Source organism: Bos indicus, chromosome 5 (genome assembly GCF_029378745.1).
Source record: "Bos indicus isolate NIAB-ARS_2022 breed Sahiwal x Tharparkar chromosome 5, NIAB-ARS_B.indTharparkar_mat_pri_1.0, whole genome shotgun sequence".
Lineage (NCBI taxonomy): Eukaryota > Metazoa > Chordata > Mammalia > Artiodactyla > Bovidae > Bos > Bos indicus.
This window is the reverse complement of record NC_091764.1, coordinates 76,017,115-76,089,203: the sequence shown is the minus strand read 5'-3', so window position 1 is coordinate 76,089,203 and position 72,089 is coordinate 76,017,115. Positions and strand designations below refer to the sequence as shown.

Below are 72,089 nucleotides of genomic sequence, written 5' to 3'. Positions count from 1 at the left end.
ATAAGGGTGGTGTCATCTGCATATCTGAGGTTATTGATATTTCTCCTGGAAATCTTGTTAGAAACGTGCAAATCAAAACCACAGCGAGGGAACGCTCTGCACCTGTTTGAAAGGCCATCCTCAGTCTACAAAGGAAAATGGTGGAGAAGACATGGAGGAAAGAGAACACTTAGGGTGCTGATGAGATGCAAATGCTAAGAATTACTGTTGAGAAGAGTATGGAAATGCCTTTGTTAATTTTTAGTAAGATAAACATATTGATTCCAGATCAGGTCACAGGAGGACTTAAAACATGTCCTGCTCAGCATTCCCTCATTGTCTGCACCAGCAAAGGAAGAAGGTGCCTGAACAGCAGCTCTGCCCAAAGCCGGCAGACAGCCTCAGTGAGGGACACAGCAGTCAAGTCTCTTCCTCGTCAGGTGGTTAACAAGGCATAACTCATAGCAAAGCTCTCCTTAACTCCAAATTTATTTTGCACAGAGACGAGGAAAGAATCAGACATAAACTATAAACTAAATCAAGTATCTCTATTTTTTAATTTAAATATAAAAAGTGAAGGATAAAATCAGTAAAAATTACACTTTAAGTGAATAAATTACAAACTAAATCAACTATATATTCTGACATATAAAAAAGAGGAGGAGGATGGAAACCACACAAATTACTGTAAGTGAGCAGCCTTTGACTATGTGGGTACCACCCAAGTTCTGCAGTCGACTCCACCGCTAGACTTGCCTGCAGACACCATCCGGGAACCAGAGCTGCTCGTTTCATCACACCAGAAGGAGCCTTCTTTGTCACCAGGATATGAAGAGAGCCCAAGTCTGTGCCTTCATGCACTTCTTCTGCCAGGCTCCAAGCAGAAGGCTCAGCCTGAGTTGCCTTCTTCATCTTCTTCTCCTGCAGGTTAATGGCAGTAAAATGAGGCAAAGGAAGTGCCTAGAACTTGGATACCTCCCCTTTCTGCAGCTGTTTTATTTCCTTTTCTTTCTGTAAGTGACTTTTTTGAATCAAAAGAGAAAGAGCGTATTTCCACAGTTCTCCTCACCGGAATTTTGGGCTTAAAATGTACTCCATAGTGGGGCAATTGTTAAGCTCTTATCACTCCTGACTTCTCCTCATCCTCACCCTCTTGGGTGGGTTTTGGGGTTCTTGTCTTCCAAAGGCAGGAGTCCTGGGGACAGTGAGTGGAATTGCTTTCTTATCGGGAACACCCACAACACCTAGCAAGATACAATAAGGGCAAGGCTTTGCATAAATTTAAAGCGTATCCTCCAATGTCCTCTTTGTTTCTCGCTGTTTGATTCTTTTCTCCGTTTCAAAATCAAAGCTAATAGGCATGGTGGGTGGCTTCTCTGGCAGTTTCTTAGGGAAAACGTGCCCACTGTAAAAAATTTCGGAATCCAGTTTCCATGCTTTAAATTGTAGAGCCCTGCTTTACAGGATTACATTTTTTTGGATTTCGCGTTTGTTTCCAACACCTCCACCACCTCTTGCTGCATTTTTATTCCCTTCTCTGATGCTTGTTTCTCAGTACTTTTTAGGATCTTCTGTGTAGGGGAAGAAGAACCTGAAAAAGAATAGATATGCACTTATACATGACTGAATTAAGTTCCTGTACGCCTTATACAAACACAACATTGGAAATCAACTCTATTTCAGTATAAGATCAAAATGAAATTGCACAGAACGAAAAAGAAAAAAGGGCCGTGAAAAATGCTGCCACCTTGTGGCCGTTTTCCATAACAACGTTGAAAGCTGTGCTGATGGGCACTTAATATTCAGAAGGGCCATGGGGTTGTGAGTAAACAACACCTGCCTTCAAGAAATGTTCTCGGAGTGTTCATCAAAACACCAGGCAGATGTTCAAGAGTCAACTGCAAGATGTTTCACTCATATCCTTTAAAAAAAAAAATCACAGGAAATAATGTCAACCTTGCCAAATATTAGAGAAATCCAAAACTACAATGAGGTATCACCTCACACCAGTCAGAATAGCCATTGTCAAACACTCTACAAAGAACCAAGACTGGAGAGGGTGTGGAGAAATGAGAACCCTCCTCCATCGATCACTAATGGTCAGTTTTCATTCCAATCCCAAAGAAAGGCAATGCCAAAGAATGCTTAAACTAAACTACCGCACAATTGCACTCATCTCACATGCTAGCAAAGTAATGCTCAAAATTCTCCAAGCCAGACTTCAACAGTACATGAACCGTGAACTTCCAGATGTTCAAGCTGGTTTTAGAAAAGGCAGAGGAATCAGAGATCAAATTGCCAACAACTGTTGGGTCATCGAAAAAGCAAGAGAGTTCCAGAAAAACATCTACTTCTGCTTTATTGACTATGCCAAAGCCTTTGACTGTGTGGATCACAACAAACTAAGGAAAATTCTTCAAGAGATGGAAAAGCAGACCACCTGACGTGCCTCCTGAGAAATCTGTATGCAGGTCAAGAAGCAATAGTTAGAACTGGACATGGAACTGAAGGAGCAAACAGACAGAACAGGCTCCATCTTGAAAGCAGGACTCCATCTTGGGCCGGACTGTGGACTTTGAACTATATGCCCAGTATCCATGGAAATAACATACCAACTGGAAAACCAAAGCCCTCAGATGGAAGAGCCCCAGGGCTTGTACCTACTCTCCATTGCCTAAAAGAATACCCTAATTATCTGTGTAACCGAATAGAATCATAAATTCTATTATGCTTATTGGGGTATGACCACAGGCCTACTGATAATTGTCCACTGTTAACTATCTAGGCTTAAGGCATACAAATCACAGGTTTAAGGCATATGAATCACGGATTAACTTTGATTGTATCCTTCTTGTCCTTTGTTCAGACTAGTTTCAGAGAATCTGGGGAGATGGGTTTGAGCACGTACATTTAGGATATATACGGCTAAGTCACTTCAGTCGTGTCTGACTCTGTGTGACCCCATAGATGGCAGCCCACCAGGCCCCACCGTCCCTGGGATTCTCTAGGCAAGGACACTGGAGTGGGTTGCCATTTCCTCCTCCAATGCATGAAAGTAAAAAGTGAAAGTGAAAGTGAAGTCGTGTCCAACTCTTAGTGACCCCATGGACTGCAGCCTACCAGGCTCTTCCGTCCATGGGATTTTCCAGGCAAGAGTACTGGAGTGGGGTGCCATTGCCTTCTCCTAGGATATATAAGGTTTTCACAAAAACTGGTCGGGGTCCTTGGCTAAGAGGAGACTGCCTTGGGCCCACTGGTGTAATAAACTGCACTCCACTATCTGCATTGTCCTTCTGAGTGAGTTTTTTCCCGGAATGCATGGCTACAGTAGAAAAACAGACTGGTTCCAAATTAGGAAAGGAGTACATCAAGGCTGTATATTGTCACCCTGCTTATTTAACTTATACGCAGAGAACATCATGAGAAATGCCGGGCTGGATGAAGCACAAGCTGAATCAAGATTGCTGAGAGAAATATCAATAATCTCAGATATGCAGATGGTACCACTTTTATAGCAGAAAGCGAAGAAGAAATAACAAGCCTCTTGATGAAAGTGAAAGAGGAGAGTGAAAAAGTTGGCTTAAAGCTCAACATTCAGAAAACGAAGATCATGGCATCTGGTCCCATCACTTCGTGGCAAACAGATGGGGAAACAGTGACAGACTTTATTTCTTTGAGCTCCAAAATCACTGCAGATGGTGACTGCAGCCATGAAATTAAAAGACACTTGCTCCTTGGAAGAAAAGTTCTGACCAACCTAGACAGCTTATTAAAAAGCAGAGACATTAGTCAACAAAGGTCTGTCTAGTCAAAACTATGGTTTTTCCAGTAGTCATGTATTGATGTGAGAGTTGGACTGTGAAGAAAGCTGAGAGCTGAAGAATTGATGCTTTTGAACTGTGGTGTTGGAGAAGACTCTTAAGAGTCCCTAGGACTGCAAGGAGATCCAACCAGTCCATCCTAAAGGAGATCAGTCCTGACTGTTCATTGGAAGGACTGATGTTGAAGTTGAAACTCCAATACTTCGGCCTACCTGATGTGAAGAACTGACTCATTTCAAAAGACCCTGATGCTGGGAAAGGTTGAAGATGAGAGGAGAAAGGGATGACAGAGGATGAGATGGTTGGATGGCATCACTGACTCAATGGACATGAGTTTGAGTAAGGTCCAGAAGTTGTTGATGGACAGGGAGGCCTGGTGTGCTGCAGTCCATGGGATAGCAAAGAGTCGGACACAACTGAGCGACTGAACTGAACTGAACTGATCACTAATGGTTAGAGGAAGGCAAATCAAAAGTCCAATGAGCTGTCACCTCACACTAGTCAGAATGCCCATCTCAGAGAATCTCCAACAATACATGTTGCAGAGGATGCAGAGAGAAGGGAACTCCCCTGCACTCTTGGTGGGAATGTAAATCGGTCCATCCATTAGGCAAAGAGTATGAAGTTTGTTTTAAAAACTAAACACAAAAGTACCTTAAGATGCAGCAATTTCACACCTGGGTGTAGATATGGAGAAAACCAAAATTTGAAAAGACCCTACAGCCCTATGTTCACAGCTGCACTAGGACCATTAACAAGCTGCTGCTAAGTCACTTCAGTCGTGTCCGACTCTGTGCGACCCCAGAGACAGCAGCCCACCAGGCTTCCCCATCCCTGGGATTCTCCAGGCAAGAACACTGGAGTGGGTTGCCATTTCCTTCTCCAAAGCATGAAAGTGAAAAGTGAAAGTGAAGTCGCTCAGTCATATCCGACTCTTAGCGACCCCATGGACTGCAGCCCACTAGGCTCCTCCATCCAAGGGGTTTTCCAGATGGATTGGATTGCCTTTTCTGAGGACCATAAACAAGACACGGCAGCAATCAAAGTGCAAAACACAGATGAACAGATAAAGAAGATGGTGGACCTAGACATAATACAATATTCCATTCAGTTCAGTCGCTCACTCTTGTTCAACCCTTTGCAACCCCATGAATCGCAGCACGCCAGGCCTCCCTGTACATCAACAACTCCCGGAGTTCACTCAAACTCATGTCCATCGAGTTGGTGATGCCATCCAGTTATCTCATCCTCTGTCATCCCCTTCTCCTCCTGCCCCTAACCCCTCCCAGCATCAGGGTCTTTTCCAATGAGTCAACTCTTCGCATGAGGTTTATTGGAGCTTCAGCTTTAGCATCAGTCCTTCCAATGAACACCCAGGACTGATCTCCTTTAGGATGGACTGGTTGGATCTCCTTGCAATCCAAGGGACTCTCAAGAGTCTTCTCCAACACCACAGTTCAAAAGCATCAATTCTTCGGCGCTCAGATTTCTTCACAGTCCAACTCTCACATCCATACATGACCACAGGAAAAACCATAGCCTAGACTAGATGGACCTTTGTTGGCAAAGTAATGTCTCTGCTTTTGAATATGCTATATAGGTTGGTCATTACTGTCCTTCCAAGGAGTAAGCGTCTTTTAATTTCATGGCCGCAATCACCATCTGCAGTTATTTTGGAGCCCAAAAAAATAAAGTCTGACACTGTTTCCACTGTTTCCCCATCCATTTGCCATGAAGTGATGGGACCAGATGCCATGATCTTAGTTTTCTGAATGTTGAGCTTTAAGCCAACTTTTTCACTCTCCTCTTTCACTTTCATCAAGAGGCTCTTTAGTTCTTTTTCACTTTCTGCCATAAGGGTGGTGTCATCTGCATATCTGAGGTTATTGATATTTCTCCCGGCAATCTTGATTCCAGCTTGTGATTCTTCTAGCCCAGCATTTCTCATAATGTACTCTGCATATAAGTTAAATAAGCAGGGTGACAATATACAGCCTTGATGTACTCCTTTTCCTATTTGGAACCAGTCTGCTGTTTCATGTCCAGTTCTAACTGTTGCTTCTTGTCCTGCATATAGGTTTCTCAAGAGGCAAGTCAGGTGGTCTGGTATTCCTATCTCTTTCAGAATTTTCCACAGTTTATTGTGATCCACATAGTCAAAGGCTTTGGCATAGTCAATAAAGAAGAAGTAGATGTTTTTCTGGAACTCTCTTGCTTTTTCCATGATCCAGAGGATGTTGGCAATTTGATCTCGGGTTCCTCTGCCTTTTCTAAATCCAACTTGAACATCTGAAAGTTCACAGTTCACGTATTGCTGAAGCCTGGCTTGGAGAATTTTGAGCATTACTTTACTAGCATGTGAGATGAGTGCAATTGTGCAGTAGTGTGAGCATTCTTTGGCATTGCCTTTCTTTGGGATTGGAATGAAAACTGACCTTTTCCAGTCCTGTGGCCACTGCTGAGTTTTCCAAATTTGTTGGCATATTGAGTGCAGCAGTTTCACAGCATCATCTTTCAGTATTTGAAATAGCTCAACTGGAATTCCATCACCCCCACTAGCTTTGCTCATAGTGATGCTTCCTAAGGCCCACTTGACTTCACATTCCAGGATGTCTGGCTGTAGGTGAGTGATCACACCATCGTGATTATCTCAGTCATGATGATCTTTTTTGTACAGTTCTGTGTATTCTTGCCACCTCTTCTTAATATCTTCTGCTTCTGTTAGGCCCATACCATTTCTGTCCTTTATTTAGCCCATCTTTGCATGAAATTTTCCCTTGGTATCTCTAATTTTCATGAAGAGATCTCTAGTCTTTCCCATTCTGTTGTTTTCCTCTATTTCTTTGCATTGATCGCTGAGGAAGGCTTTCTTATCCCTCCTTGCTATTCTTTGGAACTCTACATTCAGATGCTTATATCTTTCCTTTTCTCCTTTGCTTTTCACTTCTCTTCTTTTCACAGCTATTTGTAAGGCCTCCTCAGACAGCCATTTTGCTTTTGCGCATTTTTGTTTCATGGGGATGGTCTTGATCCCTGTCTCCTGTACAATGTCACAAACCTCCGTCCATAGTTCATCAGGTACTCTGTCTATCAGATCTAGTCCCTTAAATCTATTTCTCACTTCCATTGTATAATCAATCATAAAGGATTTGATTTAGGTCATACCTGCATGGTCTATTCAGCCATTGCTGCTGCTGCTAAGTCACTTCAGTTGTGTCTGACTCTGTGGGACCCCATAGACCGCAGCCCACCAGGCTCCCCCGTCCCTGGGATTCTCCAGGCAAGAACACTGGAGTGGGTTGCCATTTACTTCTCCAATGCATGAAAGTGAAAAGTGAAAGGGAAGTCGCTCAGTCGTGTCCAACCCTCAGCAACCCCGTGGACTGCAGCCTTCCAGGTTCCTCCATCCATGGGATTTTCCAGGCAAGAGTACTGGAGTGGGGTGCCATTGCCGTCTCTGATTCAGCCATTAAAAAGGATCAAATAATGACTGGAATCCCTTCCAGCCACAGGGAGGAAAGTAGAGGTGATCATTCTAAGTGAAGTAGGGGCGACAGGGCAAGACAAGAATCATATGGTATCACTTCTAGGTAGAATCGAAAAATGGAGACACATGAACTTCTTTACCAGAAGGAAACAGCCTCACAGACTTATGGTTGCCAAGAAGAAACTTATAGTTCCCAAGGAGGAAAAGATGAGGGCAGGGAGAAATGAGCTGGTTCAGATTAACATACACACACTACTCTTTATAAAATCATCCACAAGGACCCACTGCAAAGCCTAAGGAACCTCCTCAGCACTCTGTAATAACCTATATGGGAAGAAAACCTTTAAAAACCAAGTATATGTCTGCTGCTGCTGCTGCTGCTAAGTCGCTTCAGTCGCGTCTGACTCTGTGCGACCCTATAGACGGCAGCCCACCAGGCTACCCCGTCCCTGGGATTCTCCAGGCAAGAACACTGGAGTGGGTTGCCATTTCCTTCTCCAATGGATGAAAGTGAAAAGTGAAAGTGAAGTCGCTCAGTCGTGTCCAACTCTTAGTGACCCCATGGACTGCAGCCTACCAGGCTCCTCTGTCCATGGGATTTTCCAGGCAAGAGTACTGGAGTGGGGTGCCATTGCCTTCTCCGAGTGTATGTCTAGGTATTCATGAATCAAGCACCTGGAAGGACATCCTCTTCCCTCATTACTGTGCTCAGTCACTCAGTTGTGTCGGACTCTTTGCAACTCCATGGACTCTAACCTGCCAGGCTCCTCTGTCCATGGGATTCTCCAGGCAAGAATACTGGAATGGGTTGCCATTTCCTTCTCCAGGGGATCTTCCCCACTCAAGGATCAAATCTAAATCTCTTGCATCTCCTGCACTGCAGGCAGATTCTTTAGTGCTGAGCCACACAAGGGAAGACACACTCGTTATTAAATCGACGCAAATAAAATCTACACTGAGGAATCCCCTCCCACTGGTCAGAATGGCCATGACCAGAAAAATCTCCAAAGAGTAAATGCTGCAGAGGATGTGGGGAAAATGGAGTCCTCCTACACCCTGAGTGGGGATGCACAGGGTGCAGCCACAATGGAAAACTGCATGGAGGTTCCTGAAAAAAGTAAACGCGGAGGAGCCATGGGATCCGGCAACCTCATTCTGGGCTCAGATCTGGAGAACACCACAATTTGAAATGACACATGCACCCCTGTTTACAGGGAAGCAGTGTTTATAATGGCCAGGACATAGAGTCCACCAAAATGTTCAGCAACAGGAACATGAAGACTGAGTGGTGCATCTATACACTGACTACTCCTCAGGCTCTGGGGGTGGAATCAGGATGGGGGAGCGTGGGCCTCTAACCAGTAGCTGGTTGGAAGAAGAGAGACAAATCCTGGAGGCAGGGGTTCCCTGAAGTCTGTGGGCCCCAGTGCCCTGATGGGCTTCATCCCCAGTGGGGATGTGGGCAGGGCCTGAGCCCCTTTGATGAAGCCACAGCAGCACTGGACTGAGAAGTCTCCTGAGGGTGCCTCAAACTCTGACAGTGTTTTACAAAAGAGCAAGAGGATGAAGCTGAGCTTCTGTGGGTCAGTCCTTCCAGCTCTGAATTGCTTCCAACAGGACCACCATCACCTGCACGTAGGTGCTATAGCCCACCTGCCCCCTCCTGACCTTTCGTCTTCCTCCCAATGATTCCAGTGACATTTCTAGCCTGGATCCCTCCCCCAGCTCAGATACATCTGTTCATCCACTGCCTCCCCGTCACATCTTGGGGACTAACAGGCCCCTCAGAGGACTGTGATCCTGTTGCTCCCCACGCCCAGGAGGCAGCCCCACCTTCCTCGGCTGCTGAGCCCAGACACCTGGTGTAACCGAGCAGGAGCCTATGGGGCCTTCTCAGAAGAGACCCGGTCCCATATCCTCTGCTGTAGCTCCTCTCTGAAGTATGGAGATAACAGTATCTGAGGCACACTCCCTGAGTTGTTTTACAAATGCTAAAACCCCCACTGAGTGGAAGAAGTTAACTATTTGATGAGCATGAACACATAACCAGAGCTTCCAGTGCCTGAGAATTTGTGAGTTTAGCCACCTGTTACCTCAGCAATCAGAGAACCATGCACCAGAGGGTCACATACTCTATGACCCCCTCCCTCATGTGGCCTGTACAACTGCTTTGCTGAAACACTTCAGGGAGTTCAGGGTTTAGAGCACAAGCCACCTTTCCTCTTTGTATTGGTACTTTTAGAATTATCACTTCACTTTCCTTCACCACGGGCTTCCCTTGTGGCTCAGCTGGTAAAGAATCTGCCTGCAATATGGGAGACCTGGATTCAATCCCTGGGTTGGGAAGACCCCCTGGAAAAGGGAAAGGCTACCCACTCTAGTATTCTGGCCTGGAGAACTGCATGGACTGTATAGTCCATGGGGTCACAAAGAGTCGGACACGACTGAGTGACTTTCACTTCCCTTCACCACAACCTGACATCAGTAGACTGGCTCTATTGCACTCAGGAGTGCGGACCCAAGTCTGGTCAGTAACACTGGGGCCTCCCAGGCTCCCAATTCCTGTGCCCCAGTGACTGTCAGCATCTCCTCCAGAGCCCATGGCCAGTCCCCACACTAATTCCTCCCTACCTCTAAGCCCGCAGTTACTGGTTATATGATGGTATTGATGATGACATTCAGAAAAGCCAGCTTTGCAAGGTAGACACTTCTGGGCTTGACACTGGGACCCTTTCCATGGGTAGGATGGAGTGACTGCTCTCACAGGCCCTATGGAGGAAGAGCTCACCTTCTGATGAAGCCAGGACTTGATCCTGTCCAGGGGATTCCATGGTCTTCATTCTCCCCAGACCCCCACCCACATGGCTGCTGTCTGTGCCAGTCTATATGGGACCTTGGTAATCTCCTAAAATGAGGGTGATTTTGTACACAGCTAATGGGTTGAACAGTGGCGTCAAAAGATGTACAAGACCGCATCTGGGAAAAGAGCTTTTGTAGATGCATTTAAAGATGTCAAGGTGAGGTCATCTTGGGTGTGGGTGGCCCTCAATCCAATTGGCTTACAGGTTCCTTGTAAGAGACAAAAGAAGGGAGATACAGACACAGAGGACAAGCTGCAGGAAGACAGAGGCAGAGATGGGAGGGAGGAAGCCACAAGCCCAGGGACCCCTGGAGCCCCCGAAGCTGGAAAAAGCAGGAAGGACCCTATCCTGGAGCTTCTGGAAGGACCTCAGCCCTGCACCACCTTGATCTCAGGTGTCTGGTCTCCAAGACTGGGGGAGGATGAACTCCTGTTGTTTTAAATCACCCAGCTTGTGGTCATTTGTTAGAGAAGCCACAGGGCAGCCACACAGACCCTGCTCTGTAGGATCCTAGAAGTGTGGGTCTCACCAAAGGCAGATGGAGGCTGGATTACAGAACCCTTAGAGTCAGCATTGGTCCCCCCCCAAAAAATTCCTAAAGCAGTGGCTGGACACCAGAATGTTGAGGGGTCAAGTCTGAAGCCCATCCCTTGGGGTACCAGCTGCACACACTTCCCCAGGTTCTTAAACTATACACATGGTGTAGTAAGTATTTAGTCCTGACTGAGGACATTTAATGTCACCGTTCACGTTGCTCATTAAGAAGTCACGAGTTACACAGGTGAAAACCCAATTAGGACGCTTGCTACACCAATGAACAATTCTTAAGATGGTCAGGGGTGGGGACTTAGGTGCAACCAACAGTGCTTCCTCCCTCCCCACCCCTCCTCCACCCCTGTATCCCCTTCACCCCACCTACTCCCCTAAGAAGAGTCCTCAGTGGGAAGCTGGGATAACAAACAGAGGCATCTCTAAGAAAACCTTGGCTGACCCCCAGGCTAGCTGTTCCTGAACCTCACCCACCCTTCCCAGGTAAAACACCCGAATATGAGTAAAGACTTCACAGGCGGGAGCCACCCCAGCAAGAGCACACTTGCTGAGTGGGCTCGTGCAGGCCAGGCAGGATGGTCCTGGCCCCAGGGGCTCTTCTGGAAGCTTTCCATTTCCCTGCCTGAGTTATCCTTCCCATCCTGGTTCCCACTGCCTTTTCTCTTGTTTCCTCACCCCCACCTGGGGAGGTCCGACAGCAGGCACAGGTGACACATCCCTTTCTTATCTGGTCTACAAAAGACCTGATCACAAACAGCAATCCACACGGCCCTCTTGCCAGCCCAGCTCCACACATTCAACAGAGTATGGCATAGAGTATAGCTGCACTCTTACACCCGCTTACATAGACCTCAACCTAGGCACATCTGGGAAGGGCTGGCCAGCCAGGTCAGATTAGCCAAATCCTCACCCATCAGGGGCTCACAGTTGCAGAAAATGGGCCTTGTTGTGCCTGCCAGGCACACAGTTGTGGGTCCTGAGGGTCAGGATAGACATTGGGCTGCAGCTCTGGCTTGTTTTCTGGTCATTTTATCTGGCCCACAAGTAGGTGGTAATTTCAAGAAGACCCTCTCCTAAAGAGAGGAACCCAGGACTCAGGGAGAGGAGGGGTGGTGGTGAAGACAGGGTCCCAGTGCCCGGGTGCAGTGGAAGCCTCCGGAAGACCCACTGGAGGGAGGCTGCTTAGTGAAGCCCAAGGCTACTGACCTGTCCAGGAGCAGCTGTTTGTTAGTTCAGGTCCTGCTCTGAGGGGCTCAGGGTCAGGCCTGACCAACAGGTAGGCTGGAAGTGCTCTGCAAAGAGGGCTCTGTGCATGGTTCCTGGGTCCTGAGCCTTGTGGGTACCTGCTCAGGTGAGCCCCATATCCTGGGAGGAGCCTGCCCACCAGAACCCTGTGTTCCTGGGAGGGGCGTATGAATGAGCATCCTATCTGTGCAGCCAGCACAGAGTAGCTTAGTGACTGACTCCTGTGTAGGCAGCGCTGGGATGAGATGAGAACCAGGACACGCAGTGAGGCCCCTGAACCCACCCTGGGCCCATCCAGAGTGACGCAGTCAGTCGGCGGGTGCTGGCCACTGTGCTGTGTATGGGAGGTCCCACAGGTACCTCTTGTTTCTTCCACTTGACACCACAGAGGCCTTCCCAGGACAGCAGACAGCTTGCCCTGGGTGGTGGGAGCTCCTGGTGACCCTGAAGGGGATGTGAGAGAAGGACCAGGCATGAGGGGAGTGGGTGCCCCAGCGGAGCCACGGAGCTCAGGACCCGAGGGGGCCTTTCTGGTCTGAGCTGGGAGTGGATGAGCAGGTGGTGTTTGTGGGCCAAGAAAGCAACCCTGGTGACATAAGACTGACCCTGCTTCAGATTGACAAGCCTTCTGGATGATCCCAGAGACAGAATGTGAGACAAGAGTCCTGGTAAAAGGACTTAGGTCAAAGAACAGAGAAGAAAGCAAGTTGACTCATCTAACCCCCTAAGAGCAGGCTCTGTGAACTGCCCTGCAAGGGGTCAAGGGAACAGGTGTGAACCTGCTGTGAATAGGCAGTCACCCTGTGCGGGCAGCGGGCACAGACCCCACTCCATGGCCACACGTCTGTCCTTCTGGGTGGGTTACTTGGCTTCTCAGAGCCTCAGCCTCTCATCCTGCTTGTGGAATGATGGTAGCATGGACTGACGAGTCATTTGCTCAGGACAGGACAGAGAAGGGTCTCATGGAAATTCCACAGAAAACCATCAATATGGGACTCACAGCCCACTTCCTGCAGGTCTGTCTTCGGAATCCAGAGAGCAAATGCGAGCAGACTTGTAGCAGAGCCCGGGATGGGCTTGGTTTTGGTGGTTGGTGGAGTGATGCTCTCATCTCCAGGCCCTGCCAGCATTGGCCCTTCGGGCTTTGGGTTGGGGAGCCCGTGGAGTGTGAGTCCAGCTGTGCCCACCAAGGAAGCTTGGAGGACTTGGCAAGGAAGCACTGGTGTGGTCATCACCTGTACAGAAGCTTCCAAGCCAGGGTCTGGTGGGAACTCTTGTCTTACACATGGGTTTCAAATCCAGAGCATACATCAACTTCTAGCAGCTGTTTGTTTTCTAGAAACAATGTCCTAATATCCAGTATTGCCACTGCCCGTGAAAAGACACATCCGATCTGGCTCCAAGTGCTGCTTCTGGATCCCTCCAGACTGGAGGCCCAGCAGTCAGTGTCAGCAAGTCAGACTGCCAGGTGGTGTCAGGGGTAGGGGGGCAGAGGACACAGTCCAGGCCCATGAGGGGCCATGCTGTCCACAGACCAGGTGCTGCGGTTGAAGGTGTGCCTCCCCCCACTCCACGGGGCAGACCACCGTCCCCTTACAGATTGTTACCAAGTTAAGTCCTGTGGACCCTGCTCGGGCCCTAGCCTGGCCGAGGCTCTCTGCCTCAAAAAGGAAGGTTTCCTTTTTCCAAGCGGGTTCAAGTAGGCGATTATGAAACCAAAGCCAAGACCAACACAGCACAGGCTTTACTCAGAGGTCAAAGAACAGAGAAGAAAGCAAGTTCACAGCTCAGCTTCTCGCCCTCTGCAGAGAGGGATTTAATTCTCCAGAGTAAAGAAAAGGAAGAGGACTGAGGCTAATGCTGGGGAGGCACATGCATTGGGAAGGGGAGAGGAAGGCTACCTCCTTTTTACTGTTTAGGTTCTTCCTGTCTGGTCACCGGTAGATGTGTCACTGAATATGATAGATCAGTTCAGTTCAGTTCAGTCGCTCAGTTGTGTCTGACTCTTTGCGACCCCATGGACTGCAGCACGCCAGGCCTTCCTGTCCATCACCAACTCCCAGAATTTACTCAAACTCATGTCCATTGAGTTGGTGATGCCATCCAATCGTCTCATCCTCTGTCATCCCCTTCTCCTCCCACCCTCAATCTTTCCCAGCATCAGGGTCCTTTCAAATGTATCAGTTCTTCGTACTAGGTGGCCAAACTATTGGAGTTTCAGCTTCAGCATCAGTCCTTCCAATGACTATTCAGGACTGATTCCCTTTAGGATGGACTGATTGGATCTCCTTGTAGCCCAAGGGACTTTCAAGAGTCTTCTCCAACACCACAGTTCAAAAGCATCAGTTCTTCAGCGCTCAGATTTCTTTAAAGTCCAACTCTCACATCTGTACACGACCACTGGAAAAACCATAGCCTTGATTAGATGGACCTTTGTTGGCAAAGTAATGTTTCCGCTTTTTAATATACGATAGATAATACAATAAAATCAACATACAATGAAACTCAGGGTCTGCTGGAGGTCAGAATAGGTTGCCATCTTGGTCCTAGCTGGCTCCATCTGGTTTTCTTTCTTTGTAGCTTCCTTTCTTCTCTCTGGACCCTATGATTTAAAGACTTCTGTTAACTCTTGCTAAAAGAGGTGCTTGGAGGGTTGTGAGCAAGGACACCCCTATTAAAGTGGGTTCACGGGTTTTGACCAAGGGCTGCAGCAGCTCTGACAACACAAGGGAGAGGCTGAGAGGGCAGTCAGTCTTACACCTGCCCTGGGCCCATGGCCAGATGTGGAGGTGGTTAGCATGGGGCGTGAGGTCAGGGGAAGTTCTGTGTTTACAGGGAAGAGGTGAACGTGGGTCTGCAGCAGTTTTGCAATGAACAATTCTCACAAACACACAGCATTGTAAGAGACAATGCAGGGAAAGCTCTCAGAGAAGCAACTTCCTGAGAAAATGCTGAGCACATATTTATTGGTAACTTATCTTGTAATCTTTAACTAAGAGCAGTAAAGCAAGACAGAGACCAGAATGCAGGGATTAAGGAGGCTTCCTTCTGGAGGTCCAGAGGTAATCACACGAGAGTCGTCAAGAAAGGTCTTTGAAGATAAGGGGGCTTGTTCCGCACGCAGAACAGCATCTAACTAATGCTGACAGGTCAGCCAGAACATCTAACTTAAGGGTGGGGGAAAGAGATCAGGAAGAGGGAATGAGTAAGATTAAATTCCAGGAGACATTTCTGAGAAAACAGTAAAACTTGGGGTTCCCACATGGGTCCAGACGCAGACTGCCTGAAGACCCTGCTACAGAATCCCTGACTTTTCCTGTGGATACTGGGTTGGGGGAGGAGGGATTCAGGTAGCGAAGCAGACATCCAGAGCTCTGGATGCTCATATGGGGAAATGGGGGCACAGCAACAGGGGCTCAGCCTGCAAAACCCCAGAACCACTCCCATCAGCTCCAGAGCCGCTCCTGGAGTACCAAGGAGAAGCGGGTCTCCCACCTACCAGATGTGGAAGAAGAGGTGGAGTCTGTAGGGCCACCTCACCTAATGGGAGGGAGGCTTTAGATCAGGGCAGGCACTTCCCACCAGCTGTATGAGCTTCCTGGGGCTTGGAACAACAGAAGCCTGTCCTCTCTCAGTCTCGGACACCAGACATCTGAGATCAAGGTGTCCCAGTGCAGTGCTCTCTCCAGAAGCTCCAGTGGAGAGTCCTTCCTGCCTCTTCCAGCTTCTGGGGTCTCCAGGCATCCCTGGGCTTGTGGGCCCCTCCCTCCCATCTTTGCCTTCACCTGGTGTCTCCTCTGTGTCTCTGTCTTGGGGAGGGAAGGAGCCTTGCTCTCATGGTCCTGCCTCAGTGGACTTGGGGATGGTGGTGCAGGTTGGGGTGCAGCAGCCCCAGGATCTGTTCTGACAGATGCTCTCTTTCTGTGGACAAGTCTCCCCTCACTCCTCTATCCTCCCTAGAGACTCAGGAGCCCCAGCATGGGGTACCTCCGGCACCAGGACCCACCCCTAGGGAATTTCTCAGAAGCAGGGACTAGGCCTGGGGGCTGAGGGGAGGAGGGAGCTGGTCTCTTTATGATGCACCAAGGGGGCTAGGATGCCTTGTACCCAGGAGAGTCTTGGACTCAGCTAACTACCACCTGGGATCTCCTGCCCCTCCCTGGTAGAGGGCCCCATGACGCTCCCCCCGACCTGCTTCTGACCCCAGCTACAGAGTCAGGGATCCAGAGACCCCCTCCTCAGCTTCTTTTTACTTGGAGGCTCCCAGAAGTCCCTGAAGCTGTTATACTCAAGGTGAGTTATGGTGAAGGATGAAGATTAAACTCAGTGAGGACAGAGGTGAGCACGGGCTCAGCAGTTGTGGCTCGTGGGCTCCAGAACACGGGCTTCTCTAGTTGTGGCACACGGGCTTAGTTGCCCCAAGGCATGTGGGATCCTACTTCCCCGACCAAGGTGGGAAACCTCATCCCCTGCCTTGGAAGGCAGGTTCTTAACCACTGGGCTATGAGGAAAGTCCCTAAACTGTCATTTTAAAAATTTCTTTCTGTTCAGCTTGAGTGACTCCCACTATGTTCTTCCAGTTCACCATCCATTCTGCTGTGTCATCTAATCTGCTACTGTTTTCTTTAAGTGCATTAGTGATTTCATTCTTCAGCTCCATTGGGTTCTTAATATCATCTCTGTTAAACTTCTGTGTTCACCCAGTCTTCTCCAAAGATCACTGAGCATCTTTATGATCAGGACTTTGAGATCCACTGGGTAGACTGTCATCTCCACTTCACTTAGGTCTTATTTTATCTTGTTCCATTGTTTGGAAGACATTTCTTTGTTGCCTCATCTTGCCTAGATCTCTGTGCTTTTTTGAATGTTATGTAGGTTGCTTATGCCTCCGTTATGGAGAAGTGGCCTCATACAGGAGACACTCTATGGGACCCAACAACACTCCCGTCAGGTCACCTGTAATGGAGCTGTATGGTCTATGGGAACTCTATGTGGGCAGACTATTGTGGGCACCCCAGCAGGCAGGACTTGGCCTTGGCCTGGGTGGCTACTGGGGATTGAACCCATGCCCTTCACCCTGTGGAGTTCCAACCACTGGATCACCAGCGAATTCCTCACAATACTACTTTTAAGGAAAAAACACAGGGACAAAGATACTGGGTGTATGTGCTGAAGAAGTCTGGGGCGGCAGACAGCAGGGGTACATAGGGATGAAATAACAACAGACCTCAAACCCTCAAAACAAGATCACAGCAAAGTTCACATACGGTCAGGCATCAGGTATCACTGTGAACCTTGATTTTTGGACAAATGGATATATGGATGAGTAAGGGGGCACTTTGGAGAAGAAACAAAATAGCATAGAAATCAGCTACTTCCAGAGACTCAAGTCAATTGATTCCTTGTCTTCTCCTTCAATCCAGGACATTAAAAATGATCTACTAGTACCCTTCCTCTTTAACTTGGAGTCTACATGTAACTTCTCCCTTCAGTCTCTTTGATCCATAATTTCACTCCTCAGTACCTACAGAAATATTTACTCATGTACAAAAACACATCTAAAGGTACTCATTCACTCTGCACTTTAAATAGTGAAAAAATGGAAATGCCCTAATATTTACCAATATGGGAATGGAAAAAATATAGTATATCTATTTATGGAGTAAATGTAACAATTCAAAAGAATGTTTTCCATTTACATACAGACTTGGAAACTTTCCTAAGACACTATTATGAGAAAAAACAATGAGCAGAATAATGTTTCCAGTAGAATTAATGATGTAAAAATTATTCATATCTGTGAATATGCATGCCAATGCCCAGAATAAGGCCTAGAGGGATCAATACATTTTACTATTCTGAATAGGGTCCCCCTAAAATTCCCACCCACCTGGAACCTCAGAATGATGAAATAAGCCATGTGAAGGTGAGGTCATGCTACACTGGGATGGCCCCTAACCCATGGCTGGTGTCCTCGACTAACACACGTAGGGAAGACAGCGCGTGAAGATGGAGGTGGAGGCCAGAGGGACTCAGGTCCACGCAGGGGATGAGAGCAGGGCTGGCACGACCAGGCGCCAGAAGAAAGGCAGGACAGACTCTCCTTCACAGCCTCCTGGAGAAACCAACCTTGTGACACCTTGATTTCAGACTCCAGCCTCCAGACTGCAAGAAAGAAACACAGCTTCTGTGGCTTTCAGCCAAGTGCTTTATGATAGCTTGTGACGGTAGAGATAAGAATATACACACACCTGCTTAGCAACGGTTAGCACTGAGGAAGAGGATCTGTCCATGACGACATTGTTTGGCTATTATACAGTGAGAATTTACTCTCACATGGCTAAATTCTTGCCAATAGAAAGAATAAATCACCCTCATTTCAGGTTGGAGGTTTCAGCTCTGCCACTTACAAAATATGAAATCTCGAACAAGTCGTTAAACACGTGAATGACTGAGTCACTTCCTTTGTTGGTGGGGGGTGTCCACACACTTCTTCCCAGGTTGGTGCAGGGTTTCCCTTCCCTGGACACCCCACGATTCACATTCTTCCTCTGACACGGCTCCAGGGACTGTGCACATCTGCCCACCCATGCTGCCAACCTGTCTCTAACCCATGTCACCCGCAAATCCATTTTACTGCAAAACCACTAAGTGTTCCTTTCCTTTTTGAACACTTTCCAAAAAAAAAAAAAAAAAATCCTCATTACTTATTAAGCTAGACCCAAACTTCTGAGCCTGGATCAAGATCAACGTGCTGAGCCCCACCTCCCTTCCCTCCGGGTGTGTGGAGGGTCCTTGAACCCTGAGCCATGCCACTGGGTGTGCTTCTCCCTGTAAACAAACTGTCCTCATTCTCAGCCCCCTTCCAGCCTTCAGGCTGCTCCTGTGGGTGCACAGCAGAAGCATTTTCATTTATTTTCCTTTGAATTCCTGTAGCACAAACCCTCAGTATCGTGTATTTTAATCAACCCCCATTAAATTAAAAAGTTCTTTTTGAGAGAAAGAATTGTATTCATTACTGTCTGGCATACCATTTCACAAAGTAGGTGATCAATACATATTTATCAAATAAACGAATAACAATTACAAAGCACTTGAGTTTCATGTAATTGATACGCATTTAAAATTTTTTCTTTTTAATTTTTGGCTGTGCAGGGTCTTTGTTGCTGCTAGAGCTTTTTCTTGTTGCGGCGAGCAGGGGTTACTATCTAGCTCTGGTGCACAGGCTTCTCATTGCAGTGGCTTCTGTTTCGGAGCACAGGCTCTAGGGCAAGTGAGCTCCGTCCTTGTGGCTCCTGGGCTCTAGAGCATAGGATCAGCAGTTGTGGTGCACAGGCTTAGTTGCTCCACAGCATGTGGGATCTTCCCAGATCAGGGATCAAACCCATGTTTCCTGCATTGGCAGGTGGATTCTTTACCACTGAGCCACTAGAGAAGCCCTGAAAGTTTTTAAAATTATAAACAGAAATGATATACAATCAGTACCTATCAGTATAGTCACATTAGCTGTAGAATATTGAAATAATTCCTGACCACAGCCCTTTGTTACCCGACTGCCTCTTGCTACCAGCACTGGCCTGGTCTCTCCTCCCCTGGGAGCACCCTGACTCTGCAGCTCCCAGCTAACAGATCACTGCCTTGTGCAGCAGGAGCAATCCAGACCATGAGTCCACCAGTGGCTCCCATTCTGACCGATCCAGACCTGTGTAGTGTCACTGCTAAATATTTTAAGAATCACCACTTATTATAAATAAAATGTAAACAGCTTGAAAATGGTGCCTCTCCTCACTGCAGAATCTCTTACAATCTGCAGAGACAGGAACAGAAAAGGAAGATGACACTCTGTAGGTCTCTGAAGGTTTAGGGAGCATCCATTAGGACTCAGTCTTCACGTAAAACAGGAGATAGGCAGTCTCCCGCCTAGAAAGAAAAAAAGTGCAAGGGCATCACTGAGACGAAACATTCAGAGTTCATTACTACATCATTACTTCTTGATAGAACACCCATCAGAAAACTTCCCGGTTTACTGGATCAGGTCTTCATCAACCTATCAGCTCAGGGCAGACAAAACTGGGGACCCGGGTAAATAACTATTAGCTAACATCTCAAGCAGGGGTTGACAAACTATGAGCCCATGAACTTAAGTAAATGTAACCGGAACAAAGCCACATATGCTCACTCATGTACCACCAGTGGCTGCTTTTGTGTTGCAGAAGCAGAACCAAGGAGCCGAGACACAGACTGTGTATCCCAGAAACTGAAACATTCACTCTCTGGCCTTTGACAGAAAAAGTCTGCCAAACCCTGATCTAAATAACGGGGGGTCACTGACAACCAAAAGATGACCAAGTGTATATCTAAGAGTGTATCTAAGGGAGATGCTTAGAAGAAAAGGAGAAGCAGCAGGTAGCAGGGGGCGGTGGGGGGGCAGGATTTCAAGCACAAATTTCACCCAATTTATCAGTTTCCAAGTGAAGACCTACTCGTGCGGCTGGGTCCACGTCCCACACCACGCTTAGTGTGCAATGTCACCTCTAACCCAGAAGCTCTGCAGAAAAAACCTGCAAAGTCTCTGCTTTATCTCTGCCAAGCTTTTTCCTCTCCAGCCTCCCCTCTATGTAGTTACTGATTTTCAACAATATATTTACTGTTATTACTGACTAAATTCAAGCCTCCATACCAGACAACAGAGAAGGACAAGAGTGATCCTTGCTTCCGAAGAGTTCATGGTTAACGTGAAAGAATGTTATGCAGGTGAACAATGACCAAGCAGCGTGGTCCTGGCTGTGAAGAGGTGAGCACATGATGGAAAACACCTGAGAGGCTCCTGCACACCTGCCTGAATGGTGCTGGGAAGGCAGTACAAGGCAGGTGGGCATGAGCAGAAGCACGGAAGCATGAAGGTGGTTTGCCTCAGGGACAAACTAGGAGAAGGGACAGCACGTGCAAAGCCAGGGATGGTGTGATTGTTTGGGAGCCTCAGACACTTTAGCACTGCTGGGTCTAAACTGCAAGAGGAGGACTTCCCTGGCAGTGCAGTGGTTAAGACTCCACCTGCCAGTGCAGGGGACACGGGTTCCATCTCTGGTCTGGGAAGGCTCCGCGTGCCATGGAGCAGCTAAGCCTGTGCACTACAACTGCTGAGTCTGCAAGCTCTGGAGCCTGTCCTCTGCAACAAAAGAAGCCACCACAGTGAGAAGCTTGCACACCTGCAACAAAGAGCCCCCGCTCACCACAACCAGAGAAAGCAATGAAGACACAGCATTGACAAAAATTTTTCTTAATTAACTTAAAAATACATATGTAATTTCAAACCTTTATCTATGAAAAAAATTTAAAAAATAAACTAGGAGAGGAGCAGTGCAGTGGATGGGGCTGAAAAACGAGGCTGAGCATATTCTCTGGGCCTCCAAAGGTGAGTGGCAGCCCTTTCCTACAGCAACAGATGCCCTGAGTGAGTTCATGGGACCCACGACCCAGCCTTCCTCACCAGCGGTAGCTGTGATTCCCATAGGTACACTGGACGTCTTCCCAGGACACCTGCAAGGACAGAGACAAACCAGGTTAAGTGGCCAGAGAGTGATGGTGCTGCCAGCTGCCCTCCCTCCCCTAGACAGACCAGTCTGACTACTCCCAGGCCTGGTCACCCAGTGACAGGTGCTCGGCACACCAAGTCCCTCAGGTGCATTGTCTACACTTGGTTATGCTGGGCCCAGATTTTGTAACTCTTTCTAGAGCTTCTTGCCTTCATAGGTTAGTCCAGAGCACAAGGTTGCAGGGCCCTGAGCTGAGAATTCCAGAAACTGGGACGCTAAGCTAAGCAGACCGTAGCAGAGCTGTGAACCAGATAGGGCTCCATGCAGTAAAGGGCTTCAAATTTCACAAAGGCCCCCCTGCCACAGAAAACAGGATCTTAGTGTGTCTGGGTCACAATGGCCTTCCAGTCCTGGCTCAGAACCCATTAGAGATGGAGAACCCACGGCAAGAGGCAGTTTGGGAGGACGCTTCTCACCCAAGAAACATTGGAGTCGTTGAAGCAGAACCATTCTCCATCTTCAGAACTCCGGATGTAGGCACAGTAGTGACCATAGTCAGCGTTCCCCACGTGGGCGATCACAGCAAAGAGCTCATAGTGCCCTCCACACTGAAGGACACAAGGATAAAGGGACCCCCATCACACCTCCTCTTCCGACCCTCTGCTTCTCAGTGCCTCTCTGCCAGGCACTGGTGCGCCCAGGGCCCCAGAAGACCATCTCTGACCACAAGATGCTCATACCTAATTACAGCACAGCTGTGAAGCGAGGTTTCACACCAGGTTTACAGATAAATCTGGGAAGCAGTCTCTACCCCAAAACAAGAAGGAATGGGCAGTTGAGAAAAGCTCCCCAGAGACAATGTGCTTAAACTACCCTGAAGGATCTGTGGAGGGCATGGTGGTGGGGGATGGGGTTGAGGGATGGGGCAGGGGTGCAGGGACCCACTGAGGCCAAGTCAGGAGTCAAAACATCCCAGCAGCGGCAGCCTTGGAAGGCTCTGTGCAGAGGAGCAGCAGCATCAGATTTGTGTTTGAGAACACCAGAGTGAAGGCATATGAAAATGGCTTGAGAGTCCAAGTGAGGCAGAGTCACAGCTGAGAGCGGAAGAAGTGGGGAGAGACTGACCACCAGCAAGAAGCACCACGAAATGACAACAAGCATTATAAACATGATAATTACTAGCTAGCTTCCAGCATTTGGCTAAGTCTTCACATACATTACTTTTTTTATCCTAAAAGTGAACTAATATTTTATTTTTCCATGATTTACATACAATATTTCCTGGGAGCTCAGCTGGTAAAGAATCTACCTGCAATGCAGGAGACCCCAGTTTCTGGGTCAGGAAGATCTCCTGGAGAAGGGAACAGCTACCCACTCCAGTATTCTTGCCAGGGTTGCAAAGAGTCAGACATGACTGAGTGACTTTCACTTTCAAATACAATATTCTTCTACATATTACATCATAAAGCACCCTCAAAGAAAAAAATTACTTTGCGTTGTGAATTAAATGTTTCTTATTCCTCCTGACCAATTAAAGAGTCATATCTAGATGCTGAGTCTATAATTTTTTTCTTTAGAAACCTAAGCTTCATATGCTGTAAGAAAAATAATGAGCATAAATATATAATTTATGTGCTACAATATTAATAGCATACTTGAATTGTTATATGATAGGTGATAGACAAATGTATATATAATGTAAAATTTGAAAAGTGATATTTCCATTAGCAACACACTCAAATATTTTATGACATACTTGCTCAAGTGAACTACTTCAAAACAAGCTTAAACATTATTATTCTGGTTCTTTGTTAGATTTGTATTATTTATTGCTTTGCTAAAAGTTACAGCTTTTTATGATTTTACAGTGCTTTTAGCAGTCTTGTGATGACAATTTTATTAACTGCAGACATACTCACACACCTATGCTGTATATAAAAAATATGCCTAAATATGTTTAGCCACTGAGAGAAAACTGTCTTCACATCTTTCATGAGAAGTGTAAGAATTAGAAGCAGGAAATACTTTGCACTTCACTTAATAATACACCTTCAGGGACTTCCCTGGTGGCACAGTGGATAAGAATCCAACTGCCAATGCAAGGGACACAGGTTCGATCCCTGGTCTGGGAAGATTCCACATGCTGCAGATCTAACCTGCGAGCCACAACTGCTGAGCCCGGCTGCTGTAATTACTGAAGCCCACGCATCTAGAGCCTGTGCTCCACAACGAGAGAAGCCACCACAATGAGAAGCCCACTCACCACAATAAAGAGTAGCCCCTGACCTCCACAACTAGAGAGAGCCAGTACAAAGCAACAAAGACCCAGTAAAGCCAAAATAAATAAAATTAAAAAAAAAAATAAGATGCTATGGGAACTTCCCTGGAGGTCCATTGTTTAAAATAATAATAATACATCTTCAGAACAAGACATTCAAGGCTCATAAGACAATATGGTACGTCTTCATATAACATGATGCATTCTGAAATGGATTTTGCATCTGATGAGAGCTAATGACTAAATAGGATTCTATGTTTAGAGATAAATGTGATTCATATGCACTATTTCATTTAATATCCACAACGAACCTGTACACAGGGTGTTGGCATCAATCCCATTTTGCAGACATGGAATCTGAGCTCAAGGAGTAGAGTAACTCACATCAGATTCAGAGCTTATCAAGAGGTGGGACCTCCACCCAAGCCTGCCTGGCTCTGAGGCGCCAGCTTTTGACTCCAGTACTGAGGAAGTGGGGGACAGATTTGTGCAAAGTCAAGGAAAAACAGTAAGTCACTCGGCAACTGATGGATACAGTGGGGAGGAGTAAGTAGGGGGCACTGCAAGGATGAACCCCAGATTCTTGGCTTGGAAATTAGGAAGATGTTGGTGCTATAAAGTTACGCATGGAACAGAGGTGTCTGGGGATGAAGACAGCGAGTTTCTCAGGACTCAGCTGGAGGTGGACACCCTGGTTTGGGGATCAAGAGTGAGACCTGGGTAGGGGACAGCGACTCGAAAGTCCTCAGTTTCAGATGATCGAAACCATAAGAATTAATGAGAAGACATTTGAACAATGGGAAGAAAAAGGAATGCGATGAAAATTAAATACCAATAAAAATGGGCAGGAAAGGACCCAGAAGCAGAGAAAGAAGCCCCAGGAGAGAGGCCTGGAGGAGACAGATTTGAAGCAGAGCAGAATCAGTAAGAGAGCATCATGGTAAGGGAAAGACCAGCATAGTCACCAGGTTTGGGGTAATTAACCCTGCTCCCTTTGGTCTCAGAAAAGCTAGATAAGAGATGATTCTCTGTGAAAAGGGAACAGTGGTGAGAGTCTTCATTTTGGGCAAGATCTCCACAAGAGTCAGGAAAATTGTACTTTTCTTTTCAATACAGTCAAATAATGTCCCTTACCTGAGACTCTGAAATGGGATTATGAAGGGGAGAGGATGAGGGTGGTACAAACTGTGAAATGAAAATATCTTCTGCCTATTAATAAACAAGGAATGTCACAGCCACCAGCGATTTCTGGCCTCCAAATGTGAATGAGGGCTCCCCAAAACTGAGGTCCAGCAGATGCTGCCACCCCACAGTGACTGCTGTGGGGGGGAGGTGATGCAAGAAGCCAGGCAAACGAGGAAACAGGATTGGCTGAGGTGCTCAGGTCGCTGAGCTGCACATGAAAGGAGTGAATCCAAGCCTAGAGGCTTGCACCCATACACAGAATGCCAAACTCCTTAGCTTCATACCTGATCTGTGATGTTCAGACTGCCTGCTCCCTCCATTGCAAACGTGTATGTAGACTGACTCCCTGGTGGCTCAGATGGTAAAGCATCTGCCTGCATTGTAGGAGACCCGGGTTTGATCCCTGGGTTACAAAGATCCCCTGGAGAAGGAAATGGCAACCCACTCCAGTACTCTTGCCTGGAAAATTCCAGGGATGGAGGAGCCTGGTAAGCTACAGTCCATGGGGTTGCAAAGAGGTGGACATGACTGAGCAACCTCACTGGTTCACTGCCCTCCTGCCTCCTTGGAGCAGTTTTCTCAGAGCTACTGAGACACTGTCTCTGGGACTCTGAGTCCTAAATATTCCCACCAAATAAAAAACTCTCTACTTTCAGGTTGTGACTGTATTTTTTAGTCGACAAAACAAAGCTTTGTCCCTAAAAGGGAGGGCTCAAATCATTCTCTGTTCTCACGTGAGGACATTACACTGGGTTTTTAATATTACTCTGGGGCAAACTCTGGATGGAACTATCAGTTTACAGGAAATACAAGGAGAGAGGAAAGCGCCAAACAAGACCACCAGCCAATTCTGGACGTACATAAAACCCTTCAAACAAATGCATCTCAAGGAAAAGAAAAGGAGAGAGAACAATAAAGAAACAGAACCTATGGAAGAAAGAAAGGCCAAGGGAGGGAGGGAGCAAACTGAGGCAAATGCAAGTGTAGACTTTATGTGGATCTAGATTCAGACACAGCAAACAACTTACAGGACAGTCAAGAGATCCACATACCAACTGGATATTAGAGGATATTACATAATCATGAGATGAAACTGGTCATGTTTGGAAAAAGTGTGCTTCTTCTTTAGAGAGACATGTGCTGTGCGCTTAGGTGCTCAGTCATGTCCAACTCTTAGAGACCTCATGGACTGTAGCCTGCCAGGCTCCTCAGTCCATGGGGATTCTCCAGGCAAGAATACTGCAGTGGGTGGCCATGCCCTCCTCCAGGGGACCTTCCTGACCCAAGGATTGAACCCAGATCTCCAGCATTGAAAGCATTTACCGTCTGAGCCACCAAGGAAGCCCTAGAGAGACATAATGAAATACTGGCAAATGACATGCATGGCATCTGAGATTTGCTTCAAAATAACCCAGTAGAGGTTTGGAGAAGGAAGAGGATGGGGTGCAAATAAAGAAAGACTGGTTGTGAGTCTGCACAACTGTTTAGGCTGTTGGTAGATAGGGAGACATTATATGTCTCACATGTCTTTTCAAGGTAAAAGAATTTTAAGATACTTCATTAGGTAGGCTGTGCAAGTGGAAATAAGGAAACTAGAAGGAAAGAACAGAATCCTATGCCCCAAACAGGGAAGGAAACCCTATTATAATAGGAGCCACTCAAACACATGGTCAGGCCTCAGTTTTTCAAAAAAAAAACACAAACCCATAGTTCTAGAGCATGGATAGTAAAGAGCTCAGGGGAACAAAACAGACAGTCCAAAAACTGACCCATGTATATATGGCAATAAATGTAGGATTTTAAACCTATGGAGAAAAGATATTTATGTCACTTTTCTCAGAATCTCCCGACAACTTACTAGCTCGAGACAACTGGATTCAACTTTACTCTAAATCAATTTGGCCCCAAGTGCTGGCTCCTTTCTTATCCCCAAGGCAAGTGTAATCTGTCGGGAGAAGGAAGCAAGGCTGGTGCTGCTTAGCACCCAGGATGTGGGTCACCTGTGGCACACCCTATGTAAAAGGAAGGTTCTGAAGTATGGTTTCTTCTGTCAGTACTGGGAGATAGCTGTCCAGTCATTAGAAATAAAGTCTTCTGAGTCTTAACAGAAATGCAGCTGCCAACAGCAACGCTGGTGGGAATGTGAAGCTAACAGCCCCATGGCTGTTATTCGAGAAGAGTCTAAACTCCTTATTGAAAGATCAGTGTTTCTTAAATGTGTGACTATGTTTCCACGAATCACACTAAGCGTTTGTGAGTGTTCCTCCCTGTGAGTCCTGAGCTCGGCCACAGAGGAGAGGATGACGCCCCAAACCCAAAATGCATCTCTGGTGTGTGTGATGCTGGGCAGCTCAGGGGAAGGAGACAGACAAAGGATGTGGTGTCTGATGGGGTGGGGAGGGAGACAGACAAAAGACATGGGCTCTGATGAGGCCAGGGTGTGTGTGTGGGGGGTGTGTATATGTGTGTGTGTGCGTGTTTGTGTGTAAGGAGCACGAGGGCCCTCACCTGCTCCTCAGCACTGCAGGGCTCTCCCTTTGTCTCAAGGAGCTTGGTTAGATCCAGATTCTGGGGGAAATACAATGAGTGGCAGACTTTTTCTGCCCGCAGGTTTCTGATGGAGAATCTCATGAGGTGGATGGTCAGTGTCTGGGGCAGATGGGTCAGTGTCAAGACCTGGAAAAAACACAGTCACCGTGGAGATGAGTCCCAGGCACTTCAAACAGGTCAATTCCAAGAAGCACCAGGGCCAACAGGATGTTCTTCCTCCCCAAAAAGAAGGGAGTGAAACAGCACCCCTCCTTGGAATCTGCTGGGTCTCCCACAGAAGGCTTGAGCAGCCCAGGGTTCCACAGGTGTCTGTAGGGGACTGTGGAGTCTGCTCCCTGAGCCCAGGCGAGGGTGGGCCTGAGTGTGGCTCTTGTGCCCTCCCCACCCCTACAGTGATGGGGCCCCAGGAGCGCATCCACAGCTCTGGGCATCAGAAGCCCCCAGGATCCTGGACCCAGCCTGGCGGATTCCCTCCCTCAGCATGCCCCCTCCCCAAGGGCCCGCACCCCCCACCCCACAGTCCAGGGAAGCCTCTGATCAGCAGCGAGTACCTGCTTCCAGAGAGTCTTCCTGCCACAGCTCTCACAGAAGCACTTGTCTTTGCTGGACAGCTCCTGGGGCTGGAAGAAACAGTGGAGAGCATCCTCCTGCCCCAGAGAGCAGGGAAAGCCAGGGTTACTCCACCTGGGGTCACCCTTTTCCCCACAGACAAGGGTTCTCCTCAGGTTCCCCTAACATCAGCCCGCGTGGTACACGTGCCAGGATCTCAGAGAGGATCTACTTGTTGAGGAGCAGGAAGGACAAGGGGAGCGGGAGGAGAGACTTATTTTTCCTGCAAATCAAAGGAGAACTAAGCAGACCCATGCTTAGGAAATGGAAATCAGTTTTTGAAAGCCAAGGGTGCATTAAAGAAGCAAGGGAGCGCTGACAACATTGGGCTGCAGGGAATAGCAAACTCCCCAGGAGGAACCTCACCAGCGTTTTCAGGGGCTTCCAGTGCATATCAAAGACAGACAGGGGGAGGGCCAGCATGCTGCTGTTTCTGCTCATCTCCGAGGTACATTCAAGACAGACAAAGGACTCCTTCAACCGGATGGTGTAGAGGGCTTGCAGCCTTGCCACCTGCAACGTGGGGCGGGGGGTAGGAGGAAGAGGGGCAAAGAGAGCCCGAGTGAACAGGTCAGCCACGTCCAGAGCTGGAGACACCACACAGAGCTCCAGAAATAGCGGCTGCCCCTGCCCCTGCTCACTAAGGTGCAGAGAAGTCACAGCGGCCACACTGCACGACTGTGGTGAGCATTCTACACGTTTCCTCTTGGTTTCCATGTGCACAAGGACAGCATCCTCCCTTTCTGAGCTCTCTGTTCTAGGACTTACCAAGTCCACGTCTGTGATCTGGTTCTTGATCAGGTTCCAGACTGTGAGGTAGAGCTGGGCAGCATCATGCTGGACAAACACTGGCCAAAGAGAAAAGCAACTCCCAGGGAGGGCCCATGATGCGGGTCATGCCCTCCTGCCCCAGCTGCCAGACTCAGAATTCATACCTGTTAACACCATTTCCTTCATACCTGTTAACACCATTTCCTTTGTGATACTTATCACAATTTGTACTCAGTGTTTGGGGGTTTTATTTTGTTTTGGCCTGTCTCTTCTCTCAATTGTCAGCTCCATGGAGGCAAAGACTCTGTCAGTCTAATTCCCTTACCAACTCAATAACCAGCACATAATCAGTGAGCATTACTTATTAGATCTTCCACCTAGGGATCGAACCCGGGTTCTCCTCCATTGCAGGCAGATTCTTTACCATCTGAGTCACCCAGAAAGCCCAGATGAATGGTTAATCAATCCAAATTCCAAGCTAATAATCCCAAAACAGGGATTAACAGGCTAGTAGCAGGTTGAACTGATGCTGTCTCCAGAGAATTACTTTCAGCAGGCTGCCTTCCCCAGAGCCAACACAGAACATGAAGAGGGTCAAGTCACTTTGCCAGGCAGAGACGTCCTGCCTCATCTGCCCATTCCAGAACCAGGAGTCCCAATTCATCTGAGAAATACCGGGGCCCTGCCCAACCTATAATTTCCTTCACTCCTGCTACATGCAGGTACTGCACAAGCCTGTTCCCAGGAAACCTACATTCTAGCAGAAGGTGAGTATCCATGTATGGACTCACAATTTAGAGAAGACTTCCCCAGGCATACAAACTGTTAGGAAAACTAGAGAAACATGAGCTATACCTGGGGCAGCAGAGAGAGGGTCTCTCTAAACCCACTCCTCCACACAAGCAACAAAACCAAGAGTTTACAAAAATCTTAGGAATTCAGGAAAAACTGCAGAGCAGGGACTGCGGCTTCCTCAACTTGGCTGGTTCCCACACACTCTTCAATGCTCTGCAGAAGGCTTGAAAACGAGAAGCCTTGCAGTTGCCACAGGCGACAGGCTGGGGCTGGACTGGGCACCTAGGAAAGCCCCTGGCCAGGAGCATTCCCACGATCTGACCTGTTTGCAGCAGCTCCAGGGAAAAGCCCATTTAAAGGAGGTTGCTGTTATTTAACCTGACTCAAAGCTGAAAGCCTGTAATATTCCCAGGGTGTCTGTGGAAAATGCTCAGCGACAATATACAACTCAGTTACCTAAGGCAACCATGCCAGCCGAGGCAAGAAAAGCCTGGCCAGAAACTCAAAGTAAAGATCTTACAGTAAAAACAACAGCAAGAAGAGACCCCACTGTGGGGGTTTCTGATGTTCAGTGTTGTCACATTATCTAAAATGTCTAGTTTCTAACAAAAAATTCCAAGACACACAAGGAAACAGGAAAATATGGTGCACACACAGGAAGAAGAGCAATCACTAGAAACTCACTGAGATGCCCCAGATGTACTAGACAAAGACTTCAGATTAGTTTATTACTGTATGTTCAAAGAACTAAAGCATCCAAAAACCCAAAATAACTAAAGAATGAAAACAATGTCTCACCAAATAAAAAGTATCAATAGAGAAAAGAAACACGTAAAAGACCAAATCGAAATTCCTGACTAGAAGAGTAGAAGGACAGAAGTGCTCACCAGAAGTAGTCAAGAGCAGATCTGAGTTGGCAAAGGAATCATCAAACCTGAAAATAGGTCAACGGAGGTTATCCAGTCTGAGGAATGAAAGGAAAAATGAATGATGAAAAATGAACAGAGCATCCCGGGTTCACTGATGAATTCAACCAAACATTTATGGGAGGAATTCTTCCAATTCCCCAAAATCTCCTAAGATAGAAGCAGAGGGAATACTTCCCAACTCATTCTATAAGATCACCTTCGCCCTAATACCAAGCCAGACAAAAACATTCCAATAAAAGAAAACTATAGATCAATATCTCACATGAACACAGATTCAAAATCTGTAAGATAATATTAGCAAATAGAATCCAAACAATGTAAAAAGAATTATACACCACAACCAAGACTTATCCCAGGCATGCAAGACTAGTTCAACTGGAAATCAATTTATGAACCTATGACATCAACAGGCTCTAAAGAATATTCACATGAGTACATTAATAGATACAGAAAGTCATCTGCCAAAATCCAAAACCCATTCATGATAAAAACTCTCAGCCAACTAAGAACGGACAGAACCGTCCTAAGATTGATAAGGAACATCTTCAAAAAACCTACAGCTAATATCACATTTAATCGTGAGAAACTAGCAGCGTTTCTTCCAAGATCAGGAAAATAAACAAGAAAGTTCCCTCTCACCACTCCTTTTCAATGTTGTATTGGAAGCCCTAGCTAATTAGATAAGAAAAGGAAATAAAGGGTATACTGACTGGAAAGGAAGATTTCAGAATGTCCTTCTTTGCAGATGACATGATCATTCACATAGAAAATGCAAAATAACCAAAAACTGCTGGAACTAATAAGTGATTATGGTTAGACTGCAGGCTACAAGGCAAATATATAGAAGTCAATCACTTTCTTATATATCAGCAATGAACAAGTGAGATTTTAAATTTAAAACACAATATAATTTATATTAGAGCACATAAAATGAAATGCTTAGATATAAATCTCACCAAATATGTACAAGATCGATATGAGAAAAGCTACAAACACTGATGAATAAAATCAAAAGACCTACCTAATGGAGAGATATTCCATGTTCATGGATACAAAGACTAAAAATTGTCAACATGCCAGTTCTTCCTCCTAACCTGATCTCTAGACTCAATGCAACTCCATCAAAGTTAAAAAAATAAAATAAAATAAAATAATTTTTAAAAAAAGATACCAGAAAGTTATTTCATGAATATTGATAAACTTATTCCAAAGTTTACCTGAAGAAGCAGAAGACTCAGAATAGCCAACATAGTACTGAAGGAAAAAATCAAATAAAATCAGACGACTAATATCAAACTACAGAGCCTCAGTTATCAAGACAAAGTGGTATTACAAAAGAATAGAAAAATAGAAAGAGCCCAAAATACATCAAAATAAACAATGTCAAAAGATTGAAAGGTCTTGGGAAAGACTGAAGACAGGAGGAAAAGGGAAAGACAGAGGATAAGATGGTTGGATGGCATCATCGACTTGATGGACGTGAGCTTAAGCAAGCTCCGAGGGTTGGTTATGGATAGGGAAGCCTGGCATGCTGCAGTCCATGGGGTCACAGAGAGTCAGATGTGACTGAACGACTGAATTGACTGAAACAATTGTCCACTGCTCTTTCACGATGGAAACCAGCGTTTTCACCAAATGTTGCTCAAATACCTGAACATTCACATGAAAAAAACCAATCTGGACACAGACCTTATATCCTAAAAAAGAAGAAAATGAACAAAATAGATAACAGACCTAAATTTAAAATGCAAAACTGTAAATAAAACTCCTTAAGACAATATAAGACTAAATCTACATGGCCTTGGGTTTGGTGATTATTTTTTAGATATGACAGCAAGGTATAATCAATAAAATAAAGAACTGATAAGCTGGACTTCATTAAAATTAACAATTTCTGCTCTGTCAGGAGCATGAGAAAGCAAACTACAGATTGACAGAAAATATTTACAAAAGAGATATTTTAAGAAGATACAAAATATACAAAAAAACTCTTCAAACTCAACACTAAGAAAACAAACAACCTAATTGGAAGGGCTGATGCTGAAGCTGAAGCTCCAATAATGGAGCCACCTGATGCAAAGAGCTGACTCATTGGAAAAGACCCTGATGCTGGGAAAGATTGAGAGGAGGAGGAGAAGGGGGCCACAGAGGATGAGATGGTTGGATGGCATCATCAACTCAATGGACATGAGTTTGAGCAAACTCTGGGAGATACTGAAGGACAGGGAAGCCTGGTATGCTACACTCCATGGGGTCTCAAAAGAATCAGATATGACTGAGTGACTGAATAACAACGAAAAAGGAACCTGAGCAGTCTCCAGTGTGAATCGGAGAGAGGACAGAAATATGTGAGGGAGATTAAGAGGCACAAACTTCCAGTTGCAAAATAAGTGAAGCACAGGTATTAAATGTACAGTGTGGGGAACCGAGTTAATAGTTATGTAATATCTTTGCATGGTAACCAATGGTAATTAGACCTATGGTGTTCATTTTGAAATGTGTAGAAATACTTAATCACTGTGTTGTGTAACAGAAAAAAATGAGAATATTGAGAGACAAATGAAAATAAAAACACAACATACCAAAATTTATGGGCTGCAGTGAAAGCAAAGCTGGAGGAAAAATTCAGACTACAAATGCTTATGTTAAAAAAACAAGAAAGATCTCAAATCCACGACCTAACTTACAATGCATGGAAACAACCTACACTTTGATGGAGTCCCAGAAGATGAGAACGGAAAGGGTAGAAAACTTATCTCAAGAAACAGTGGCTGGGACATCCCAAATCCGGGGAGACATTCAGACATTGAAGTTCAGGAAGCTTGTTGGTTCCCAAACATATTCCTCTCAACTAACTGTTCTCTAAGAAACATCATAATACTGTCAAAAGTCAGAGACAGGAACTCCTGATGGTGCAGTGGATAGGACTCAGGTTCAATCGCTGGTCTGGGAAGATCTCACAAGTCACAGAGCAACTAAGCCCATGGGCTACAGCATTGAGCCTGTGCGACAGAGCCTGGGAGCTGCAGTTGCCGAGCCCACGTGCCCCAGAGCCAGTGCTCCGCAACAAGAGAAGCCACCACAATGAGAAGCCCACACGCTGCAAGGAAAAGTAGCCTCCACTCCCCCAAACTAGAAAAAAGGCCCACGCAAAGCAACAAAGACCCAGAGCAACCAAAAATAATTTTTTTTTAATCAAAGAGATCTTAAAAGCCATATGAGAAAAGAAGCCTATCACCCCAAGGGAACCCGCTTCATAAGGTATCAGTACATTCTCAGCACAAACCTTACAGACCATGAGAAAGTAGGAAGGTATATACAAAGGGATGAAAGGAGAAACTGCTGATAAACAGAACGTTATCCGGGAACGCTGTCCTTCAGAAATGAAGGAGAGACACAGGCTTTCCCAGACAGAGAAAAGCTAAGAGATCATCACCACCAGGCCTGCCTCACAAGGATGGCTGAGAGGAGTTTGCCAGGCTGAAGTGAGAGGATGCTCACTGGAATAAGGAAAGAAACTAGACCAACTGAGCAAGAGAGGAGTACCTTCAACACGTGGCGCTGAAACAACTGGATACCACGTACAAAAGAACGAAGCTGGACCCCTACCTCACACCATTCACAAAATTTAACTCTAAGAGAAACACAGGTCTAGATCTAAAAGCTAGATGTGGGAAACCTGGAAGAAGACAAAGGAGGATGGTAAGCAATTATTAACAGGTAGAGGATTTCTTTGGGGAGATGATAAAAATTTGCTAAATTTAGACTGTGATGATAATTCCACAGCTTTGTGAAATCCTAAAAACCTCTGAATTGTATACTTTTAAATGACTAAATTTATAGTATGTGATGAATATTTCATTTGAGTCTGTTTAAAAAAAAAAAAAACTAAGCTATTTAAGAGTTTCCTTTCGTAGAACATGGTTTCTCCTTACGAATCCTGTATTCTATTTCTTTAGGATGCTTTACCTGCAGCTGAACCAGCTTTGAGGAGACTCCTAGGCTGACTTACTCCACTGAGAGGCAGGAAAAGAGTGAGTACGAAAGTAAAACATGAATAACGAAATAAATGCTGTCCCTGCGAGATGAGGGTTGTTTAAGGTATTTCAGATACACACACAGGCGTCCAACACAAGGAGGGTTTCCTTCCTGTGCACTCAAGGGCCATGAGGCCCCTCATTTCCTCCACTCTCCTCTCTTCTGCTCCCTCCCCCTCACCCCTCCAAGAGCTCCCCTTCCCCTCAGAGCACCAGGCCAGGAGCCAGAGCAGGAGGACCGTCTTACTCGGAATGTTGTACTTCTGCAGACAGTAGGCCAGCTCTGTGGGCTGCACCGCCTTCTTCCGGCTGTCCTGCATCTTCTCCAGCAGCAAGAGCAGCTGGAAGGGGACACTCCTCCTCTGCTCCTCAGCTCCGCCTGGCACCGTTATCCTGCCGGGTGAGAAGAGCCACAAACCTCCCTGTCCCCACTGTTCTCAACACCAGGGCCACACTAGAGTCACCTGGGAGAACTTTCAAAAATCTCCATGTCCGGGCCACTCCGCAGATGGACCACATCAGGATTTCTGGGGGCGGGGCGCATTTATCAAAATTTTTATTTCCCGGATGACTAAAATGTACAGACAAGGCTGAGGACGGCCATGTCAGCAAATCAGCTATAGAGCATCCTCTCGAGACGGGGCACCCTCTCCCCACCCTGCACGAGAATCACACCAAGATGAAGGGCAAGAGCAGTAGGTCCTCGGTCCTCAGCACACACCCAGCCTGAAGTCCTTCAAAGGGAAACAGCAAGTAAGGTCTAGTCCTGGGAAGGACACGGGAAGGAACGTCAGTGTATTCTGGCAATGATTTAATTACAGGCAACCTCCCGTGTCCATGAAACGGGAAAAGGAGAAAGCTCAAGGCAGAAAAGAATGAGCGATAAGGTGTATTATGTGAATATGCACACATTGGCATGGTGTTCCACTCAGTCACTGCTGGCTGAGCCTCAACACTTCTTGGCAGAACCCACTGAAAAGAAGGGTTTTCACAGTGTGTGTACTGTGTGTATATATACTCTGTGTGTGTATGTGTGTGTGTGTGTGTGTGTGTGTGTGCTGTTTGAGAAAAGTCAACAGACTCATGGACCCGCCTACTGATACTACCCCAACTTCCTTTTAACCAAATCAGTGGTTCTCAGTCTGGCTGCATTTTAGAATCATCTGGGGAGTTTTCTGGAAAGTACCCATCTTGGGCCCCACCCTAGAAACCCATGCAGATCCCAAGTGAAACCAAATATCTGGAGTGGGATCAGCATTTCACATTTTTTTAAACTTCCTAGATGATTACAATGTATAGTTCAGATTGTACAAAACAAGATCTCTTCTCTGGCAGCTTTTGAAAGAAGACTTCTCAAAGTCCAAATAACTGAATAACAGAATAAACAAAAACAAAAAACAATACACACATTTATCTGCCTTAACAATGGTCTTACCTCTTCAGTATCTTGGCAAATCCCACATTTCTAACAAGCACCTGGATCAGGGAGTTAAGACAGCATGTCTGTCCAATGTTGTGTAAACCGACCGGGCCTGCAAGGAGCAGAGGGAAGACACTGAGAGAAAGGCCCTCCATGGAACTCAACAAACACCAAACATTCTTCTCGGCCCTCATGAGGACGTGAAATCCTACAAAGGACTCCCAGGGGCACAAAGAATTCACTAAGGAGGTTGCAAACAAATTGGAAACGAAAGAGAAACACCAGCCTCTGAAAAGTGAAACAGCAGCCAAAGTCTCCACCGTCCAGGAAAGAGACACGCCACAACGAGGGGCATCATTCGCTGTCAAACTGGTAACAGTGCAGCAGTAAGAGCAGAGGAAGAGAAGACTACAGACAGCATCTGGGGGAGCTCGGAGCCCTGCCCGGCAGCTGCCCCACAGCGCTGGGCCACAGTGGGCATCCACGGGGTCAGGGCCAAGAACACCCTCCCAGACAACCTATTCCAGACCCTGGTGCAAACACCCTACCCAGGCCCTACCACACGGTGGGAGGAAATCAAGAGAAAGCTTGGGGGACCCACCTCATCTGAACTTACTTCAAGAGGCTGCAAGCTACCGGGAACTTCCGTGGATGTGGGAAAACCAAGAGAGCATTTCTCTGACCCACTAACCACCAACCTCCCCTCTCCCACCCACCCTGTGCTCAGCAGGCCCTACAAGGTGTGTCATTTAAGAGGAAGGGAGTCCACTTTCTCAGAGTTCCTGGGGAAAGGGCTCTGGTATACATGCTAGGGCAACAAGAACCAGGAATCTGGTCCAGCAGGGCCACAGATGTCCACTCCCCACTCAGCAGAAGCCCCAGGTGTGCGGGATTAAAGTGGTCCCCATTTTTCCCAACAAGCCTATGTGCTCAGGAGCTCAACAGTCCCCACTGCACAGCTGCCAAAGTGGAGGCACAAGAGAGCAGGCCTCATGGACCACACGGCTCCACGGCTTCAGGGTCCAGTGGACAAGCAAAGCGTTTCTATGCAGACAAAAGAGCAGAAGCGGGGTCTTGGCTGGTGGGCTTGGGCTTCCTCTGCCTCGTCCTTCTCAATGGGCTCTGCAGAGAAACGTGCAGACAGCCAGGACCGGCAGGGGTCCCGGCACGTACCCATCAGTGGTTGCTCCAAGGTCCCTGGACTGACAGCTGCTGCAGGCGTCTTCAGGACAGCTAGACCTCACTTCCCAGAAGAGCGCTCATGAGCTGGCCTTGGGAGGCCCTCTGTGAAGAGGAAGAACATCTGTGTGACCAGTTTTGACTTCTAACAGTCAGTCTTAGAGGGTCAGTGTCTGGGGAGACCAGCCACAAAGCTATAGGGCGAAAATCGACAACTCGGCGAGCACCATCCCTGTGGTCCCTCATCCCCACTGTCTCCTCATCAGGACCCATGGCCACAACCTCTCCCCCTACCTCCGGGCTCTCTATTCAGGCAAACGGCTCCACATTCACCAAGGGTCCAGGCCATACACCTGGGTCTCCCTGTTGCTCAATCCCAGGCCCAAACCATCGCTGGAGGCCATCAGTGCCACTGCCCGAAGGCTGTCTGCATGCTGGACCGGAGGAAGCCTGTCCTGGTTCCTCAGCGGGGAAGCCAGGGTGCTGTTGACGCCCCACGGGTGCGGTACAAGGACCATCCGGATACCTGGCTCATTGTACCCTGATGTGGGAACAGCTATATTGCCTGTGGTGGGAGGTGGCGACACCCAGACTCTGGAAGGGCAGAAGCCCTTCCCCAGGCCGACAGGTGTTGGTGGTCAACAGCCCCCCACTGAGGCCCCCGAGGAATTCATCCCAGTGAAGACAGCTGGCCCAGTCCCTCTCCAGGGGTTGGACAATGAGGGGCATGACGGCCTTACCACCTGCCTGAAGGTGTGATAGCTCTGAAGGGTCACCCAGTCCCGAGTTCCCCTTAGGATCAGCTGAGGCTTCTGTTGCAGAGTCTGGCAGTTCGAGTCCCCTCTTTGCCCAGCCTGCTGTGTTCACTTCTCCCTGCCCCCCGCCCTGGTGTCTTCCCAAGGGTGCTCCCCAGCACACCTCTCCCACGATCATCTCAGCTGGGATGACACCATCAACGGAGGAGCAAGTCAATAGCAGGTCCTCAGTCTATTGAGTTTTCTTAGACAACACACACACACACACACACACACACACAGTATATACTCTTCTTCTCAACAGGCTCCACCAAGAAATGCCGACACTCAGCCAGCACTGACTGGTAAATGTCCTTGGGAACCCAAACACCACGCCCATGTGTGCACAGTCACATAATAAACTTTATCACACATTCTTTTCTGCCCTGGGCTTTCTCCTTTTCCCCTTCTGTGGTCACGGGTCACTGACAGAGGCCTGTAATTTTGTTGCTATATCAGCACACAAGAAAATTTGTAAAGTGCTTAAAATGACTTGGGAAAATTCTTGTAACATGAGATAGAAAAAGCAGTACATTATCAACCATTTCACAATGATTCCTAATATAGCAACAAACACTGTGGAATAATCTGGTTGTTTTCAATTATTTACCATTACTTAAAAAAAAAAAAAATACAGGGAATATCTTTAGGTATAAAACCTTTCTCTACCTATCTGATTTTTCCTCAGTCAAACCAAAGGTCACAGATACAACAAAACCACAGCTGTAAACAAGGTCACGTGAACCAGAACCCACTTCCTCCAGACAGCACAGACTTCAGCTACCTGTGCATCCTCTCCAGGTATACTTGGAATCTCAGGAGTCTCAGAACAGGTCCCAAGCACCGTACCCTGTCTGTACCTTCCCAGAGTGCACACAGGTGTCTGCAGGGCACTGCCCAACACAGCGATCCATGCACAAAGGTTCCCTTGTGTCTACAAGCAGACTTGATACGGAAGTGGGATCTACGCCCAGGCCTCCCACTGCCTCCTGCCTTTTCATCTCATGGAGTTCTGCTGATAGGGCTTCAGCTTTGCCGGCAGCTCAGGGCTCAGGCCTGCCCAGAGTCTAAGCTGAGGCCACAACCCATACTGTTTGCTCAATTATTCCCCTTGTTGTCGTTCAGTCACTCAGTCGTGTCCAACTCTTTGTGACACTATGGACTGCAGCACACCAGACTTCCCTGTTCTGTATCTTGCAGAGTTTGCGCAAACTCATGACCATCATTTCCCTATCCTGATGCAAATAAGTCTGTGGCTTTCTAACTTACCTGACCATCAGATACAACCAGTCGCTAAATCAGTATTTGGGAGAGATTCTTAGAAATATAATTACAAGGTCACAGTGTACAAAGTTAAGGGTTTGCTTTTAAACATTTATTTGGCTGTGCTGGATCTTAGCTGTAGCATGAGGGATCTCTTAGTTGCAGTGGACAGGATCTAGTTCCCCAGCCAGGATTGAACCCAGGCCCCTTCATGGGGAACACAGAGTCTTAACCACTGGACCACCATGGAACTCCCCCTAAGGTTATTAATAAACGTAGCTAAACGCCTTGCACCCATCTGCACTTTAGCCACTGGCTGAGAGGCCTATTAGGACTCAGTGTTTAAATGAAGTGACCTAAATTCCCTGATGTTCACAAGGGCAAGTTTTGTGGGAAAAGTGGGTCTGGATCTGAGTTTATTATGAAGGAAAGGGTATGGTTTAAAATAAAGGACACCTTGGGACAAGGCAGGTGATGTGCAAAGAAGCCCAATGGTTGGGGGAGGAGCATGTGGGAAGAGTGTGCAAAGGACTCTGAGCAAATCTGCATAGCTGAATCTAAGTCAGGACTGGAAAAAATGTAGAGTTTCAGAATTTGAAGTTTTATAAAAAGTTAAGTGGTCACTAGTGGTCAGGGAACTGCAAACCTTGACCATAATGAGATACCATTTTACACTGTTAAACTGGCATCGGTTAAGAATTCTGGGGACTTCCCTGGTGGTCCAGTGGTTAAGAATATACCTTCCAATGCAGGGGACACAGGTTCAATCTCTGGTCAGGGAAGATCCCCCACGCCACAGGACAACTAAGCCCATATGACACAACTACTGAGCCCGTGCTCTAGAGCCAGCACTCCACAACTAGAGAAAGCCTGTGTGCACCACAACAAGGGCTCAGTTCAGGCGCTCAGTCGTGTCCGACTCTTTGCGACCCCATGAACCGCAGCACGCCTGGCCTCCCTGTCCATCACCAACTCCCGGAGTCCACCCAAACCCACGTCCATCGAGTCGATGATGCCATCCAACCATCTCATCCTCTGTGGGTTCCCTTCTCCTCCTGCCCTCAGTCTTTCCCAGCATCAGGGTCTTTTCAAATGAGTCAGCTTTTCACATTAGGTGGCCAAAGTATTGGAGTTTCAGCTTCAACATCAGTCCTTCCAATGAACACTCAGGACTGACCTCCTTTAGGATGGACTGGTTGGATCTCCTTGCAGTCCAAGGGACTCTCAAGAGTCTTCTCCAACACCACAGTTCAAAAGCATCAATTCTTCGGTGCTCAGCTTTCTTTATAGTCCAACTCTTACATCCATACATGACAAATGGAAAAACCATAGCCTTGACTAGATGGACCGTAGTTGGCAAAGTAATGTCTCTGCTTTTTAATATGCTGTCTAAGTTGGTCATAACTTTTCTTCCAAGGAGTAAGCATCTTTTATTTTACAGCTGTAATCACCATCTGCAATGATTTTGGAGCCCAGAATAATAAAGTCAGCCACTACTTCCACTGTTTCCCCGTCTATTTGCCATGAAGTGATGAGACTGGATGCCATAATCTTAGTTTTCTGAATGTTGAGCTTTAAGCCAACCTTTTCACTTTCCTCTTTCACTTTCATCAAGAGGCTCTTTAGTTCTTCTTCACTTTCTGCCATAAGGGTGGTGTCATCTGCGTATCTGAGGTTATTGATATTTTTCCTGGCAGTCTTGATTCCAGCTTGTGCTTCCTCCAGCCCAGCATTTCTCATGATGTACTCTGCATATAAGTTAAATAAGCAGGGTGACAATAGACAGCTTTGACGTACTCCTTTTCCTATTTGGAACCAGTCTGTTGTTCCATGTCCAGTTCTAACTGTTGCTTCCTGACCTGCATACAGGTTTCTCAAGAGGCAGGTCAGGTGGTCTGGTATTCCCATCTCTTTCAGAATTTTCCACAGTTTACTGTGATCCACACAGTCAAAGGCTTTGGCAGAGTCAATAAAGCAGAAATAGATGTTTTTCTGGAACTCTCTTGCTTTTTTAATGATCCAGTGGATGTTGGCAATTTGATCTCTGGGTCCTCTCCCTTTTCTAAAATCAGTTTGAACATCTGGAAGTTCACGGTTCAAGTAACAAGGGCTCAGTGCAGCCAAAAAAATTTGTGACTGAACCAAGTGTTGGAAAGAATGTAGATAAATACAATCTCTTACACACCACTTGGGGGGTGTGTAAAATGGTACAATCACTTGGGAAAACAATTTGGCATCATCTAGTTTCACTTAACTTCGACCCAAAAATTTTTAAGAGAAATTCTTACGTGCGTCCCTGGAGACATATACAAGAAAGTTCACATCAGTCCTGTTTGTACAGCAAAAACATGGAAACAATCCAAGCACTTGACCCAAAGGCAGAAGAATGAGTACATGGGCTGTAATAGATGTACACAGTGAAATTATACTCCTTAGCTGCACCTGAGTGAACATGTCCGGAAAGGGTAAATCTTAGAAACAGTGCTGAGTCAAAAGACAATTCTTAGAAGATAATATATAATATTTCTTTTGTAATTCAAACTCAAGGAAAATGAGATATTACATTGTTCAGGCATCAATGGGCACAGGAGATAAAGCTTCTTAAATGGATAACTATGATCAAAAAGGCCATTACCTCTGACAGGGAAGCAGAGGGAAGAGACAAGCAGAAAGCATGTACTTGCCAGTAATGTTCCAGCTAGGGGAAAGGGGTTCATAAACATTTATTTATAATTCACTAGCTAATGAATCGGAGAAGGCAATGGCAACCGACTCCAGTACTCTTGCCTGGAAAATCCCATGGACAGAGGAGCCTGGTAGGCTACAGTCCATGGGGTCGCAAAGAGTAGGAAACGGCTGAGCAACTTCATTTTCACTTTTCACTTTCATGCATTGGCGAAGGAAATGGCAACCCACTCCAGTGTTCTTGCCTGGAGAATCCCAGGGACGACGGAGCCTAGTGGGCTGCCGTCTATGGGGTCGCATAGAGTCGGACACGACTGAAGCGACTTAGCAGCAGCAGCAGCAGCAGCTAATGAATTAATTGGAACTTGGAGTCAAGGGCAGTAGTCTGAGGAGACAAGACACAGGCATGAAGACACAGGTCTGACATGGGCATGAAGGAGTCATTCACATTGCATAGCCCAGCAGGGAACACAGAGCTGACCTACTGCTGACAAATCTGAATCACAGATCACTCCCAGGATTTTTCCCAAAGACACTCAGTTTAATTAATTTAATTAAGAAGAACCCTAACCTTAAAGGCAGATTCCCTCAGAGCTCTGTCTCCAGCGAGAAAAGCAGAAGCCGAATCATGTGGGTGTGTCAGCCCTGCCACCTAGTGGGATGCAGGGGAATGACCGTGTAGACAAAGGCTGAAGACAGACTGCAGAGCAGAGTACCAAGTAGGCAGACCAGAGCACACACTGAAGAACAGATAGTAAAAGACAAAATACCAAACCCTAGATCTGACAGAAAGACCAGTCATTCCCATCTACAGACAGAGCTCTGGACGAAAGTGGCACCGTATCCAAAACGCACGCTAAACACTGTATGAAGACTTCCATTTTTCAGATGGAGTAGGAAGTACCAGAGCATGGCTTCACTTTATTATTATTCAGCTAAGATCCATCCACTCTTTGGCCTCAGCCTTTGAGAGCCCAACCACCAAACGCCCACCTCAGTGTCCCTCCTGGTGTCCCTGCACTGGCACATGATTGAATGGTCATTGTGGTCACCCCCCAGGTGACCAGTGTAACAAAAAAGGGGGGTCACCTGGATTAACTGTTAATATCTGAAGATCCAGTTGCAAATGATCCACACAGCTTAGGGTAGAGAATCTCATATACTTTCTATGTTGAGACATTAAAGCATAATTTTCACTGCAAAAGAAAGATGCTGCAACAGTGAATGGTTTGGACCACTAATTATATGCATAAAATTATCTTAAAATATTAAAAAAGGAAAAGAAATTGAAAATACATGTAGTAAAGAGAGTGAATAAGTTTGCTAAATAGCTTACAGAGAATATTTTATCTTTTTTGGCTTACAACTTTATGAAAATTTTTTATTGGAATATAGCTGATTTACAAAGCTATGTTAGGCAATTTTATTAAATTTTAAAGTAATTTAGAATAACAGAGTTAGATTGTAACAATTCTACACTTTGCAAAATTGTTCAGTATGTCAGACTTCTCATATTAAAATAATCTCTAAGAATTGTATTTAAATTTTAATTATGTAATTCCAATTAAGTCATGAGTCTTTCAAGAAAAAAAAAAACATATCTGCAAATTATTTTTTTTGCAAATACTTCAAATCTTGTGTAGATGAATTTAAACCAGAACATCAGTTTTACCAGTTATCATCAGGAGGAAAAACTCCAAAAATATCTACAAAAAAATCAAGAATAAATCATTTTTCAATCCAGGTATAAGAAACAATATTAAAAAATCTGAAAAGAAACCAAATGCCAAAAACACAGTTTGTTCACACTTGTCAAACTTCAAAAATCAGACTATACACATGAATCAAGCACTCTTTTTAAGATCTGTTCTACTTGTGGAGGTTAAAAACGCTTGTCTGAATGATGACTTTAGATGGTTACTCAATTCAATGGTTGGAAATAAAACGCTTGACTTTTGACAGTTACCTAAACTATGAATCCTAAGGACAACCTGCTCTGGAAAATATGTTTCTAGAAATAAATTTTCTGAATTACATTCTGCTGTACACATCAAATAAACAGTGATCATTTTAAATGTGCTACTTCTGTATCATATACACCAAGCATCTGAACAGGCAGAAACAACCAGAGCCTATTTTAAACAGCATGATGGGTTAATGGTGAGTCCAGTCAGATTCTCTCCTAAAAAGTTTGATTGAAGAATATTTATAGACTGGAAAACCAGTTTTTTAAATGTCAAAGTCATACAGTTGTCATCAACAGTGGAGCAAACAAGGTGAAGGCTATGAATGGTTTGGCAGTCACAGACATAGTCAGGGCTGGCTTGATGAGTACACAACCTGTGTAGCTGCAAAGACACACACAGAAGTGCCCGGTTTGGTTTAATGCTCCCTTGTTGCAGTCTTGAAATTCTTCACAACTGTTTAATAAGGAGCCCCATGTTCTTACTTTACTAGGGGACCCACAAATTATATGGCAGGTCTGGCATACAGTGTTTTGTTCACACCCTTCAGTATGTGTCCAGGAGGTAACTATAGCACAGAAGAATGCAACAAGAAATCCTGGTCAGAGAAAGACAACGAGACAGTTTCGCCATCCTTCATCAGAGATTTTGGAATGGTTTTGTCACAAACTTACTGTAAGATGTTCAAACACTACTGAATAGCAGACACTATGTGATTAAAAGGCTACTCAAACAATAACACACACACTCACACAAATACGCCCTAATGCTGTAGTTTGCAGAACTTAGCACCTGCAGTTTGTTCACTGGAAAGTACTGAAGAAGTAGCCACACTAAAAGCCTTGTTGAGAATCCAAACGCTTCTCAGGGGACACCAGCTATAAGATCCTCCCGTTCTTCAACCCCAGCAATATACTGAAATTGGAGTGCATTTCAGCACAGGCGAGAGGCAGATGGCCTCACCTGTAATCAAACATTGAGTTTAACATTCAGTCCTTTAGTGTTCTGCCAAAAGGTGTAAAAGCTTTTCTGAATATGTAGTAATTTCCAATGTGTTTTCTCAATTAATGGATATTGAGAGTATGATTCTTATCTGAAGGGGAGGTTTTCTTTCGTTTTGCTAAAATACTGGCGACCACTTATCTAACATCTTGTCACTAGAAAGGCAGGTCTCTGGACCAGTGGCGTACGTACCACCTGAAGTCTGTTAAAGAGGCAGGACTGGAATCTGCATTTTGACAAGATTCCCGAGTGAATGCGCCTACGGTCGCATTAAGGCTGAGAGGCTATTCTGGACAAGCACTGACCAAGTTCAGGCTTCAGGGGGCTGACCACCGGCACAGAGGTGTGCGTGCAGACCAGCTACCTTCAAGTCATTTCATGAAGACTGTTTTCAGTTCAGTTCCAGTATTGCTCTCCCTAAAGGGGCATGATTTCCCGGCTGCTTTATTTCCATTTAAGGCGTCAGCAGTGAAGATCTCATAGTGTCACCTGGGCAGACACAGACGAGGTGCAGAGCAGCAGCTCCTCATCCACACATGGCCACGGGGAGTGGACAACCACAGTCAGCCTGGGCGCACACTTGGCAATGCGCACCACACCTCAAAAACGACTCCAGTGGACAGCTGTCATTTCTGCAGCCCAGTACCCCACTTTTTGGTAGCAGACTCACTTTTTCTTTACAAAAACTCTCTCAACTTTCAGACTATGAAGACTGGGTGGAGCCCACACCCACTGCCTGGCTCAGAGGCCTGGCCTCACAGGGCTCACGGTGGCTGTTTCTGCAATGGTCACACAACCCAATCAGGACTGATAATAATCAGCCTTTAGACTTCTTAGATGAGATTTTAGGCCAGAAGATTGTAAATCAGACCATCTTTCCCACTACAGGAAGAAAAAACCCCAGCCAAGGAAAAGGGCCAATGACAGGTAACAGAACTAAGAGACGGAGAAGAAGACAAAGTCCCAAGACGGCCAGCTGAGGCCCTGGACCAACCCAGCCTCCAGATGCCTGCCCCCAGAGGTCTCCACTCAGAATCCCCTCTGCTCTTTTTAAAATTAGCCTGAAATGGGTTCCTGATACTTTTAGCTGAAAGACTACTGGTTAACATGACTCTGCTCCAGGACTCTGGCTTCAAGAAATAGAGATCCATACAAAGATCTATGTGAAGACTGTTCACCAAAATTCATTTTTACAGCCTATTTTCTTTATTTTACAAATTACATAGTATGAATTCAATTTTATAAAACATAACTACACACATAGAGAAAAAAAGACTGAGACAAAATATATCAAAAATGTCATTAAAGGGTAATTCCAATTGGTTACAAATCATTTTTGTCTTTCCCTGAATTATTTCTCTTGATTTCTTACAATTAATATGATTTTAAACAAGCAATAAATCATATAAGGCATAGATTTAAAATCTTTTAAGGGAGTCCTTCTTAGCAATAGTGTTTCTATTCTAAGATCCAAAAAATTAGTGAATTAGGAATGAGAAGTTTTACAATTTTTTCTCAATCCTTTTATAAAAGGTGAAGGGAGGAGAACATAATAAACTCAGAAAATGCTAAATATAAGTGGCATAATTAACAGGCTCATGTTAAATGGCTCAGATAACACTCTCTCTTTTCTTAGTAAATATTTTCAATAGTCATAAACAGTTGTTCCCCTTATGAGGATCAGCCTAGGAAAGTTAAACTGACAGAGAAATGATGGCGGTTGACAATTCCATGAGCAAAACCTAGGACTTTGAGACCACATCGAAGGAAATCTGATGAAACAGTAGGAAGGGATCAGCCTGTTTTCCAGAGACATTACTTTGCAGTCTGCCAGACCTTGAAAATAAGACAGTAAAACCCAGTGGAGGTATCATCTGGAGAGGTGAGAGGCCAGATCCCAAAGAGCAAGAGAGAGAGGAGGGAAACTTCAGAGCTAGTCACAGAGGAGACAGGTAGGTGGGGCAAAAGAAAGCGAAACTTAAAGATCTGAGAAGGATGGGGAAAGTGAGCTAAGCAAGTGGTGACGGGGGAAAGGAGAATGGATATATTTTGAGGAATATTTTAACGATGCTGAATTTTCAAACTCAATGCCTGACTGAAAAATGGGCTCCAACACAGGATTCTTAGGGCAGTGAGACTATTCCTATTCTGTCTGACACATGGTGGATACACGCCATTATACATTTGTCAAAATTCATAGAATGCACAGAACAATGAACCCTAATGTAAAGCACAGACTTTGGATGATAACGACCTATGTTCATAAATTGTAACAAACTGTTTACAGTGGAGGAGGCTGGAGGGGCAGGAGGTATATAGGAACTCTGTGTACTCAATTTTGCTGTGAACCTAAAATTGCTCTGAAAAATAGTCTCCTATTTAATAAAATTTTAGGTTCCAAAGAACAAAACTAACTTAACTCACTCTTCCTAAAAGTTTCACGCTTATAAATGGGAGATGTGGAGGACAGAAACAGCTGGCTTAGACTAGGCACCATTGTTGCCACAGAAACAACCGGAGACTTCAGAGAAACAGCGTAAGACCCAATGTAGGAAACCTGGGCTGGCCCGGGGCTCTAACTGGGCTCTTCACTCACTACTAGACTCTCTGCAAGGAAAACCAAATCCGTCCTTAAATGCCCAAAGAGGAACAAAACCTACATGCCTGGAATGTGATGCAAGCCTCACAGTCCAAATCAAACCCATCATGGCAACAGATTCAGATCTCATATTTCATGTTTGTGTGTGCTTCTCCAGTAATGGTAATGCACTGGGCACACAGACTGAAGCACTCCAGATGAAACCTCTTTGCAAGCTCATCACCATATTTAATATAAAAGCATCTATACTGTGCAATGAATTTTTATTGGTTAAAAAAAAATTTAAGTTTCTTTTTTTTCCAGTTCCTTGATAGAGATCCAAAAACCAGGATGGAGCTGTGTACCTGTTAGCTGATGGCCTGTCTGGTTCCTATGAGCACAGCAGACCTCCTAAATGTCCAGGCTGAAGCCCCCACCTCACCCTCACAGTGTGACACCAAATGCAAAGTATGTGTCAGTCGCTCAGTCATATCTGACTCTTTTGTGACCCAGTCATGTCTGACTCTTTTGTGATACTATGGACTGTAGCCCACCAGGTTCCTAGGTCCATGGAATTCTCCAGGTGAGAATACTGGAGTGGGTTGCCATTTCCTTCTCCAGGGGATCTTCCCAACCCAGGGATCAAACCCAGGTCTCCCGCATTGCAGGAAGATTCTTCACTGTCTGAGCCACCAAAAAGAAATAATTTAAATATGTGCCCCTATTTCAACGATTTCAAAGTATAGCTACCTCAATGCCGTAAAGCATGAAAGTGAAGGCTCTGCTTTAATTTTCAAAACGCTTTAAGTCCAGATTTTCAGGGGTCATAGAATAGAGTTTTAGGTTTAAAGGTCTAACTTCAGACTAAAATATTCTGATTTGCACAATTTAACAAAATCTTTAAAATTTCTCAGTCTGTATGCCACTGACCCAGCAATTCTACTTATAGGAACTCTCCACAAATATGCTCATATTTTGCACAACTATGACTATAAATGATACTGTTGTATCATCCATACCAGTAAAAACGGGAAAGAACCTAAATGTCCATGGAATGTTTAAACAGAAAGACGTACCTCTCATATTTTTCACCAGTTTTTAAAATGAGGTGGACCTACCCTATCTCTTGCCATAGAAACATGTCTATAATATACTGTTAGGTGGGGGGAAAGCAAACTTACAGAGCAATTTTGGAGTTGTACATATAAAAATTTCTGGTAAGGTACCCAAAAAAATGATAGCGAGTTAGCGATTAAAAGAAACCTTATTTCTATCTCACAGATTTGTCTGCATTTTTTGGAATTTTTCTTACAAGCTTCGACAGTTTTGCCATTTCTTCTTTAATTAAAGTCATGCAAAAAGTCTAAATCAGTACATCAGCGTGGGAAAACTGCATCGATCCAATACACCTATTAATGAATACAGACCATTATTATAATCCGCGGAACCCAAATAAATTCTGTCAGTATCCACGAGGCAATGAGCAGAGCCCCGCCTTACCTTCCGTAGAGAGAAAGTTTCCAGTAAGTACCACCAAACTTGCCTTAAGAGCCGCGAAGCGTCAGACCCGCGCTGCCAAGTCGAATGCGGAGGAAGTACAGCCACAGTGTGGGGCCCTCCAGGAGGCTGCGGGGCTGGCGCAGCGGGCGACGCCCGGTCCGTCCACTTCGGTCCCCGCGTCTGTCCCCGCGCCTCCCTACTCACCTCGGTCCCCTACTTCTGGCCCTCTGGGTCCCCGCTCACCGGGCGCCCTTTCACCAGCACCTCTGTCCCCGCCCACACCCTCGTCCCCGCCCCGTCCCCGCCCCTACCCTGGCCCTAGGCTTTCGTTTCCTGCGAACTGAAAGCGAAACTCAGCGGAGGAAGCGCTCCTGAGCTCGAAGTCCGTGCCTCCGCAGTTGGTTTCGTGTTTAAACTTGCGCGCGGTTTGCAGAACAAGGCCTAAACTGGTTCCTAGAATAAGCTCTTGTTTGGACATTTTAAGATCTCCATAGTCATTTGGAGGTGTTTTACAGTCGTTTGGCATTTCGTTATTACGTGACAGCATTTTTTTTTCTTTCTTGAAGCAATGATGTAATTTCTTAAATTGGGTATCTTAAAATTGGATGGCTTGTAGATTCGATGACATACGGTAGATAGATGCAAGACGTAGCCCGCTGTCCTCTGGTACCCCTGGGGCGGCACGGGGGCTGGTTCGGGGAACCCGCTGTGACGCAGAGCTGGTGGGGAACAGAAAGTGAACTGTTCCACCTTAGCACCTCACGTACACTGGGTCCCTGAGAAATGCCAGGCTCCCTACTAAGCTCTAAACCTAATTCAGTCTATATGACAGGTTCCTAGTAGAGGCCCCATTTTTATTTCAGTTTTATAGGCGAGAATACTAATTTCCAGAGAGGCTAAGTGGGACTTCCCGGATGGTCCAGTGGTTAAGATTTCCCCTTCCAAAGCAGGGGGTCTGGTTTGGTCCCTGGTCTCCCTGGTTGGGGAGCTAAGATCCCACATGCCTCACGGCCAAAACACCAAAACATAAAACAGAAATGATAAAACACAGTAAAATTGGCCAACATCAAAAAAAAAAAAAAAAAACCTTAAAAAAAAAAGAGGCCAAGTGACTTGACTAAGGTCACAAGATTACAAGGGGTGAAGCCAGGATTCCAGAGGGTCTTAACCCTAATTCCCACTGCCATCCCTTCATATGAAATGACAGGTCGCTGAAACTAGGGGCTCACCAGATGGGCATGCAGAGAAGTTAAGGTTCAAGGACAAATGGACAACTTGCTCAGTTGCTCAGTTGTGTCCGACTCTTTGCCAACCTATGGACTGCCTGTCCATCACCAACTCCCGGAGTTTACTCAAACTCATGTCCATTGACTCAGTGATGCCATCCAACCAACACACCATTCTCCTCACACCTTCAATCTTTCCCAGCATCAGGGTCTTTTCACAATGAGTCAGTTCTTCGCATCAGGTGGCCAAAGTACTGGAGTTTCAGCTTCAGCATCAGTCCTTCCAATGAACATTCAGGACTGATTTCCTTTAGGACGGACTAGTTGGATCTCCTTGCTGTCCAAGTGACTCTGAGTCTTCTCCAATACCACCCTTCAAAAGCATAAATTCATCAGCGCTCAGCTTTCTTTATAGTCCAACTCTCACATCCATACATGACTACTGGAAAAACCATAGCCTTGACTAGATGGACCTTTGTTGGCAAAGTAATGTCTCTGCTTTTGAATAAGCTGTCTAGATTGGTCACAACTTTTCTTCCAAGGAGCAAGCGTCTTTTAATTTCAAGGCTGCAATCACCATCTGCAGTGATTTGGGAGCACAAAGAAATAAAGTCTGTCACTGTTTTTACTTTTTCCCCATCTATCTGCTTTGAAGTGATGGGACCAGATGTCATGATCTTAGTTTTCTGAATTTTGAGCTTTAAGCCAACTTTTTCACTCTCCTCTTTCACTTTTATCACTAGACTCTTTAGTTCTTCGCTTTCTGTCATCAACATATCTGAGGTTATTGATATTTTTCCCAGCAATCTTGATTCCAGCTTGTGCTTCATCCAGTCTAGCGTTTCTCATGATGTACTCTGCATATAAGTTAAATAAGCAGGGTGACAACATACAGCCCTGCTGTACTCCTTTCCCAATTTGGAACCAGTCTGTTGTTCCACATCCAGTTCTAACTGTTGCTTCTTGACCTGCATACAGATTTCTCAGTAGGCAGGTCAGGTGGTGTGATATTCCCATCTGTTAAAGAATTTTCCACAGTTTGTGGTGATCCACACAGTCAAAGGCTTTGGCATAGTCAATAAAACAGAAGTAGATGGTTTTTTGGAGCTCTTGCTTTTTCGATGATCCAACAGATGTTGGCAATTTGATCTCTGGTTCCTCTGCCTTTTCTAAATCCAGTTTGAACATCTGGAAGTCCACAGTTCACATACTGTTGAAGCCTGGCTTGGAGAATTTTGAGCATTACTTTGCTAACATGTGAGATGAGTGCAATTGTGCAGTAGTTTGAGCATTCTTTGGCATTTCCTTTCTTTAGGATTGGAATAAAAACTGACCTTTTCCGGTCCTGAGGCCACTGCTGAGTTTTCCAGATTTGCAGGCATATTGAGTACAGCACTTTCACAGCATCAGCTTTTAGGATTTGAAATAGCTCAACTGGAATTCCATCACCTCCACTAGCTTTGTCCATAGTGATGCTTCCTAAGGCCCACTTGACTTCACATTCCAGGATATCTGGCTCTAGGTGAGTGATCACACCATCATAATTATCTGGGTTGTGAAGATCTTTTTTGTACAGTTCTTCTGTGTATTCTTGCCACCTCTTCTTAATATTTTCTGCTTCTGTTAGGTCCCTACCATTTCTGTCCTTTATTGAGCCCATCTTTGCATAAAATGTTCCCTTGGTATCTCTAATTTTCTTGAAGAGATCTCTAGTCTTTCCCATTCTATTGTTTTCCTCTCTTTCTTTGCATTGATCACTGAGGAAGGCTTTCTTATCTCTCCTTGCTATTCTTTGGAACTCTGCATTCAAATGGGTATATCTTTCCTTTTCTCCTTTGCTTTTCTCTTCTCTTCTTTTCACAGCTATTTGTAAGGCCTCTTCAGACAGCCATTTTGCTTTTATGCATTTCTTTTCCTTGGGGATGGTCTTGATCCCTGTCTCTTGTACAATGCCATGAACCTCCGTCCATAGTTCCTCAAGCACACTATCAGATCTAGTCCCTTAAATCTATTTCTCACTTCCACTGTATAATCATAAGGGATTTGATTTAGGTCATACCTAAATGGTCTAGTGGTTTTTCCTACTTTCTTCAATTTCATTCTGAATTTGGCAATAAGGAGTTCATGATCTGAGGCACAGTCAGCTCCCGGTCTTGTTTTTGCTGACTGTATAGAGCTTCTCCATCTTTGGCTGCAAACAATATAATCAATCTGATTTTACACAGCACGTAATCTTTGGAGATTGGCCTTTTCACTTAGCTTAACCCTCTAGAAAATCATCCAGGTTGTTGAATGTATCAGTAGTTTGCATCTTTTTATTTTAGTGGACTACAGTTGGTTTATCCATTCATCTGTTGTAGAATATCTGGGTTATTTTCAGTTTCTATTACAAACAAAGGTACTATTAACAACTTTATGGGAGTTTTGTGTGGACCTAAGTTTTAATTTTCCTGGCATTATGTCCAGAAGAACAATTTCTAGTATAATGATACATGCTTAATTTTTAAAGAAATTGTCAAAATCTTTTACAGAGTGACTATACCATTTTACATCCCCACCAGCAGTATGTAAGTGATCCAGTTTTCATGCAAATCTGCCAACACTTAGTGTTATCACTATTTTTCGTTTCAGCCATTCTGGTAGGTTTATAGTAATATCAATCACTGGTTTTTCATCTAGTTTTAATGTCTCTTTAGATTCCTTTTCTCTGGAGTTGACTTTTTATTGTCCTATATGATATTGGCCTTTTTAAAAAAGTATATCCTTCTTGTTTCCCAAAATGTTCTTTAATTTGGGTTTATCTGCTTGTTTCCTACTGATAGGATTTGGGTTCCACGTGATTGACAGCCATGCTATGTACATGATGTATCCTCTGTGCCTTTAGTCAGAGGCCATCCAGTGACCATTGGTCTTGCTCTTGGTGATGATAACATCCATCCCAGGTTAAGAGGATGCCCACCAGATTTCTCCACTGTAAAGGTAATCCCCTTTTAATGAGTAATCTGAAGAGAGATGCTTTGAGAATATGTAAATATTCTTTAACTCATGAGAATTATAAAACTGCACACAAACACTCCATCTAAACCCCTGAACAAAGAAGCTTGCTTTAAAAAAAGAGTAGAGGTAGGGGTGGGGGCTGGGGTGGGGGGTAGGAGGCAGAGCAGAGAGAGGAGATCAAACCTCAGCCTCTGGCAGCAAAGCCACATCCTTGGGACACCCAGCCTTCTTTTGAGTTCTTGCCTGAAAAAGCCTCAAGGCTGTCAAAATAATTTACTGTCTGTTCTAACTGATACCAGGTGGTATGCCCCAGTTTCTCAGAGCATTTATTTAAAAAGGCTTACAACTGAGAATCCTTTCTGTCCCTTGGAGATGTATCCATACCTCCTTCAACTCAGGAGTGTCTTTCTCAAGGACCTGAGAGGTCTCAAGGACCTCTGAGATGTGGACCTCTATCCCCAGTCTCTGTGGGGACAGAACCCTCTCTGGGAGCCCTGCCAGCAGCAGACGCAGCTGATTACATTTACAGACCACTGTCTGTGACTTTTCAGTTGAGCCTCCTCCCCACTCCACCCCCATTCTCTTCTTGAAAGACCCAGTCCCCTCTGTACCAGTCAGAATGGAGTTCAGCTCTTTCCCTTACTGTCAGTGGTTACCAAATAAAATCTGTTTTCACTGTTTAAAGTAATAGCTGCCTTTATCTTCGAATCCCTAATGATTCTGCTGTGGTTCTTCTACATTTGTTAGTTGGCATTCTGCTAAAAACGAGGGCTTTCCCTTCCCCTCCTTCTCTTTGCTTTTCAGTTTCTTTGGATGCAAAAACTCGTTTATATTCAATGTGTACTTTCTTTGTCAATTTTGGTGCTCAATTGGCCACTAGGAGCTCTGTCAAACTGACTCCTCTGTCTTTATGACATATTTCCCATCATTTTTTGAGCACTTCTTTACCTTCTGGCCCAAGATATTCCAGGATCATCTTGTAGTAATACTTTTCTGACTCAGCCCTGAAATCAGCCAGTTCTCCAGTGAATCATAATTTCTTTTAGAGGGGAATGGCATTTAGAAACCAAGATACAAGCACTAGATGTTCTCAATGCTATGGTATGCCATTGGTTCTAAGTTCTTTCAATGGCAGAGCTAAGAAAACAAAATCGAGGACTTTTCCTGTGGTTCAGGGGTTAAGCCTTTGCCTTCCAGGGCAGGGGGTACAGGCTCGATCCCTGGTCAGGGAGCTAGGATCCCACATGCCTCTCAGACAAAAAAAACAAACCATAAAAACAGAAACAATATTGTAACAAATTCAATAAGCACTTTAAAAATGGCCCATATCAAGAAAAAAAAATCCAAAGGAGCAAACATGAGTTCATATTGAAGACTCCAAAGTTGAAATATGATCCACTGTTACAGAGTTGTTCTGTGCTCTATCCTATTTCGTAATTGTGTATTCCATCTTCTACTGAGAACTTTGGCTCCCATTAGTGTCAATATATTTATTTCTTTGCTTAATCTGAGAGCACACAGTGGGAGTTTCAGAATAGCTACACTGTCTATCAACGACAAACTTAATAAGTTCAAGGTATTTTTTTCTATTTGTTATATCTTTACACAGAAGATATATAATCAAAATACTGTGTTCAGTGCCATGGATTATATTTTTTTCTTCTATGTGGTTGTGGTATTCATTTGATACACAGTTTAATGTATTTATTTCCAGTGAAGTAGTTTCAGGATTCTATCTATATCCCAGGTGACTCTGCTATGCATGAGAGTACAGGAAAATAAAAGAAGATTACCATTAAGGGAACATTTCATGCAAAGATGGGCTCAATAAAGGACAGAAATGGTAGGGACCTAACAGAAGCAGAAGATATTAAGAAGAGGTGGCAAGAATACACAGAAGAACTGTACAAAAAAGATCTTCATGACCCAGATAATCACGATGGTGTGATCACTCACCTACAGCCAGACACCCGGGAATGTGAAGTCAAGTGGGCCTTAGGAAGCATCACTATGAGCAAAGATAGTGGAGGTGATGGAATTCCAGTTGAGCTATTTTAAACCCTAAAAGATGATGCTGTGAAAGTGCTGCACTCAATATGCCAGCAAATTTGGAAAACTCAGCAGTGGCCATAGGACTGGAAAAGGTCAGTTTTCATTCCAATCGCAAAGAAAGGCAATGCAAAGAATGCTCACACTACTGCACAATTGCACTCATCTCACACGCTAGTAAAATGATGCTTAAAATTCTACAAGCCAGCTTTAGCAATACGTGAACCGTGAACTTCCAGATGTTCAAGCTGGTTTTAGAAAAGGCATAGGAACCAGAGATCAAATTGCCAACATCCACTGGATCATGGAAAAAGCAAGAGAGTTCCAGAAAAACATCTATTTCTTCTTTATTGACTATGCCAAAGCCTTTGACTGTGTAGATCACCACAAACTGTGGAAAATTCTGAAAGAGATGGGAATACCAGACCACCTGACATGCCTCTTGAGAAACCTATATGCAGGTCAGGAAGCAACAGTTAGAACTGGACATGGAACAACAGACTGGTTCCAAATAGGAAAAGGAGTATGTCAAGGCTGTATATTGTCACCCTGCTTATTTAACTTATATGCAGAGTACATCATGAGAAACACTGGGCTGGAAAAAGCACAAGCTGGAATCAAGATTGCCGGGAGAAATATTAATACCTCAGATATGCAGATGATACCACCCTTATGGCAGAAAGTGAAGAACTGAAGAGCCTCTTGATGAGAGTGAAAAAGTTGGCTTAAAGCTCAACATTCAGAAAACTAAGATCATGGCATCTGGTCCCATCACTTCATGGCAAATGGATGGGGAAACAGTGGCTGACTTTATTGTTCTGGGCTCCAAAATCACTGCAGATGGTGACTGTAGCCATGAAATAAAAGATGCTCACTCCTTGGAAGGAAAGTTGTGACCAACCTAGACAGCATATTGAAAAGCAGAGACATTACTTTGCCAACAAAGGTCCATCTAGTCAAGGCTATGGTTTTTCCATTGGTCGTGTATGGATGTGAGAGTTGGACTAAGAAAGCTGAGTGCAGAAGAACTGATGCTTTTGAACTGTGGTGTTGGAGAACTCTTGAGAGTTCCTTGGACTGCAAGCAGATCCAACCAGTCCATCCTAAAGGAGATCAGTCCTGGATGTTCATTGGAAGGACTGACGTTGAAACTGAAACTCCAATACTTTGGCCACCTGATGCGAAGAACCGAGTCATTTGAAAAGACCCTGATGCTGGGAAAGATTGAAGGCAAGAGGAGAAGGGGACGACAGAGGATGAGATGGTTGGATGGCATCACCGACTCAATGAACATGGGTTTGGGTGGACTCCGGGAGTTGGTGATGGACAGGGAGGCCTGGCATGCTGTGATTCATGGGGTTGCAAAGATTTGGACATGACTGAGCAACTGAACTGAACTGAACCATCAAAAATGACAAGGGGTCTTTGAGCAAAGGAGAGGCTGAGCATATGGTCCAAGGGGCTTAGAAGGACAAAGCTACATATGAGAAGAGGAAACAAGATGTATTACAGAAATTCACTTGAATTCTGAGCATTCTATGTGAAAGCAAGGACTGAAGATGACAGACTTGAAGGCAAGATCAAAGATGAGGACAAGTAAAAGATTCTGGACAAGTATAATGAAATCATCAACTAGCTCAATAAGAATCCAGCTGCAGAAAAGGAGGAATTTAAACACTAGCAGAAAGAACTGGAGAAACTCTGCCACCTCATCGTTATCAAGTGGTACCAGGTGTAAGAGGCATGCCAGGAGGAATGCCTGGGGCTTCCATGGTGATGGAGTGCCTCCACTGGGCCCACCTTTGAAAGTGAGAGGCCAACCTGAGCATAAACACGTTAGCATTGTTCCACAGTAAAAGAACACATTTAAGGAGCCACATTTACAGCAAATTCAGTGACAATCATTAAGGCTGAGTTACTATACTGAATTACTGGCTTTCTTATTACTTAGGGAATATGTGTACAGGGAAAGGAAATAACATTGCACACAATTAACACTGTTTTGTAAAATGCAGTGTATTAAAATCTGTATTTAAAGTTAATGCACAAAAAAAAAGCTTATTAAAAAAGAAAAAATTGTTTGGTCTTGTCAAAGTTTTAAAAGGAAAAGAAAAAATCGCTGCATGAGCTCAACAGAAGATGACAGAAGGAAGAATTGGTGAATTTGAAGATTGAGCAATATAAATTATCTAATATTAGCAGCAGAGAGACTATAGCCTGAAAAACACTAACAGAGTCTCAATGGCTTGTGGTTGTTCAGTCACTAAGTCATGTCCAACTCTTTGCAACCCTGTGGACTACAGCATGCCAGGCTTCCCTGTCCTTCACTATCTTTCAGACTTTGCTCAAACTTGTGTCTATTGAGTTGGTGATATCTAATTATCTCATCCTCTGCCATCTCCTTCTCTTCCTGCCCTCAGTCTTTCCCAGTATCAGGGTCTTTTCCAATGAGTTGGCCCTTCAAATCAGTTGGCCCTTCAAATCAGTTGGCCAAAGTATTGGAGCTTCAGCTTCAGTATCAGTCCTTCTAATGAATATTCAGGACTGATTTCCTTTAGGATTGACTGGTTTGATCTCCTTGCAGTCCAAGGGACCCTGAAGAGTCCTCTTCAGCACCACAGTTCCTCGGTGCTCAGGCTTCCTTGGGGTCCAACTCTCACAGTATGTACATGACTAGTGGGAAAGCCATAGTTTTGCTTCTAGGGAACTTTGATGGCAAAGGTGGTACTATTAATATGATGAAAGATCTAACATTTCTGTTATTGAGTTATAAAAAAGAGAAGAAAGTGTGAAAGTGAAAACTATTCAAAGGTATGACAAGTTAAAAATTTCCCAAATTTGGCAAAAGACATAAACCTGCAGATTCAAGTAACTGAGTGGACTCCCAAGATAAGCCAAAGAAATCTACATTAATATACATTGTAACTAAACTTCTAAAAACAAAAGAAGAAAATAATCTTGAAAGCAGCAAGATAGAAATCACACCATATCTAAGGGACTTCCTTGGTGGTCCAGTGGCTAAGACTCCAGGTTCCCAATGCAGGGGGTCCGGGTTCCATCCCTTGTAAGAGAACTAGATCCCACATGCGGAAACTAAAAGTTCAAATGCCACAACTGAAAGATTCCAAATGCTTCAACTCAGACCCAGAACACGCAAACAAAATAATAAATAAAAAAAATATTTTAAAAAGTAATATTAGAGATAATTACATTATATATGAGGGAGAGTAAAAAAGACTTAAAAGAAAGTTTTCTACATTTCATTTAAACTAGTAAAATGTCAACACCAGCAGACTGTGATACCAGTTTAATGTAATATCTAGGGCAACTGCTACAGAATATACACAAGGAGATACACTCTAAATCACTACAAATAAATCAAAATGGAATTCTAAAAAGGGTACAAATGACCCATAGGAAGGCAAGAGAAAGAAAACATAAAAACAAAGAGCATTTAAAAAAGGGGGGGATAGCAAAAATTAAATGGTAGATATAAGCCCTAACATAGTAATACTTATATTAAATGTTTATGATCTAAATACAATATTAATTTATGTATTTGGTAATTAAAAACAGATTGAGTGGGTTAAAAAAAATGAACCAATAATATACTGCATTTAAGAAACTCGCTTTAGGAAATTCCCTGGTGATCCAGTTGTTAGGAATCACCACTTTCACTTCAGGGCCCCAGGTTCAATCCCTGATCAGGCAACTAACCCATGGTCATGCATCCCTGGCCAAGCTGCAAGCATGGCCAAAAAAAACAAAAAAGAAACTGACTTCAAATATAATGATATAGTGTATAATACTGCTTACATGTGGAATCTAGAAAAATAGTAGAGAGGAACTTATTTGGAAAGCAGAAAAAGAGTCACAAATGTAGAAAACAAAATTATGGTTACCAAGAAGGGAAGTGGGGGCAGGGGTGGGATGAATTGGGAGACTGGAATCGACACATATATACACTACTGTGTATAAAACAAATAACTAATGAGAACCTACTGTATAGCACAGAGAACTCTACTCAGTGCTCTGTGGTGTCCTAAATGGGAAGGAAATCCAAAACAGAGGGGATATGTGCATATGTATAGCTGATTCACTTTGCTATACAGTAGAAACTGACACAGCAGTGCAAAGCAAATATACTCCAATAAAAATTAATTTTAAAAATATAATGGAAGATGGTGGAGGAATAGGACAGGAAGGCCACTTTCTCCCCCACAAAATCATCAAAATAACATTTGATGCTGAGTAAATTCCACAAAACAACTTCTGCATGCTGACAGAGGACATCAGGCACCCAAAAAAGCAGCCCATTGTCTTTGAAAAGAGGTAGGAAAAAACATAAAAGATAAAAAGAGAGACAAAAGAGGTAGGGGTGGAGATCTATCTCAGGAAGGGAGGCTTAAAAAAGAGAGAAGTTTCCAAACACCAGGAAACACTCTCACTGGCAAGTCTGTGGCGAGCCTTGGAACCTCAGAGGGCAACATAACTGGGAGGAAAAATAAATAAATGATTAAAACCCACAGATTACATGCCCAACAGTAACTCCCAGCAGGAAAGCAGTACAGACGCCTGCATCCCCCACTAGCAAGCAGAGGCTGGGCAGGTAGGCGCGGGCTGCATTGCTCAGAGTAAGGACCGGGCCTGAATGCCCCAAGGGCAATCTGAGGAAACTAACGTGAGATAGCAAAGCAGACTGTGGGATAGCTACCCAACGAAAAGGCGAAAAGCCCTAACCTAAGACACTGCCAGACCCTCTCACAGAACAAAGGACTGACTAGAGCTAGCCGGCTGTGGACTGGCCCATCCCCCGCAGGAGACAGGCAGGCAAGGGCAGCCAGAGCCGGAAGGGTGCAATCACGGCCCCAGAGAGGCATCATCTACCAAACTGCAAGCAGACTTCATTGCTAACCAAGACTTCTTGGGATACTGGACAGTCGACATCTGCCTGAGAAGGTGCGCTGGTTGTACACCCAGAAAACCGAGCGGCAGGGACGGGGGAGGCAATAAGTCATAGCAACCGCGCTCACCAAACACCTGGTCACCTGAGCTACTCAGACCTAGGAAGGGCACCAAACGCAGGCCCAACCGAGTCTGCACCTTTGAGGAGTACCCAAGTACCTGAACCTGAGCAGCTTAGACCTGGGAAGTGCATGCAGCCCAGGGCTGGCCTCCGACTGTTCCCAGCGGAGCAACCTAGAGCCTAAGCTGTGTAGACAGGGAAAGCACACATGCCGTGAGTGGGGGCACACCCAGTGTGGCCGAGACACTGCGAGCACTCCCCACACACGCCAGTCTTATTTGTTTGCAGCATTCCTCCCTCCACACATCACGACTGAACAAGTGAGCCTAAAGAAGTGTCCACCACCGCCCCCTTGTGTTAGGGTGGAAATCAGACACTGAAGAGGCCAGGAAACATAAGAAGCTAAAACAAACAGAGGGAACCGCCTTGGAAGTGACAGATGGAGAAGTCTTGAGGCTACTGTAAGAATAAGACTGAAAACCAGAGGCAGGAGGCTTAAATCCAAATCCTGAGAACACCAGAGAACTCCTGACTCCAGGGAACATTAATCGATAGGAGGCCATCAAATGCCTCTGTACCTACACTGAAACCAAGCACCACCCAAGGGCCAACAACTTTCAGAGCAAGACATACCATACAAATTCTGCAGCAACACAGGAACATAGCCCTGAGCTTCAATATACAGGCTGCCCAAAGTCACTCCAAACCCATTGACATCTCATAACTCATTACTGGACACTTCACTGCACTCCAGAGAGAAGAAATCCAGTTACACCCACCAGAACACCGACACAAACTCCCCTAACCAGGAAACCTTGACAAGCCACACGTCCAACCCCATCCACAGTGAGGAAACTCCACAATAAAGAGAACTCCACAAACTGCCAGAATATGGAAAGGCCACCCTAACACAGCAATATAAGCAAGATGAAGAGGCAAAAAAATACCCAGCAGGTAAAGGAACAGGATAAATGTCCACCAATCCAAACAAAAGAGGAAGAGATAGGGAATCTACCTGATAAAGAATTCTGAATAATGATAGTGAAAATGATCCAAAATCTTGAAAACAAAATGGAGTTACAGATAAATAGCCTGGAGACAAGGATTGAGAAGATGCAAGAAAGGTTTAACAAGGATCTAGAAGAAATAAAAAAGAGTCAATATATAATGAATAATGCAATAAATGAGATTTAAAAAACACTCTGGAGGGAACCAACAGTAGAATAACGGAGGCAGAAGATAGGATAAGTGAGGTAAAAGATAGAATGGTAGAAATAAATGAAACAGAGAGGAAAAAAGAAAAACGAATTAAAAGAAATGAGGACAATCTCAGAGACCTCTGGGACAATGCTAAACGCCCCAACATTCGAATCATAGGAGTCCCAGAAGAAGAAGACAAAAAATAAAAGACCATGAGAAAATACTTGAGGAGATAATAGTTGAAATTTTCCCTAAAATGGGGAAGGAAATAATCACCCAAGTCCAAGAAACCCAGAAATCCCAAACAGGATAAACCCAAGGTGAAATACCCCAAGACACGTATTAATCAAATTAACACAGATCAAACACAAAGAATAAATATTAAAAGCAGCAAGGGAAAAACAACAAATAACACACAAGGGGATTCCCATAAGGATAACAGCTGATCTTTCAATAGAAACTCTTCAGGCCAGGAGGGAATGGCAGGGCATATTTAAAGTGATGAAAGAAAATAACCTACAGCCCAGATTACTGTACCCAGCAAGGATCTCATTCAAATATGAAGGAGAAATCAAAAGGTTTCCAGACAAGCAAAAGCTGAGAGAATTCAGCACCACCAAACCAGCTCTCCAGCAAATGCTAAAGGATCTTCTCTAGACAAGAAACATAGAAAGGGTGTATAAACTCGAACCCAAAACAATAAAATAAATGGCAACGGGATCATACTTATCAATAATTACCTTAAATGTAAATGGGTTGAAAGACTGGCTGAATGGATACAAAAACAAGACCCCTATATATGTTGTCTACAAGAGACCTGCCTTGAAACAAGGGACACATACAGACTGAAAGTGAAGGGCTAGAAAAAGATATTCCACGCAAATATAGACCAAAAGAAAGCAGGAGTAGCAATACTCATATCAGATAAAATAGACTTTAAAACAAAGGCTGTGAAAAGAGACAAAGAAGGACACTACATAATGATCAAAGGATCAATCCAAGAAGAAGATATAACAATTATACATGCACCCAACATAGGAGCACCACAATATGTAAGACAAATGCTAACAAGTATGAAAGGGGAAATTAACAGTAACACAATAATAGTGGGAGACTTTAATACCCCACTCACACCTATGGATAGCTCAACTAAACAGAAAATTAACAAGGAAACACAAACTTTAAATGATACAATAGACCATCTAGACCTAATTGATATCTATAGGACATTTCACCCCAAAACAATGAATTTCACCTTTTTCTCAAGTGCACACGGAACCTTCTCCAGGATAGATCACATCCTGGGCCATAAATCTAGCCTTGGTAAATTCAAAAAAAATTAAATCATTCCAAGCATCTTTTCTGACCACAATGCAGTAAGATTAGATCTCAATTACAGGAGAAAAACTATTAAAAATTCCAACATATGGAGGCTGAACAACATGCTGCTGAATAACCAGCAAATCATAGAAGAAATAAAAAAGAAATCAAAATATGCATAGAAACGAATGAAAATGAAAACACAACAACCCAAAACCTGTGGGACACTGTAAAAGCAGTGCTAAGGGGAAGGTTCATAGCAATACAGGCACACCTCAAGAAACAAGAAAAAAGTCAAATAAATAACCTAAAGTGAAAGTGAAGTTGCTCAGTCGTGTCCAACTCTTTGCAAGGCTGTGGACTGTAATCTACCAAGCTCCTCCATCCATGGGATTCTCTAGGCAAGAGTACTGGAGTGGGTTGCCATTTCTTTCTCCAGGGGAATCTTCCCGACCCAGGGATCGAACCCAGGTCTCCCGCATTGCAGGCAGACGCTTTAACCTCTGAGCCACCAGGGAAGCCCTGCACCTAAAACAACTAGAAAAGGAAGAAATGAAGAACCCCAGGGTTAGTAGAAGGAAAGAAATCTTTAAAATTAGGGAAGAAATAAATGCAAAAGAAACAAAAGAGACCATAGCAAAAATCAACAAAGCCAAAAGCTGGTTCTTTGAGAGGATAAATAAAATTGACAAACCATTAGCCAGATTCATCAAGAAACAAAGGGAGAAAAATCAAATCAATAAAATTAGAAATGAAAATGGAGAGATCACAACAGACAGCACAGAAATACAAAGGATCTTAAGAGACTACTATCAGCAATTATATGCCAATAAAATGGACAACTTGGAAGAAATGGACAAATTCTTAGAAAAGTACAACTTTCCAAAACTGAACCAGGAGAAAATAGAAAATCTTAACAGACCCATCACAAGCAAGGAAATTGAAACTGTAATCAGAAACCTTCAAACCAGCAAACCTTCAAACCAGAAACCTTCAAAATCAGCAAACAAAAGCCCAGGTCCAGATGGCTTCACAGCTGAATTCTACCAAAAATTTAGAGAAGAGCTAATACCTACCCTACTCAAACTCTTCCAGAAAATTGCAGAGGAAGGTAAACTTCCAAACTCATTCTATGAGGCCACCATCACCCTAATACCAAAACCTGACAAAGACGCCACACAAAAAAAGAAAACTACAGGCCAATATCACTGATAAACATAGATGCAAAAATCCTTAACAAAATCCTAGCAATCAGAATCCAACAACACATTAAAAAGATCATACATCATGACCAAGTGGGCTTTATCCCAGGGATGCAAGGATTCTTCAGTATCCGCAAGTCAATCAATGTAATACACCACATTAACAAATTGAAAAATAAAAGCCATATGATTATCTCAATAGATGCAGAGAAAGCCTTTGACAAAATTCAACATCCATTTATGATAAAAACCCTCCAGAAAGCAGGAATAGAAGGAACATACCTCAACATAATAAAAACTATATATGACAAACCCACAGCAAACATTATCCTCAGTGGTGAAAAATTGAAAGCATTTCCCCTAAAGTCAGGAACAAGACAAGGGTGCCCACTCTCAGCACTACTATTCAGCATAGTTTTGTAAGTTTTGGCCACAGCAATCAGAGCAGAAAAAGAAATAAAAGGAATTGGAAAAGAAGAAGTAAAACTCTCACTGTTTGCAGATGACATGATCCTCTACATAGAAAACCCTAAAGACTCCACCAGGAAATTACTAGAGCTAATCAATGAATATAGTAAAGCTGCAGGATATAAATTCAACACAAAGAAATCCCTTGCATTCTTATACACTAATAATGAGAAAATAGAAAGAGAAATTAAGGAAACAATTCCATTCACCATTGCGACAAAAGGAATACTTAGGAATATATCTACCTAAAGAAACAAAAGACCTATATATAGAAAACTATAAAACACTGGTGAAAGAAATCAAAGAGCACACTAATAGTTGGAGAAATATACCGTGTTCATGGATCAGAAGAATCAGAATAGTGCAAATGAGTATACTACTCAAAGCAATCTATAGATTCAATGCAATCCCTATCAAGCTACCAACAGTATTTTTCACAGAGCTAGAACAAATAATTTCACAAATTGTGAAATTGTGAAATACAAAAAACCTCAAATAGCCAAAGCAATCTTGAGAAAGAAGAATGGAACTGGAGGAATCAACCTGCCTGACTTCAGACTCTACTACAAAGCCACAGTCATCAAGACAGTGTGGTACTGGCACAAAGACAGAAATATAGATCAATGGAGCAAAATAGAAAGCTCAGAGATAAATCCACGTGCCTATGGACACCTTATCTTTGACAAAGGAGGCAAGAATATACAATGGAGAAAAGACAATCTCTTTAACAAGTGGTGCTGGGAAAACCAGTCAACCACTTGTAAAAGAATGAAACTAGAACACTTTCTAACACCATACACCAAAATAAACTCAAAATGGATTAAAGATCTAAACGTAAGACCAGAAACTATAAAACTCCTAGAGGAGAACATAGGCAAAACACTCTCTGACATAAATCACAGCATGATCCTCTATGACCCACGTCCCAGAATATTGGAAATAAAAGCAAAAATAAACAAATGGGACCTAATTAAAATTAAAAGTGTCTGCATAAGAAAGGAAACTATAAGCAAGGTGAAAAGACAGCCTTCAGAATGGGAGAAAATAATAGCAAATCAAGCAACTGACAATTAATTTCAAAAATATACAAGAACCTCCTGTAGCTCAATTCCAGAAAAATAAACGACCCAATCAAAAAATGGGCCAATGAACTAAACAGACATTTCTCCAAAGAAGACATACAGATGGCTAACAAACACATGAAAAGATGCTCAACATCACTCATTATCAGAGAAATGCAAATCAAAACCACAATGAGGTACCATTTCATGCCAGTCAGAATGGCTGTTATCCAAAAGTCTACAAGCAATAAATGCTGGAGAGGGTGCAGAGAAAAGGGAACCCTCTTGCACTGTTGGTGGGAATGTAAACTAGTACAGCCATTATGGAGAACAGTGTGGAGATTCCTTAAAAAACTGGAAATAGAACTGCCATACGACCCAGCAATGCCACTTCTGGGCATACACACCGAGGAAACCAGAAATGAAAGAGACACGTGTATCCCAATGTTCATCACAGCACTGTTTATAATAGCCAGGACATGGAAGCAACCTAGATGTCCATCAGCAGACGAATGGATAAGAAAGCTGTGGTTCATATACATAATGGAGTATTACTCAGCCATTAAAAATAATACATTTGAATCCATTCTAATGAGGTGGATGAAACTGGAGCCTATTATACTGAGTGAATTAAGCCAGAAAGAAAAACACCAATACAGTATACTAATGCATATATATATATGGAATTTAGAAAGATGGTAACGATAACCTTGTATACAAGACAGCAAAAGAGACACAGATGTATAGAACAGTCTTTTGGACTCTGCGGGAGAGGGCGAGGCTAGGATGATTTGGGAGAATGGCATTGAAACATGTATATTATCATATGTGAAACGAATCTCCAGTCCAGGTTTGATGCATGATACAGGGTGCTCGGGGCTGGTGCACTGGGCTGACCCAGAGGGATGGTACAGGGAGGGAGGTGGGAGGGGGGTTCAGGATGGGGAACACGTGTACACCCATGGCAGATTCATGTAAATGTATGGCAAAACCAGTATAATATTGTAAAGTAATTAGCATCCACTTAAAATAAGTGAATTAAAAAAATAAAAATATAATGATACAGATAGGTTGATAGTAAAACTACAAAATATATGCCATGCAAACAATAATCAAAAGTAAGCAGCAGGGGCTATATTAATATCAGATAGATTTTAGAGCAAAGAAAATTATGAGGAACAGAAAGGAATATTATATAATGATAAAAGGATCATTGATTGTGTTAAAGCCTTTAACTGTGTGGATCCCAACAAACTGGAAAATTCTTAAAGAGATGGGAATACCACCTTACCTACCTTCTGAGAACCCCGTATACAGGTCAAGAAGCAAGGGTTGGAACCAGACATGAAACAACAGACATGAAACTCCAAATTGGGAAAGGAGTAGACAAAGGCTGTATATTGTCACCCTGCTTATTTAACTTATATGCAGAGTACATCATGCAAAATGCCGGGCTGGATGAAGCACAAACTGGAATCAAGATTTCTGGGAGAAATATCAATAACCACAGTTATGCAGATAGCACCACCCTAATGGAAGAAAGCAAAGAGGAACTAAAAGCCTCTTGATGAAGGTGAAAGAGGAGAGTGAAAAATCTGGCTTAAAATGCAACATTCAAAAAATTAAGATCATGGCATCTGGTCCCATTATTTCATGGCAAATAGATGGGTGGGTGGGGGGGAGAATGGAAAAAGTAACAGACTTTATTTTGGGGTTTCCAAAATAACTGCAGATGGTGACTGCAGCCATGAAATTAAAAGATGCTTGCTCCTTGGAAGAGAAGCTATGACAAACCTAGACAGCATATTAGAAAGCAGAGACATCACTGCTGACAAAAGTCTCTATAGTCAAAGTTATGGTTTTTCCAGTAGTCTTGTGAGAGGGATGACCATAAGGAAGTCTGGGTGCTGAAGAATTGATGTTTCCAAATTGTGGCGCTGGACAAGACTCTTGAGAGTCCCCTGCACAGCAAGGAGGTCAAACTAGTTAATCTTAAAGGAAATCAACCCTGAATATTCATTGGAAGGATTGATGCTGAAGCTGAAGCTCCAATATTTGGCCACCTGATGTGAAGAGCTGACTCATTGGAAAAGACCCTAATGCTGGGAAAGAGTGAGGGCAGGAGGAGAAGAGGGAAAGAGGATGAGATGGTTGGATGACATCATTGATTCAATGGATGTGAGTTTGTGCAAATTCCAGGAGATAGTGAAGGACAGGGAAGCCTGGCATGCTGCAGTTCATGCGGTCGAAGAGTTGGACACGACTGAGTGACTGAACAATAACAACAAAAAGGATCATTCTATCAAGATCTAGAAATACTAAATGTATGTGCACCCAAAAGTACGGATGCCAAATTTCTAAAGCAAAAACTGATAGAATTAAAAGGAGAAATAGACAAATCCATGTTTATAGTTTGAGATTTCTCTCAGTAATTGATAAAACAACTAAACAGGAAATCAGCAAGTATAACAGATACACTCTATAATGACAGCAACCAATAGGATCTAATCAATATTCATAGAACACTTTATCCATCAACAGCAGAGTACTATTTCATATGCACAAGACAGACCACATCAGGCCACTGGCACAACATACCAAGGTTGTTGGACATACTGGCAGTACTGAGAAAGAAATGTATTGTACTAAATGCCCACATTAGAAAAGAAGAAAACTCTCAGATCAGTAAGCAAACCTCACACCACAAGAAACTGTAAAAAAAAGAGAGAAAAAAAGACTTCCCTGGTGGTCCAGTGGTTAAGACTCTGACTGCCAGTGCAGGAGACATGGGGTTAGATCCCTGGTCCAGTAAGATTCCACATGCCGAGGAACAACCAAGCCCATTGTCCTAGAGCTCATACTCCACAACATAAGAAGCCCCCAGAATGAAGAGCCCAGGCACTGCAACTAGAGAAAGCTCATGCACAGCAGTGAAGGCCCAGCGCAGCCATTAATTAAATAATTTAAAAAACCAAAGCAAGCAGAAGGAAGGAAATGATAAAGGGCATAGATCAATGAGATTAGAAACAGATACCCAAGGCGGGGTTGAGGGGGAGGGTGGTGGGGGAATCAGTGAAATGGAAAGTTTATTCTTTGAAAAGATCAATAAAATTGACAAACCTCGAGCAAGACTGAAGAGAAAAAGAAGACCAAACTGCCAATATCAGAAATTAAGGGATTCAACTACAGGTCCAGCAGATATAAAAGCATAAGAAATATGAACAACTCAATATACATAAATTTGAAAATTTATTTGAACAGGACCAATTCTTTAAACTGCATAAACTACCTCATTTCACCAATATGAAGGAGATAATTTGAATAATCCTATAACTTATAAAGAAATTCAACTTATAATTTTTAAAACTTCTAAAAAAGAAATATCCAAGCTCAGTTGGTTTCACAGAATTACACTTAATGTTTTAAAAATTAATGTCAATTGAACATGTATATTATCATATGTGAAATAGATTGCCAGTCCTGGTTCAATGCGTGAGACAGAGTGCTCAGGGCTGGTGCACTGGGATGACCCTGAGGGATGTGATGGGGAGGGAAATGGGAGGGGGCTTCCGAATGGGGAACACATGTACACCCATGGCTGATTCATGTCAGTGTATGGGAAAAACCACTACAATATTGTAAAATAATTAGCCTCCAGTTAAAATAAATTAATTAAAAAAAAACATCAATTGTACACTTCCAAAAAATAGAAGAGGAGGAAACTTTTCCCAACTCATTTTATGAGATCAGTATTACTCTGATACCAAAATAAAAAACAGCACAAAAAGGAGAAAACTGCAGACCAATATCCGTCATGAATAGAGAGGGGAAAATATGTCACAAAATATTAACAAGTAGAATTCAGCAATATATAAGAATTCTACACCTTGACCAAGCAGAATTTTATTCCAAGGATGCAAAGCTAGTTTAATATTCAAAAATCAAGCTAAGCCACCATATTAGCAGGCCAAAGAAGAAAATCACGTGATCATATCAACTGATGCAGAAGAAGCATTTAACAAAACTCAATTCCTACTCATGATTTAAAACTCTTAGAAAGTAAGAACAGAGGAGAATTTACATGCTATATGATTCCATTTACATAACATTTTCAATGTTAAAAAATTATAGAGATGTATACAAAATTAACAGATTAGGAGTTGCCAGTTGGAGAAGCCAATGGCACCCCACTCCAGTACTCCTGCCTGGAAAATCCCCTGGACGGAGGAGCCTGGTAGGCTGCAATCCATGGGATCTCGAAGAGTCAGACACGACTGAGCGACTTCACTTTCACTTTGCACTTCATGCATTGGAGAAGGAAATGGCAACCCACTCCAGTGTTCTTGCCTGGAGAATCCCAGGGACAGGGGAGCCTGGTGGGCTGCTGTCTACGGGGTCACACAGAGTTGGACACTACTGAAGCGACTTAGCAGCAGCAGTAGTTAAGGGTGCTTAGGAGAAGGGCGAAAGATCTTTATGGCAAGAGAACAGTTTTTGGTCTTGGTGGTGTATAGTTATACAAACCCACACGTTATGCAATAACATAGACATTCACACTCGTCGTACCAGAGTCACTTTCCTGGTTGTGATGTTATGTAAACTGTGGTCATTAGAGGAAACTGGGTTAGGTGTACACTGAACCTCTCTGGGGGTTTGCCTGGTGGCTCAGCTGGTAAAGGATCTGCCTGCAATGCGGGAGACCTGGGTTCAATCCCTGGGTTGGGAAGATCCCCTAGAGAAAGGAAAGGCTACCCACTCCTGTATTCTGGTCTGGAGAATTCCATGGATTGTATGGTCCATGGAGTTGCAAAGAGTCAGACATGACTGAGCTATGTTCACAACCTCTCTGTACTAACTTTGCAACTCTCCAGAATCTACAACTATTTCACAATAAAGCATTTGGTTTGCTTTTAATTCATGGGCCTTTTTATTCAGTTCAGTTCAGCTTGGTCACTCAGCCGGGTCCAACTCTTTGCAATCCTGTGGACTTCAACATGTCAGGCTTCCCTGTCCACCACCAAGTCCCAGAGCTTGCTCAAACTCAGGTCCATCAAGTCAGTGATGCCATCCAACCATCTCATCCTCTGTCGTCTCCTTCTCTTCCTGCCTTCAATCTTTCCCAGCATCAGGGTCTTTTCAAATGACTGAGTTCTTGTGCTCACTTCGGCAGCACATATACTAAAATTGGAACGATACAGAGAAGATTAGCATAGCCCCTGCGCAAGGATGACACGCAAATTCGTGAAGTGTTCCATATTAAAAAAAAAACAAAACAAAAAACTCAGTTCTTCGCATCAGGCGGCCAAAGTATTGGAGTTTCAGCTTCAGCATCAGTCGTTCCAATGAATATTCAGGACTGATTTCCTTTAGGATTGACTGGTTTGATCTCCTTGCAGTCCAAGGGATTCTCAAGAGTCTTCTCCAACACCACAGTTCAAAAGCATCAATTCTCCCGCATTCAGCTTTCTTTATAGTCCAATTCTCACATCTATATATGACTACTGGAAAAACCATCGCTTTAACTAGACAGACCTTTGTTGGCAAAGTAATGTCTCTGCTTTTAATATGCTGTCTAGGTTGGTCATAGCTTTTCTTCCAAGGAGCAAAGGTCTTTTAATTTCATGGCTGCAGTCACCATCCACAGTGATTTTACAGCCCCCAGAAATTAAGTCTGTCACTGTTTCCATTGTTTCACCATCTGTTTGCCATGGAGTGATGGGACTGGATGCCATGACCTTAGTTTTTGAATGCTGAGTTTTTAAGTCAGCTTTTTCACTCTCCTCTTTCACTTTCATCAAGAGGCTCTTCAGTTCCTCTTCAATTTCTGCCATAAAGTTGGTGTCATCTGCGTATCTGAGGTTATTGATATTTCTTCCGGCAATCTTGATTCCAGCTTGTGCTTTTTCCAGCCCAGCGTTTCTCATGATGTACTCTGCATATAAGTTAAATAAGCAGGTTGACAATATAGCCTTGGTGTACTCCTTTCCCAATTTGGAGCCAGTCTGTTGTTCCACATTCAGTTCTAACTGTTGCTTCTTGACCTGCATACAGATTTCTCAGGAGGCAGATCATGTGGTCTGGTATTCCCATCTATTTAAGAATGTTCCAGTTTGTTGTAATCTACACAGTCAATGTCAAAGACCCTTGTTACAATTATACAGTGGAAGTGACAAATAGATTCAAGGGATTAGATCTGATAGACAGAGTGCCTGAAGAACTATGGATGGAGGTTCATGACATTGTACGGGAGGCAGTGATCAAAACCATCTCCAAGAAAAAGAAATGAAAAAAAGCAAAAGGGTTTCTGAGGAGGACTTACATATAGCTGAGAAAAGGAGAGAAGTGAAAGACAGAGGAGAAAAGGAAAGATATAAGCATCTGAATGCAGAGTTCCAAAGACTAGAAAGGAGAGATAAGAAAGCCTTGCTCAGTTGTCAATGCAAAGAAATAGAGGAAAACAACAGAATGATAACAACTAGAGATCTCTTCAAGGAAATTAGAGATACCAAGGGAACATTTCATG

The 72,089-nt window shown here is 44.2% G+C and overlaps 1 protein-coding gene and 1 non-coding gene across 9 annotated transcripts; one reads left to right on the top strand and one right to left on the bottom strand.

Annotated features, from left to right (window-relative positions):
* Nucleotides 1–13,664: 13,664 nt before the first annotated feature.
* USP18 (ubiquitin specific peptidase 18) lies at nucleotides 13,665–49,286 on the bottom strand. 8 transcript variants are annotated; one of them, XM_070789800.1, is made up of 14 exons: nucleotides 49,061–49,286; nucleotides 37,226–37,336; nucleotides 36,068–36,164; nucleotides 34,880–35,025; nucleotides 28,869–28,948; nucleotides 28,467–28,613; nucleotides 28,043–28,138; nucleotides 27,450–27,617; nucleotides 21,955–22,086; nucleotides 21,433–21,482; nucleotides 18,194–19,862; nucleotides 18,072–18,107; nucleotides 14,440–14,544; nucleotides 13,665–14,342 (listed from the first exon to the last, which is right to left on the bottom strand). In XM_070789800.1, the coding sequence occupies exons 2-11, from the start codon at nucleotides 37,227–37,229 to the stop codon at nucleotides 19,817–19,819; spliced, it is 966 nt and encodes a 321-aa protein (XP_070645901.1). In that variant the 5' UTR covers nucleotides 37,230–37,336; nucleotides 49,061–49,286; the 3' UTR covers nucleotides 13,665–14,342; nucleotides 14,440–14,544; nucleotides 18,072–18,107; nucleotides 18,194–19,816. The 8 variants fall into 8 exon arrangements, with proteins under 8 accessions (XP_070645901.1, XP_070645899.1, XP_019816911.1 ...); XM_070789798.1 differs by having other exon boundaries at nucleotides 17,833–19,862; XM_019961352.2 differs by having other exon boundaries at nucleotides 18,072–19,862.
* A 21,434-nt stretch (nucleotides 49,287–70,720) lies between these two features.
* LOC139183395 (U6 spliceosomal RNA) lies at nucleotides 70,721–70,827 on the top strand. Its single transcript, XR_011566983.1, has one exon. It is a non-coding gene; the product is annotated as a U6 spliceosomal RNA (small nuclear RNA).
* Nucleotides 70,828–72,089: the final 1,262 nt, after the last annotated feature.

Bases quoted from the DNA above. Each gene is read 5' to 3' on its own strand.
- USP18 (XM_019961353.2), bottom strand. The intron at 28,614-28,868 runs GTAAGTCCTAGA...CCCACGTTGCAG, and splicing joins AGATCACAGACGTGGACTTG to GTGGCAAGGCTGCAAGCCCT. The intron at 27,618-28,042 runs GTACTCGCTGCT...TGTTTTTTCCAG, and splicing joins GGAAGACTCTCTGGAAGCAG to GTCTTGACACTGACCCATCT.